This window comes from Leucopleurus acutus, assembly GCF_964270905.1.
Source record: "Leucopleurus acutus genome assembly, chromosome: 16".
NCBI lineage: Eukaryota > Metazoa > Chordata > Mammalia > Artiodactyla > Delphinidae > Leucopleurus > Leucopleurus acutus.
The window spans coordinates 76037934-76109528 of record NC_139158.1 but is presented as its reverse complement, the minus strand read 5'-3'; the positions used below and the strand labels follow the sequence as shown (position 1 = coordinate 76109528).

At 49.2% G+C, this 71595-nt stretch overlaps 1 protein-coding gene across 1 annotated transcript; it reads left to right on the top strand.

Moving 5' to 3' along the window:
• Positions 1 to 28049: 28049 nt before the first annotated feature.
• Positions 28050 to 67422, top strand: PTGIS (prostaglandin I2 synthase; the record flags this gene model as incomplete). The annotated part of the gene is made up of 10 exons (XM_082856267.1): positions 28050 to 28123; positions 34239 to 34362; positions 36171 to 36349; positions 38868 to 39011; positions 43443 to 43594; positions 53568 to 53749; positions 60906 to 61074; positions 62057 to 62238; positions 63630 to 63781; positions 66269 to 67422. The coding sequence occupies 10 exons, from the start codon at positions 28050 to 28052 to the stop codon at positions 66411 to 66413; spliced, it is 1503 nt and encodes a 500-aa protein (XP_082712393.1). The 3' UTR covers positions 66414 to 67422.
• Positions 67423 to 71595: the final 4173 nt, after the last annotated feature.

Sequence of the window (71595 nt, the reverse complement as noted above, 5' to 3'; positions counted from 1 at the left end):
AACCACGGACATGTCCCCATGCAGATGAAGGAAGGGAGGTTTGGTGGAGTGAAGTGGCTTTCCCATGAGTGAGTAGAGAGCTGTGATTTGAGCCCAGCCTATAACCTAAAGCTTGTTTATTCACCATATATTTGCCAAGCCCGTGGTCTGTGCCAGGGGCCTGGGAGTGAGAGAGACGCATTCCTGCCCTCACAGTGCTGAGAGGCTGGGCATTGGGACAGGTCAGGGACGGGGACCCCCTACCCCCAGGACACCTAGGGATCCTGGATAAAACATGGCAAGGAGCCCTTTAAAGGGATGGCTGGGCTTGCAGAATTGAAGGGAAATAAACCTTCAGGGGCTACAAGCAGAGAGGAACTGAACAGTGTAGCCTGAGCTCATGACGTGGAGGGTTTACCCACCACAGGGGGATGCTGAGGACTTTGGAAAAGATTTTTAATTTTGAAAGAAATGAAAGTTGCAAGAATGGTATAATGAACTCTAAAAACCCCTTTACCCAGATTTACCAATTGTTAACCACATTTTGCTACATTTGTTTTATCATTCACTCTTTCTCTCTCTCTTCTGGAGAAATCTTTTTTTTTTTTCCCCTGAATCATTTGAGAATACATTGCAGACATGATGGTCCTTTACCCCTAAATATTTTAGCGTGTATTTCCTACGAACAATGGCATTCCCTTATCCAGCCCTGTAGCCATCAGATTCAGCAGCTTTACTAGAGATGCTACCCAAAGCCCATAACCATTTTGCCAGCTGTCCCCGTGGTGTCCTTCATAGCAATTCCTCGCCCCCCTCCATCCAGAGTCTAATTTGGATTGTGCGTCATACTTAGTCGTCATGTCTCTTCTGTCTCTCTCTCTTTTTTTTTTTTTTTTTTTCCGGTACGCGGGCCTCTCACTGTTGTGGCCTCTCCCGTTGAGGAGCAACAGGCTCCGGACGCGCAGGCTCAGCGGCCATGGCTCACGGGCCCAGCTGCTCCACGGCATGTGGGATCTTCCCGGACCGGGGCACGAACCCGTGTCCCCTGCATCGGCAGGCGGACTCTCAACCACTGCGCCACCAGGGAAGACCTGTCTCTCTCTCTTTTTAAAAAAATTTTTTTATTGACATATAGTTGATTTACAATGTTATGTTAATTTCTGCTGTACAGCAAAGTGATTCGGTTATACACATATATATATTCTTTTTCATATTCTTTTTTATTATGGTTAATCACAGGATATCGAATATAGTTCCCTGTGCTATATAATAGGACTTTGTTGTTTCTTTCGTCTCTTGTAATCTGACAGATTCTGTCCTTAATCTTTATAATTTTTGAGGAGTACAGGCCAGTTATTGAAATAATTATTGATTGTCATTATCATTTATCGGTGATGTTAAATTCGATCAGTTGGTGGAAAAGGGGCTGGGGGACGAGGGCAGAAACAGGGAGGCTGAGGAGGGGCTTGTGGCAGTTGTCCATGCAGTGGTGGCAGGAGAGATGGAGGGACTGAGGAAGGTTGAATTTGGGACTCTGGGGGGAAGGGACCTCCTTTTTGCTCAGTGGTGCACCCTGCCCTTCTCCATTGCCCATAAGCCGTGTGACTTGGGCAAGTTACTTCACCTCTCTGTGTCTTAGTCTTCCCATCTGTGAAATGGGGACGACAGCACCTCTCTAGAGGGTGGCTGTGGGATTAAAGGAGTTAACACGTGTAAAGCACGTGGCTTCTAGTAAGTGCTACAAAGTATTGGCCTCTGTTACTCTTATTGTCGGGATCATCATAATCATCACTTCCCTCCAAACTTCCCAGCAGTGAATCCAGACTCCAGAGCTCCATGTAAATCTGTTTTTTTTGTTTTTTGGCCACGAGGCATGTGGGAGCTTAGTTCCCCGACCAGGGATTGAACCTGTGCCCCTTGCAGTGGAAGCACGGAGTCCTAACCACTGGACCGCCAGGGAAGTCCCAAGAACTCCAAGTAAATCTGGAGTTTAACTCTTAGAAACTGAGTCCATTATCCAGGCATCTTGCTCTGACCTCAAGAGTCCCAGCCCCTAAAATCTGGGACCCTTGTACCCACTCTTGGTACTCCGTGACCCCCATCACTGAATTTCTGACCCTGGCTCCAGTCTCCCCAGTCCTGTCTGGGACCAACACACTGGTGTCCACTTGGACATGAGATCGTGGCACATCCTCCCTCCTGTCCCTACCTGCCCTCACATCTGGCTCTTATACTTGTCTCCGGAAACCGGCCACTTCACTGTTTAACAGCCTGTCCAGGTCACCATCTTTTCTCACCTTTACAACTACAACTGCTTCCTTGCTGGTCTCTTGCGTTAAAAAGAAAGCAGTTTCATGTTTAATTTCAAGTCATGCAGCCTGTCGTACAAATTCAAACAATACAGAAGCATGTCAAAATTTAAGATCGTATATTAAATCTGGAAAGTGGTTAATAGTAGTGGTTTCAGGGGAAGAGTTAGGAACAATTGGTTCATACTGGTTGTATTTCATTGTTTAAATTTTGTGATCAATTGAGTGTTGCTTTTCCATTTAAAAAAATTACATTCAAAACATAGGCAAGACATGTAAATGATAAAAATTCAAATGGTGCATAAAGGTAAGCAGTGAAAATTAAGTCTTTTCCCCACCCTGACTCCCAGCTCTCCCAGTTGTCTTTCCCAAGGCAGCCCTGTTTCCAGTCTCACGTGGGCTCCTCCAGGGAAAGTCTGACCATGACACGACCACAGACACTTTTTATTTACACAAATAGAAGCATAATACAACCCATGTCTCGCATCTTGCTTTTTCCTCTTGACATACCTTGTTGATCTTCCTAATTCATCAAATAGGATGATGATGTCTTGCATCATCCTTTTCCACAGGTGCGTAGTATTCCATTATGTGGCTGGACTGCATTTTACTTAATCATTCACTTATTGCTGGGCCCTCAGGTTATTTCTAGCTTTTTGCTCTTAGCAGATAATACTGTAGTAAGTGTCTTTCTCCTTAATATCTTTCTTTGTGTGTGAGATTTTATGACACATTTGTGCATTTTACATTTTGATCTGTATGATCAAATTGCACTTTGCAGAGATTGTACCAATTTATTCTCCCACCAATGAAATGTGAGGCTTCCTCTTTCCCCACAAACTGTATTATGAACTTTTGGATTTTTTGGTCACTCTAACAGATGAAAGCAGATATCTTAGTATAGTTTAAACCTCTCTTCTTAAATTGAGAGTGAAGCGGACACCTTTTATTTGTTGTGTTAAGCATGCTATCAGTTGGTTTGTGTCAGGGAACTCCATGGTTTTACTTTGTTATATTTTGTTGTATTTTTTCCCTTCATCCTTAATGCCCAAGCCTGTGACATCTGTCTCTGGGTATGTATGTGTCTTTGTGAAACAAGTATTATTATTTTACACGTGGGTGTTTTTAATTTACAGACAAGTTCTTCTTCTGTTTCTCACTTCTTTCACTCAACATTCTGTTTCCAAATTCTCTGCGTGTTGCTGGGGACGAGTGTCTCCTGCTACGGTGAAACACCGTTATCTCCACTGCCTTCCTAGCAGGCTGTTTGCTCATGTCCTTTGGGGGCAGAACATTTTTTTGTCATGAGAAAACCTGGGCCCTGAGCCTGTCTCCTTTGAAGGCAGGAGGGCCTGCACCGCTGGAAGGAGGAGAGAGCTCCAGCTGCTACGTGACTAATTGGGTCCTGCTGGGCACACACACCCCCCGCCATGGACAGGCTGGGGCTGGGCAGCTGTCTGCACACGCCTCCTGGCACGGCCTTGGGAGGAGAGCTCTTGAGGGTGGGGGGCGCCGGCAGAGAGGGGGTCACGGCCAGGACTACCCCTCTTGGAGCCACTCAGAGCTCAGGCCTTTTCTCTGGGCCTCCCACATGCAGCCCAGGGCCTGTCAGAGAAATGAAAGCTCAGTCCAGGAAGGGGATGAGCTAAGTGGTGAGGGAGTGAGACCACCCACATCCGTCCTCTTTCTGTGGGCTCAGGATGACAGAGTAGAAAGTGCTCTGGCGGGTACAGTGAGGCCAGGGGCTAAGTCACAGTGCCCCAGCCCTAGGCGTGTTGGGTTCCTCTGAGCCAAGGTCCCATGAGTGAGATGGGGAGGACCCCTGGGTTGTCTGAGCCACCTCCCGGGCCTCCCTTTCCGTCAGTCACCACATTCTGCTCCATCCACCCATCCGGTCACCAAATGTTATTGAGCACTGATTAAGCAGCAGGCACTAGGCATAAAGTAGTAAACCAGATGGACAGCAATCCGTGCCCTCCTGGAGCTCTGTTGGCGTGTGTGTGTGTGTGCGTGTGTGTGTGTGTGCGTGTATATGTGTGTGTAGTGGGTAGAATAATGCCCCCCCACCCCCATCCACGTCCATTTAACCCCTGGAACCAGTGAATATGCTAGTTACACAGGGAGTTAAGGTGGCAGTGGAATTACGGTTGCTGAGCAGCTGACCTTGAGCTGGGAGATGGTCCCGGATTATCCAGTGGGCCCAATTTAATTGCAAGGGTCCTTGTAAGTACAAGAGGGAAGCAGGAGAGTCAGAGCCAGAGGGATGCAGCAGCAGACAGACTAGACCTGCCTCTGCTGGCTTTGAAGCTGGAGACTAGGGCCACGAGCCAAGGGATGCAGGCAGCCTGTAGAAGCTGGAAAAGGAAGGGAGCAGATTCTCTCTCTGAATCTCCCCAAGGAAGTCAACCCTGCCCCTTGATTTTGGCCTAAGGAGATCCAGTTTGAACTTCTGACCTCCGGCACTGTAAGATAATAAATTAGTATTGTTTTAAGCAACCAAATTGTGATTTGTTACAGCTGCAAGAGGAAACTAATAGATGATAAAGAAATGAAACATATAATATGTTAGGTGGTGATAAGTGCTGTGGGGAAAAATAAAGCCAGATGGAGGATAAGGAATGTAGGGATGGCTTGCGATTTTAAGCACAGTGAACAGGCAGGTTCACCCCGCTTAAAATGTGACCTTCCCTGAGAAGGTCACATTCAACAGAGGCCTGAAAGAGGTGAGGACATGAGCCATATGGATAATGGGGGAAAGTGTACCAGGTGGAGGGACCCACAAGTGCCAAGGCCCTGAGGTGAGAGCATGCCTGGTATGTTGCAGGCACAGCAGGGCAGCCATTGTGGTGGGAGGCTGGAGGGAGGGGGGCTCAGGGAGATCGTGGGGTGTCAGGAGAGTTCTGGTGAGATGGGCCTGGCACGTGTTGTTGGCCTGTCAGCAAGACCTCTACGGGCAGTGCTAGGCTGAAGGTCCACACGCTTCTCCAGACAGGAGTTGAACCAAGATCTGCCCCTTGCCCAGCTCTGCCCAGGCCTGCTGACATGGTTTCCAAGTCACTGAAGTGAGGGAGGAGCATACTCCCCTCCACCCCCCATCCCACCCCAGGTCTTGCTTCCTAGGCCAGCCTGTTGCTTGGAATTATTCTCTGGGTCTCATAGCCTGATACAGCCTGGTCTAGGCAGGTTGGGCAGAGATACCGTGACCTCTCTCTCTCACCCCAGAACTGCCAGGCCTGGGAGGTGAAGGTTGCGGTGCCTCCCTTGGGATCATGGCGAGCGGGCCCGCCTATACCCTAGGCTTGGGCAGCTGGGCTGCAGCTGGGGGATAAAGGTCGCCATTTCCCCTCTACTTCCTGTGCTCTGTGACCTGGGGCCGGTGGCTCACCCTCTCTGGGCCTCAATCTCCACATCTGAGGCACATTGGATTAATCAGGGTCTCAGATTGACAGCCTGCAGTCACATCCTTCCCGCAGAAGTGTTTAAATGTTTTAGATTAGCTGCCAGCACTTAAGAGTTGGGAAACTTCTCGTAAACTCTAGATTTCTTCTCGTAAACTTCTCGTAAACTCTAGATTTCTTCTTCTCTCGAGAAATGAGACAATCTGGCAGCTGGTAACTGGAGCTGCCTAGGGGCTATCACAGTCTGCGGCCAGCCCACTCCATCATTTCTCCCTTGTGTCTTGGGATGCTGGGATGTCTGAGTTCACAACGCTCGACCCTATGGCCCTTCCAGCTCATTGCTTGAGCATTTAGTATTTGTAGGACCTAAGAGATAAGCTTTACACTGCGCCTTCTACAGATGAAGGCAGGGAGGCTCGCGGGGGTGCGGTGGGGGCATGCAGTTTACTAGGCTCACAGGGTCGGCACTGGGGCTGTCTCTGAGCCGCAAGTGACTGATCCACTGGCAACTGATCCCAAAGGTCTTTGCCCAAAATGTATTGAATCCTGACGTGGGCCTGGGCCATGGCCCTGAACTGGACAGACCAGGTCCTGCCTTCATGGGCTGATGTCGTTCCTGGAGCCACAGTGAGCAACAAGGAAAACCTGGGCTTTCGGGAGAGACGTAGATGAACAGGGTGGTGATAGGCCAGGGACATGGGAGGGAGGAGGTGAAGCTGTAGCTGTTTCCCACGGAGTGAGGGTTTGAAGCCAGAGCCCCAAAGTCCCCCTTCCTCCTCTCGTGTCCATCGTGGACACTTTGCTGAGACCTGTCCTACTCTATGAGCTGACTTTCCACGAAGATAATGGTGACCTGTGGCTCTGGAGTCCCAGCACTGCTGCTTACCTGCTGTGTGACCTTGGACAAGGGACTTGCCTCAGTTTCCAAGTCTGTAAAATGGAGACAACATGGGTGTCTACCACCCAAGGGCGTTGGTGGTGACATGAAATGAATGATGAATTATAGTCGCCTGGGGCATAGCTGGGGCTCAGTCACGGGGATGTGTGACCAGAATGTCCTTCCACTGGGGAGAGGCCAGAGGCTGCATAGACTACAGAGTATCCTTTCCCTGGAGGACGGGGCAGCAGGAGGAAGGGGGAATGTGGGACACATCGCTGGGGGAACCCATGCACAATGGCGGGATTGGAACCCATCATCGACTGTACCCACAGGAATTTCCCAACACAGCAGGGGGGCCCAGGCAGCCCCTTGGGCAGACAGGAGGCTGGGGTCGGTGCGAGGCTCTCTGCTGTCTCTCCCCGCACTCCCACCTGGAAGCTCCCTGAGGAAATGTTTTCACCATCCATGTTTTGTTTGTTTGTTTATTTTCGGGTTTTTTTGGGCCGCTCCAGCTCCACGCAGCATGCGGGATTTAGTTCCCGACCAGGGATCCAACCTGCATCCCCCCGCAGTGCAAGCACGGAGTCTTAACCACTGGGCCTCCAGGGAAGTCCCAACCATGCACATTTTCACTTTCAATGCTCCAGGAGCCCAGCCCCACTGGCCTCAGTCCTGGGAGGAAAACCACAGGTTTTCACTTTTTCCACGTGGTGAGAGGGGCCAGGACTTCTGAGAGAGACACCGTGAAGCCCTGATGCAGCCCCCTCAGGCCCTCCTCGTCCCTGGGTCTCCCAGGACAGGGATTTTCCGGAGAAGGAGAGGAAAGAAGCAGGAATGAGGGAGGATGGGGCTGAGAAAGGCCTGTCTGGTCCCCACTTTGTCCCTCATTCACACAGTGTAGACACGTAGTAGGTCTTCAATAAATGTTAAATGCATGGATGGATGAGAAGGAGGGAAGGAGAGTGGGTGGGTGGGCGGATGGATGGTTAGGACTTAATCCTAAGAACACTGATCTTGGAGGAAAGTTACTAGGCCATCATGATCCCCACCACGGACTCATCCAGGCCCATTGCAACTCCCCTCCCTCATGGCTCCCTCAAGTCCAAGCACGTCCAGGGTGAAGATGTGTCTTCCTTCAGAGACTGAGTCATGTGACGCCCCGGCTTCTGTGTGGGTTATAATCACCCACAATATCTAGTACAATGCATTCGTGCCTGTGACATGCCAAGTAAATAAACTCATCTGGAGACCACGAAGCTTCATCAGCCATCTCTGGTGTCCCAGGTGCTTATACAGTCAGGGTGGCATCTAATCACAGCAAGCCTGTGAGGGGTAAGATTATTGACATTCTACGGATGGAGGATGTTGAGGCTCAGAGGAGATCTCGCTAGGAAGGGAGCGGGCGTGAGCCTGAGCTGATGTCCTCTGGCTCCCAGGTCAGTGCTTTTTCAGCCATGTCTGCTGGTCTCAGAATGACCTCAAAATGAGATCTGCCCTTTTAGGTGAGGGAAGAGGAGTAACAGAGCAACCACAATGGTGCTGGTATTTCTTGAGCATTTACTTTGTGCCAGACTTTCTAAGTATTATTTCATTTAACCTTCCTGAATTAGTCAGGTTCCACCAAAGAAACAGAATGTATGAAATAGATGAATGAATGAATCAGTCATGAATGAAAAACCTCCATCTCCATCCCAGTCCTTCCCACACCCCTACAGGTGACTGATCTTATTTCTTTGAAATGGGCTTTTCCAGATCTTATTCCAGTGGTTCTAAACCAGGGGTGCTTTTGCCCCCCCAGGGCACATTTGGCAATGCCTGGTGACATTTTGGTGTCACACCTGGGGGAGTGGTGCTGTCAGCATCTAGTGGGTGGAGGCCAGGGGTGCTGCTAAACATTCTGAAAGCACAGGACGGCCTCCACAGCAGAGAATTATCCCGCCCCAAGTGGTGGCCAGGTTGAGAAACCTTGTCTGATTCTTATTCTATGCAGCCACACAAATTTATACAGATTTGTAGAAGATACCAAGGTTTTTTTTGGTGTTTTAAAATAAGTGATATACTATTGTGTATATCATTCTGTGCTTGCTTTTTTCTTAATAATACATCTTGGAGACCTTTCAGGTCGGCATACGCAAACCTCCCCAACCTTTTAAACAGCAGGACACATGTAGATTGTTTCCAGTTTGGGATTATGACAAACATTGCTTCAAGAAATGTTTTTGGTTTCTCATTTACATGAGGCAGTAAGTCATTATTTTAAAACTTGTTTTCTGCTTTGGCCGGGTTGAGCTGGGGTTTTAGCTCTTACCACAAAATCACCTGGAACTCCAAAGAGAGTTGAAGGAGATTATTTCAAAGATCCTTCGAGCTTAGACATTTCCTGAATCCTTAAGTGGAGCACGTGCCAGCTGGAGGAGGTGCTCTGTCTGAGAAGGCAGGGAGCTTATGGAGAAGCTTAGCAGAGAGAGGGAGGGCGTGCCAGGTGGCAGGGACAGTGGGAGCAAAGGTCTAGTGGCAGGGGCACACACAGCACACTTGGTAAACAATGGTAAAGCTCGCCCCTGGCAATGACCTCAAGCGTCAAGCCGTGTGCCAAGGACCCGCCTCTCTAAATGTAGCATCAGCGTTACCGGGGAGCCTATTGGAAAAGCAGACTCTCACGCCCTGCCCCAGACCTACTCAGTCAGATCTGCTTTTTTTTTTTTTTTTTTAATGTCTTCATTGGAGTATAATTGCTTTACAATGTTGTGTTAGTTTCTGCTGTACAACAAAGTGAATCAGCTGTATGTATACATATATCCTCATATGCTCTCCCTCTTGAGCCTCCCTCCCACCCTCCCCATGCCACCCCGCTAGGTCATCACAAAACATGGAGCTGATCTCTCTGCTATGCAGCAGCTTCCCACTAGCCGTCCATTTTACACTTGGTGGTGTATATATGTCAGTGCCACTCTCTCACTTCATCCCACCTTCCCCTTCCCCCACTGTGTCCTCAAGTCCGTTCTCTACGTCTGTGTCTTTATGCCTGCCCTGCCACTAGGTTCATCAGTACCGTTTTTTTAGATTCTATACGTGTGCGTTAGCATATGGTATTTGTTTTTCTCTTTCTGATTTATTTAAACTGACAGCATGAGGGCCCTTATCGGTCTCCACCGCCTGGAAGAAGAACCCATTGGTGGGACCTGTCATCTCCGATGGAGAGCAGAGCCCACTGTGGCTTAAAGTGCCAGGACCTTGACTATGATTGCCCAGCTCACCCAGAGGCCCCTGCAACATAAATCCACCTTCTTCAAGTGCTCACAGTCAGGCCTTTGACAGCAACCATCTGTATAAACAAAGTATTTTGGGGTCTAGAAAAGTGGTTCTTCTCTGGGCATAATTTTTTGACTTAATTGTCCCCTCATCTCCAACTCCCATGCTTAAAAAGATCAAGACTGGGCCAAAGAAACATATCATTTTCTTCCACATCTCTTAAGAAAACAAAAACACATTTGAATTCCACGCCTCCCTGAGGGAGAAGACTGTTGGCACCGGGTCCCGCTCTGGAAGGCATTGGATGTCAAGCTAGGGAACGGACGTTTATTTCTGGTCTCCAATCTCCTGGCCTCTAGCCTCGACTCTTTCCCTTTCCCTGGATTCTGTCTCCCCATATCTCCTGGACCCATCTCTAAGCGTCCATCTGCCCATGCAGGAAGGAAAAGAGAGCTCACAGTATAAATATTTAGCCTGAAGGTCTGAGACAGAGTTTTGGGAGGCTCCTGGCAGCAAGGTTCCAGGCCCCAATGACCTCACAGCTTCTCCCAGCGGCATCATCTTGGTCCTTTCTGCCCCTTCAACGCCCATCTCCCTCAGCCCCACCGTCCAGGGCCGTCAGTGGTGGCACCTAGAGGGTGCTCGGTGGCGATGGGTGAAGCTGGCTCCCCCATAATCTCCATCACCACTCCCAAAGCCACCCCCAATAAACATACAATCTAAGTTAATGCAACTCACATCCCTAGCAGGCTGCCCCTTTGGACCAGACCGCCACCCCCCAGCCCCTCCCATATATACAACCTGGGTCTGCCACTGCAAAGAGTTGACCTCCTTCACAGCAGAGGTCAACACCCAGGGCTCTGAGCCAGAATTCGAATCCTGCTGCTTCTTAGCTGAGTGACTGCGGGCAAGATGCTTTGGCTCTGAGCCTTTGTCTCCTCCTTGTACAACGAGGATGATGCACTGGGACTTAACTGGGGGTGATTCTGCCACCTGGGAAACATTTGGCAAAGTCTGGAGACATGGCAAAGGGTGCTATGGGCATCTAGTGGGTAGAAGCCAGGGATGTTGCTAGAACATCCCACAGTGCAAACCTGGCGCCACACCGCAGAGTGACCCAGTACGAATGTCAGCAGTGTGGAGGTTGAGAAACCCCTGCATAAAGCCATCCTCACATCATAGGGCCGTTGTGAAGATGACGTACCCAAACCAACTCACATGGGGTCTGGCACATGCTAAGCGCCGAGTCTGTGGCTTCGAATGTAGTTATTATTACTCTCCTCTGTTCACTCCCCCCTCTTCTCTCCAGCCCCAGACCATCTCCTAGCAGGATGCCGGGCGGCACCGTTCACAGTGCAGTGTAGCTGAAAGCACCACCTGGTGCTATGCAAAGAGGACCCCGTCCAAGCTGTTTCCACATCCCAACCACAGGCACATCCTGCAGCCACCCTCTCACTGGTCTCCCTGCCTCCACGCTTGCTCCCTTCTGTCCCCTCCTCCACATGGCCACCACGGTGAATCCCTAATCACCACATCACTTAGTGTTTTCTGAGCACTAAGAAGGTTCTAGACCTGTGTTGAGCACTTTTTGCACCTTATGTTACTTGGTCCTTAGAAGAACCCTGAGAGGCAAAGACTAAGATTGTCTCCATTTCAGAGAAGGGGAAACTGAGGCTCAGAAAGGTGCAGTAACTGGCCTAAAGTCACACAGCAAGTGAGTCGCAGAGCTGGGATTTGAAACCAGGCCTGGCAGAGTCGAGATCTTTAAACTGGAATGTTACCCAGCATCTTTGGACTCATTAGGACAGTGGGTGTGCTTCAGAATCACCTCGGAGAAGGGTCTGTTAAAATGAAGAGCCCATTCTGGGGGACCCCAGAAGTCTGTGTTTTGACAGCCTCCTCCTTGTCCCCACTGGAGGTGATTTTGATGCTGATGGTCTGTGTACCACATTTGGAAAAAGACTCTCAGGGCTTCCCTGGTGGCGCAGTGGTTAAGAATCCGCCTACCAGTGCAGGGGACACGGGTTCGATCCTTGGGCCGGGAAGATCCCACATGCCGGGGAGCAACTAAGCCCACGCGCCACAACTACTGAGCCTGCGCTCTAGAGCCCGCGAGCCACAACTACTGAGTCCACGTGCTGCAGCTACTGAAGCCCGCGCACCTAGAGCCCGTGCTCTGCAACAAGAAAAGCCACCGCAGTGAGAAGCCCATGCACCGCAACGAAGAGTAGCCCCCGCTCGCCGCAACTAGAGAAAGCCCGCGTGCAGCAACGAAGACCCAATGCAGCCAAAAATAAATAAGTAAATAAATTTATTAAAAAAAAAAAAAGACTCTCAGATCTAGTTGCTCCTCTTCCTAAAACCATCAATGGTTCCCCTTTCTCCTCAGAATTGAGTCCAAAGTCCTGGGCATGTACTGTAGCCCCCTCTCTCTCCTCTACCCTAGCTTTTGACTCTAAGTCCCGTCTCTCACCCCTGGTCATTTGCACATGCCTGCAGCTTTACCCCTCCCTTTGCCTGGTTGGTTCCTGCAGGTGCTGGCTGGATCCTGCATCTTAGCCTCATTGGGCAGCATAACTTTGGACAAGGTCTTCACTCTTTTTGGTCTCAGTTTCTCCACTTGAGCCACAAGGATTTGAGTAGATGCTGGCTCTGTGAACAGAGACGGCCAGAGCAGACTCTAAAGCCAGGCATCTGGGCCGTCCCTCTTGGTTGTGGGTCAGCGGCCTGTTTTCCTGGCAGGTGCTAAGCTCCAAGCCACGCTGCTGAAAAGTTTCAGGGAAGTCCAGACCGAGCACCTTGGCTACAGCTTTGGTCAAATCAGTGTTTCCCCACCTTATCTACAACCGGCTTGCTCATAATATTTAGACAGTTGGTTTCAAGTTGAGAAATCCGGTGACTCAGAGAGAAAGCAGCTGCAGCCGTCCCCTGACCCCCAAACCGTCTACCCCCGACAGGGACACACCCTTCCAGACAGAGAAATATACTTTCCCCAACAGCAGCGCTCATGGAGGCATGAGGAAACCAAGGCCCAGAGAGGAAAAACAACTTCCTTAAAGCCACGCAGCCAGCCAGTTGCGCGTGTGCATTAAGTATTTACTGAGCGCCTACAGTGTGTAAGTCCCTGTGGCAGGTGCTGCGAAGACAGTGGTGAACAGGACAAAGATGGGAACTGTCCTTACGGGGATTTTAGTCACGGCAGAAGCGTCTTGATCATATTAAAAGCTGACACAAAGCTCTTGTCATGTGCTGGTCGCCCTTTGGAGTGCTTTACGTGATTAATTTATTTAATCCTCATAATAACCTACAGAGGTGGCTACTGTCATTTTACAGTAAGGAAACTGAAGCACAGGAAGGTTAAGACACTTGCCCGAGCTCACACAGCTGGTGCAGTGGGCTAAACGGTGGGCCTCCAATTATCAGGTCATAATCCCCGGAACCTATGAATGTTGTGGTAAAGTCTTTGCATTTGTGATTAAATTAAGGATTTTGAGATGAGGAGATTATTCTGGATTATCCAGGAGGGCTGTAAGTGCCACTACATGTGTCAATATAAGAGCAAGGCAGAGGAAGAGTAGATGAACATGCAGAGGAGAGGGTGACGTGAAGACAGGAAGAGGTTGCAGTGATGTGGCAACAAGCAAAGGAATTCCAGCAGCCCCAGAGGGAGCTCTGCCCAGCCAACTCCTGGCAATGGGGTTTTGACCCCGTGAAACTGATGTTGACCTTCTAGTATCCAGAACTGTGAGAGAATGAGTTTCTGTTGTTGTAAGTCACCAAGCCACAGGAAACTAATACAGCTAGTAAATGGCCAAGGCAGCATTTGAACCTTGGCAACCTTTCCATTTTCATCTTTACAAATGCACTTGACCTCTTTTCCCTTGGCTTCTGTCAGTCCCAGTCCTGCCAGAATGTAAATAAGATTACTCAGAAGCAAACTCTTGCTTTTCCCATTTTCTGCTTGTTGGAAAGCAGGCTTAAAGGCAGGAACTAGAGCAGCCACCTTGAACGCAGAGATTGAAGCTGCATGGGACGAACGGCTGAGCCAACTCACCAGCCCTGGATCAGTGATCTCTAAATTGTCACACTAGAGACGGAAATAAACTTCTATGTTGTCAGAAATAAAGAAAGAGAGAAAGAAATAAAGAAAGGAAGAAAGAAAGGAGGGAGGAGAGAGGAAAGCAAGAAAAAGAGAGAAAGGGAAAGGACCTCATTACCTGAGTTCCTCCCAGAAATGCCTGTGAATTCACAGACTGCCTTTAACTTTTATGGGGAATAAAATGAGCAGCTTCTACCTTAAGAACCTTTTTTTTTCTGTTAGATTCCTTATGTAAGGAGCCCTCACTGCCATCTTAGAGTCAAGGCTAGAAAAACATTTGTCTTTAGACAACCTTGTATATAGTCTCTTTTTTTCTTTCTTTCCTTCTCCTCCCCACTTCCTCCTTCATTAAATATCAGGTGAACAGACTGAAGCAACTCAATACATTTCCCTTTTCACCTTGGCTGCCAGGAAACTCAACTAAAATCAGTATTCAACTGCCACGACTGATTCATCTCAGGTGCATGGTCACATTTGTGTCCATGCTCCACTGAATCTGGGTTCATCACTTAATGTTTGTACTTATTCTGGGAGACTTGGTAGATTAGGCCAAGGCTCAAATTCATCTCTCTCTCACTTACCAGTTGAGGAGACTCTCTGAGCTTCAGTTTCCTTACTTGCAAAATGGGGATGATAGTTGTAGAGCAATAAATAATAGATTCCCCAAGATTCATCCTGCCTTTCTGATACTAGAACCCATGTCTCATTTTAAAAAGCAGTCCTCCTCCACTCAATCCACATGGTTCTGCTGGACCAACTCCTGTATCTGTCAGTTCTGGGTACATAAATTGTCCTAAAACTCAGTGTCTTAAAATAATAAGTATTTATTGTTGCCCACAAGTGAATAGACCCACAGGGCAGTTTGGGTCTCAGCTGGTCTCACGCATCTGGGGTCAGCTTCGGATTGGGTGGGGGCCTGCTCACATTCTGGGAGGTCAGCTGGCTGTCTGCTGTTCTAGGACAGCCTCTGCGGGGGACTGGGCTCTCTTTCATGTGGTTTCTCATCCTCCAGCATAGGCCGGCTTGTTCTCACGGTGGTTCCAAGAGAGAGTAGAAACTGCAAGTACTCTCGAGGCCAAGGCTGGGAACAGGTACAGCATCGCTTCCCTGCATTCCATCGGTCAGAGCAAGTCTCAAAGCCAGAACATGTGGAATAAGCTCATGTTGCACACTTGAGTCCAGGGAGGCCGTTAATTACTCAACATTGTAGTGAAACTACTCCAGTCTCCAGCTCCACCTCCAGAAGTTGGCAGGAGATTGGGGCCTGGCCCATGTGAGCATCCCATACGGCTTCAGGGATTACTAAAGGGATTTGCATCTGACTTAAATAAGACCAACTGAATCAGTCTCAGACTTTCACCAGAACTACTTGACAAAGAGACCCTCCTCCCACTGGGATTGCTGAGCTGGCAGGATATAAGGGCTGCTAAGAGCCATCATGATACAACACAGGGACAGGCTGTCTATGGGTGAAGCCAACACAGAGGAAAGAGAACTGAAAGATAGAGCGAAACAAGTCCTAACATCCTTGGAGTTCCTGGATCCTGCTTTACCTGAAGCTGTCTGCCCACCCCCCCCCCCCCATCCCCAACTCCCTGAAGCCAGGATTCCAACCCTGGACTTTCCCTGTTTGAGCCAATAAATTACCTTTTTTTTTTTTGCCTCAAGCCAATTTGAGTTGAGTTCCTATCATTTGCAAAGAGAAATGTAGACAAATGAACACACTTTGTGGGTAAGGTAGAGAAAGTTTTTCCTTTAGAGATTAAGTGATATGGGTCACTTGGCGCATACAAGCTTCTGAATCTTGTCCCATGCCTGGGAATGGGAACAGAGTTGATAGGAGCAGAGAAAAGCCGGGCTTCGGAGTCGGACATCGTGGAGTCTCATGTGCTTCCATTGCTTGCAAGCTCCCCAGCACTGGTTCAGGGAGTCTCAATTCCTCCTGCTCAGGAGTGGTTATGAGGATTCCCAGAGCTCGGGCATCTGCATCTGCTAGTGCAGAGGGGACACTCATTAAATGTCACTTCCGAACCTGACCTTTCTCCTCGGATAAGGTGCGGGCAGATGCCATCTTGGAGAGGAGCAAGGAGGGAGGGGAACTGAACAGCCACACTTGTCCCTGAAACACCCGAGTGAAGCTGGTCTACCCTGAACAGTTTAAATGATTAGCCTGGTTTAAGGTTTTGTATCTTCTACCACGTGAAGCTCATGAAAAGATCAGACCGAGGACCGAGGACAGTAGCAGAGTTTTTTTGTGGTATTCACTATATGCCAGACACTGATTACATGTGTCCCCCCAAGGGAAACTGTGGCCCAGAGAGGTTAAATGACTTGCCTGATGCCACACAGTAAGTGGCAGAGCTGGAACTTGAACCCAGGTCCTCTGGCTCCAGAATATCCCTCACTCCTAATCATGGCACTAGATTTTTCTTCGCATATCCGAATTCAAAGTGAGAAAGTTTGCAACCCTAGTGCAACCCTAGTAGTATCTATTTAAACAGAGCTTTAATTTTTGTGGGCAGAAAGGAGCATTCCAGGGCTTACAAACTAGCCATCCTTGGGCTGCCTCCAACCTGGGCATGTTTTATTTGGTCCATGCAGTGCTTTACATATTGGAAAAATAGGCTTTTTTCGCTGGCTTCTCCTAAAAACCCTAGGGCTGGAGTTAAGGGGCAGGGCCGCATTTGAAGGGGGGGGGTCTGTTCACCGTAGGAGGAGCCAGAAGAGGAGACCTCGACTCCTGAATGCAGCTCAGTCTGAGGTGGTTTCCTGAACCATGGAGGCCTCATCTGGGTCAGGGTGCGTCCCCAGGAGCCAGCCATTCATCCCTGCCAGCAGCACAGTGTCCTCTTGTTCCCCTGCCAGCCTGGAGCCCAGGAGGGGAAAGGCAGCTGGGGCCTCTGGTTGGATCCCAGAATCCACTGTCCCTGGGCTCTGTGGCCTTGCCGATCCCTGTCCCTCTCTCGGCTTCCCTTTCCTCATCTGTAAAATGGGCATATGGCCATCCCTGTCCAACTTTTAACCTTCCCACCCCACTTTCTGGTCCTCCTTTGGGGACTACCATCTTGTTTGACTGTCCATCCAGATCAGTGGGTGGGCATATGACCCAAATTCAGTGAATCCGACTCTCTCTTGGGAGAACCAGAAACTCAAGGGGAACTAATGCTAAGAAAAGAAATAGTTGGTACCCCGAAGACCCCATCCTGTGGCTCCTATTCTCTCTGCTTCTCAAGTCCCTGGAGCTGATCTGTTACTATCCTTTCCAAATATTTTTATTTTTATTTTATTTATTATTATCATTATTTTTTTGCGTTACGCGGGCCTCTCACTGTTGTGGCCTCTCCTGTTGCGGGGCACAGTCTCCAGACGCGCAGGCTCAGCGGCCATGGCTCATAGGCCTAGCCGCTCTGCAGCATGTGGGATCTTCGCGGACTGGGGCAGGAACCCGCGTCCCCTGCATCAGCAGGAGGACTCTCAACCACTGCGCCACCAGGGAAGCCCTCCAAATATTTTTAGAAAATACAACCTTCCACATTAACTTTATCACATCCTGAATTCCTGAATGGATTTGGATCTATGACTGAGCTTTCAGTTTTGTTCATCAATCAGTCTATTGATATAGCCGAGTACTACAATGTTTGAATTATTGAGATTTTATGACATGGTTTAACATTTGATAATGTTGTTTCCCTCTCTTCCAGAGATTTCTTGGATATTTTTGCTTGTTTAATTTTTCACAGGATTAATTTTAAAATTATTTTCTCTTGTTAAAAGGCTGATGGTACTTTTATTATAGTAACAAGGAACGTATAAATCAATTTAGGAATAACAGACATTGTTTTCATGATGAAACTTGCCATCCAAAATCACAGTGTAGGGCTTCCCTGGTGGCGCAGTGGTTAAAAATCTACCTGCCAATGCAGGGGACGTGGGTTCGAGCCCTGGTCTGGGAAGATCCCTCATGCCGCGGAGCAACTAAGCCCGTGTGCCACAACTACTGAGCCTGCGCTCTAGAGCCCGCGAGCCACAACTACTGAAGCCTGCGTGCCTAGAGCCCGTGCTCGGCAACAAGAGAAGCCACAACGATAAGTCCACACACCGCAACGAAGAGTAGCCCCCACTAGCCACAACTAGAGAAAGCCCGCGCGCAGCAACAAAGACCCAACACTGCCAAAAATAACTAAATTAAAAATAAATAAATAAATAAAAAACTTTACAAAATTACCGTGTACCTTTTCACTTCAAGTAGTTTTTTGTATCCTTCCATAGTGAATTCAGGTTTTCTTCATGTAGGTCTTACACATCTTTTGTTTAATTTTATTACCAGATATGTAATCTTAATTTTGTTATTTTAAGAGGAAACTTCTTTCAATATATCTTCCAACTGATGATTGCTTGAATATAGGAAAGCTACTGATTTATGCATGCTAAATTTGTATCTTGATACCTTACTGAATTATCTTGGGTTTCCTACACACAGAATCATTTCATATGTGTAACACTGGCAATTTTACTTTCTCTTATTCAGTTTTTGTATCTCTTTTTCTCTTTTGTCACCCAATTGTACTGACTAGTACTTCCAATACTATCTTTTTTTAAATACATTTAAAAAAAATTTTATGTATATTTTTGGCTGTGTTGGGTGTTCATTGCTGTGTGCGGGCTGTCTCTAGTGGTGAGCGGGGGCTGCTCTTCGTTGCGGAGCACAGGCTCTAGGCGCGTGGGCTTCTGTAGTTGCAGTGTGTGGGCTCAGTAGTTGCGGTGCACAGGCTTACTTGCTCCGTGGCATGTGGGATCTTCCTGGACCAGGGATTGAACCTGTGTCCCCTGCATTGGCAGGCGGATTCTTAACCAGTGAGCCACCAGGGAAGTCCCCCAGTACTATCTTAAATGTCCAGCTCTGTGTTAAACTGGAAACTTTGGTCTCCATCCTTTAGTGGAAATGCCCCTAGGGTTTTTTCAATAAGCATGATGTACTCCACAATATATTTTACCACGTTAAAGAGGTAAATATCTATATCTATTTTACTGAGTATTCATGATTCTTATTGAATACATGTGCGTGAGTTTTTATCAAGAATGCATGTTGGACTTTCTCAAATGTCTTTTTAGCCCTAAACAGAATCATATGACCTTTCTCCTCATAAATTACATTAATAGATTTTCTAACATTGAAATAGCTTTGCTTTCCTGGAATAAAACTCACTTGGTCATGATGTATTATTCTTTCTATTGTGCTTACGGTTGTGTTTACTAACATTTTATTTAGAATTTTTGCATTGATACTTACAAGCAAAGTTTGTTACTTTCTTTGTACAATTCTTGTCAGGCTTCAGTATCAACATAATACTTGCTTCATAAAAATAATTGTAACGTTTTCTTTCTTTGCCTTGCTCTCAAACAACTTAACTACCTTAGAATGATCTAGTCTTTAAAAGTTTCATAGGATTTGCCTACAAAACTAGGTAAGATAGGTTTTAAAAAAAAAATTAATTAATTTATTTTTGTCTGCGTTGGGTCTTCGTTGCTGTGCGGGCTTTCTCTAGTTGCGGCGGGTGAGGGCTACTCTTCGTTGCAGTGCTCGGGCTTCTCATTGCGGTGGTTTCTCTTTGTTGTGGAGCACGGGCTCTAGGCGTGCAGGCTTCAGTAGTTGTGGCACGTGAGCTCAGTAGTTGTGGCTCGCGGGCTCTAGTGCGCAGGCTCACTAGTTGTGGCGCACGGGCTTAGTTGCTCCACGGCGTGTGGGATCTCCCCGGGGATCAAACCCGGGCCCCCTGCATTGGGAGCACGGTGCCTTATCCACTGCGCCACCAGGGAAGTCCCTACACTTATTTTAAAAAACTTGTCATTGGAAGGGCTTGATTTTCCTGTGTCAGCTATTTGCTGATTGTTCTTGTGGGTGCTGGGAAGAAAGAGGGTATTTTCTTAGACTTCGTAACTAAAAGGTTCTCTCCTCTCTGCCAAAAAGACAGACTGTTCCCTGCAAATATGTCTTCTCTCTCATTCTTTGTTACACCATCTCTGTTTCTCAGAATCAAACCAGATTCCAGAGGGCTTCTGCTACTCACCCCAGTTCCTACGTTCACTTTTATAAATAAGGAATGCAGCTTTTCACCTCAGGGCAAGACTCATCCCCAGAAAGTACATTTCTGCTGATGTTTTCTGAGATTTGCCGCCACTGAACCCACTCACCACCTCCTGTATGACTTCTGCCCTATTTCAAAGCTGCTTTTGGAAAATTTCACACATATTCTGAAGTCTATGGATTATAACTCTCTCCTGGTTTTGCTAGAAATGGAGTTTGTGGGCTTTTTGAGTTTTTTTTTTTTTCATTCTCTTTGATGCCTTGGTATAATTTCTAGAAGGAGGAGGGGAAAATATTAACTTCTGCAGCCATTTTCCTACCCCCATTCTCTTATTGGGTCCTTTCAGTTCCTCTGACACACAAGCAGAGCAGTTTTGAGTATTGTCCCCATTTCTGCACGAGACAACAGAGGTTCTGAGGCTCTCGCAGTGCTGTAGGTAGCAGGAGGGCCAGCACTTGAGGTCTGTCTGTGTATCGGATCAACGTGGGTCTTTTTTCTCCTTATCTTCTGGGTCAGGCTGGCGCTCAGGCAGGACAGCAGGGAGTTGAGGAGATTGAGGTCTGGCTGCCTCATTTGTTCCAATCCAAAGGGCCAAGTCAGCTGGTTGGAAACCATGGGGCCACCTACACCCCTGTCCTGGGGATATCAAAGGAGGGGGGGCTTGCCACAGCTGCTCTGCTCCAGCACCGTCCGCTCAGACAGATAGCCTGGAACACAGGCAGGACCCCTCCGGAACATTACCTCCAGCCTGAGATGAGGCCCACATGGAGTTAGCCCAGGAGAGTGGAACAGAAGCCTGCCCAGCTCAGCCCTGCTTGCGTCTGGGTAGCTGCCCCCCACCACCCCCCCACCCCACCCCCACCCCCAACCCCAACCCCACCCCCACCCCCACCCCCCACGCCCACCCCACCCCCCACCCCACCCCGCCTCTGGGCTTTTTGCCGACCACATTCCTTACATAATCCTGGCTCTCCCTGGGGAAGGACGCTGGAGGATGGCTTTATTACAGCTGAAATCCTTGTTTCTTAGAGACCCTCAAGTCTCCTAAACCACAGATATGCCCCCATCATTTAGACAATTCAGCCCCAAGTCCTGGATGTCAGAAAAGAGGTCATTTCCTCTATCCCTCTGCCTCTAATCCAGACGTGGTTTTTCTACTCCTGTTTGAAAATGACCAAAATGGGGGAGGTTTGCCTTCTTTGCTTCCTCCTCTAAAATTCTTGACAGAGAGGCTAGCACAATGCTGGGAAATAAGTGTTCAGCAAGTGTGTGCTGAAAGAATTTCACTTCTTTTTTTTTTTTTTTTTGTGGTACGCGGGCCTCTCACTGTGTGGCCTCTCCCGTTGCGGAGCACAGGCTCCGGACGTGCAGGCTCAGCGGCCATGGCTCACGGGTCCAGCCGCTCCGCGGCATGTGGGATCCTCCCGGACCGGGGCACGAACCCGCGTCCCCTGCGTCAGCAGGCAGACTCTCAACCACTCCGCCACCAGGGAAGCCCAAGAATTTCACTTCTTTAATAAAATCCCTTTTATTAAGTGCCTACAGTACGCACTAGACCCATGATCTTCTCGAGTCCTTCCAACCACCATGGGAGGGAGGCCCTGTCATTTTCCCCTTGTACAGATGTGAAAACCAAGTCCCAAAGCATGGAAAGTAGCCTATTCTGTATCTAACTGGTACAAAGAACTTCTAACCAAATTGACTCCAAATGTTGAGAGATAAAGCCTAGATCAGTCAGCTTTTGCTGCCTAACAAAAGCCTCAAAACCTCCATGACTTTTAATAGCAAATTCTCATTTTTCTCACTCACGGGTCTGCAGGTCCGCTGGGGAGTCTTGCTTCAGGCTGCGGGCCGAGCTCAGCCTTGCTCCATGAGTAGTGGCCAATGGCAGAAACCAGGAATGTCACATGGAGATACAGGATTCCTCTCGTATCCTTACTCAGCATGGGTATTCTCTGGCCATAGTGGGAGGCTCTACAGATGTACAGCAAAGGGTATGATTGTCTAATTCCAACACAGGGCAAGTGTCAGAATTATAAACCATGTTCTTTTTTTTTTTTAACATCTTTATTGGAGTATAATTGTTTTACAATGCTGTGTTAGTTTCTGCTGTATAACAAAGTGAATCAACTATACATATACATATATTCCCATATCCCCTCCCTCTTGTGTCTCCTTCCCACCCTCCCTATCCCACCCCTCTAGTGGTCACAAAGCACCGAGCTGATCTCCATGTGTAGAGGCCATGTTCTCATCTACCACAGCATGGTCCTGGGGTAGTTAATTAAACGTGTGACTTGGTGATGACTCTCCTCAGGGCCCAAGATGGCTGCCACAGCACTGAACCTATCTCCAGCCCACTCACACGCTACAGAAGTGTGTTGGTAGTGTGACCAGCCTTCGTGGTGGTCCAGGACTGAGGGATTTCCTGCGACATGGGACTTTCAGGACTAAAACCAGGAAAGTCTGGGCAAGTTAGAATGAGGTGTTCACCCTGTGTGTGTAGCAGACTGTTTCTGAATATGTGGGCGCAACTGGAGGTGACGTGTGAGCATGTGTATGTGTGTTGCTATTCCATAGCCCAACATAAGAAACAAATAAACACTCAGTATTACCCGGCTCCCACTGTAATTGTCATTTGGCCACTCCTAATTCCACAGGGAATTTCACTTGGCTGATTTTCTACACAGGCCCCCAACCTGCCCTCATGTCAGCCTGGCCTTCACTGCCTCTGGCTTCCCCCTGAAACTCCACTATACTTCCTTAATTCTACAGAGTGATTTAGTTCAACCTCCCAACTCCAGATCTGTTTTGCGCACCCCAAAATGGCTAAGCCACTGGCCTCCGGCACAACTAAACTCCAGGGCCAAAGTCAGGTGGCAGATGTGTGTTATTGGCCCATTCAGTGTTTTAAAATAATGTGAGCCATTATTTCTGGCTTCTCTGGAATCAAGACCTGGCCACACTGGGCTATATTTCTGCATGGCCACAGTTGGCTGAACTGAGTAGAGGCAGCTTCCTTTTGGATGGGGTGGTGCTCTCCAGTTTTCCACTGTCCCCACTCCTCCCTATTGCCTCCCTGATATGACAGGCTCGCTTCATTCACTTACCTTACTTGCTTGGAGACTTGAGTTTGCCACCCTCTCTTTGGCAGCACAAAAGCAATAGCAGCTTTGCACCTTTGGTCTCTCCTTCCCCTCCACTCTCAACCTGGCCCAGCTTCTGAAAGTGGAAGAATTTCTTCTTGCACTGATATGGTTCATGCCTATAGAAGCATATACAGTCAGCTTTTTTGTTGCTGTCTTTTTGGTTGTTGTTTTAGGTGGCAGATGTACTTCTTCACTTCAGCAGCTGTGAAAAGGTACCTCTCAAGTCTTCTGTGTGGAGCCTAGTTGACAGATGGATCATGGATTCATCCTCATAGTTGAGTGGAGGCCATGCTTCCCAGGGGCTTCTCCCAGTTAATCACAGAGGGAGGAAGGGATCCCAAGGCAGGCCCATTTCCTGGAGACACAGCGCTCCTCTAGAGGCTCAAGGACTTCCTGTCAGCCTTACTGAACATTTTTAGAACTGCCCTGTGGTCTACAGCCAATCAATCTTCCTCCCTTCTTTCCCTCCCTCCTTTCTTCCTTCCTTCCCTTTCTTCCAGCCTCCTCTGGCTTCCCCCTCACTTTCCTCCCTGGCCTTTTCCCCAGTAAATTTCTTGTATGTCTCGTCTCATCTTGGCTGTCTCAGAGGACCTGAACTAACACACCTTCCCATAACAGATTTGGATAAACCAAAAGGAAGAGAAAGAGAAGGCTTCCAGGCAGGTAAACAGCATGAGTAAAGCTATGGGGGTGGGAAAGCCCCCGGTGTGTTCACACCACAGGGAAAATAGCCTGTCCTCAGAGGGCATCAAACTCCCAGGCTCCAGTCTATGAAAGGAAGTGTTGTGTGACTTGGGTAAGTTACTGAGCCTCTCTGGGCCTTGGTTTCACCATCTGCACATTGGGAATAATAATAGTACCCATTTTATAAGGCCTTTGTAGAGATTCAGTGAGTAAATATGAGAAAGTGTTTTGAATGGCCCAAATTACCAACTGAAGTTAGAGCTGTAATTACAGAAGCATCTACAGCTGCCGATCTCTGATGGGGCTGGTTTTCAGCTTCGAAGAAGGCAACACATGTTTTCCTTTCCTGACACATTTGGTTTGTGGCCTTTAGGACGCAGACATGAACCAGACCTGGTTCCTGGAAGAGAGGAAGCAGGGGCATGGGGTTGGAAGGGCTGTCCTTTCCCAGGCGAAGCCCCCCATTTTCTGAAGGAGTTGGGGCTTGACATTATCCTTATGACCTTACAGCAGCCAGATAAGAGAGTGGAGGTCAGGCGGGCCCAGAGACTTGCCCAGATGTCTTGGCTCTAGTGGACAGCGGACATCTGGACATACCGAGACTCCTACAGGGGAAAGTCCGATGCTTGTCACTGGGTGGCAGCCCCTGGTAGAGCTGGATGGAAGGAGGGGTTTCCTGAGGTCCACCTGACACGTGGGCTTCACTTCTCAGATGAAGGCTTAAATGCTGGGTTTGAAATCCCGCTGGGTGCCTCCCTGCCATCACCACCACCAGCAACACGTCCACTGCACAGATAAGGTAGTTGAGGCTCAGAGAGGTGAAGTGACTTGCTTAGGTTTCATACAGCAAGCGAGTGGGCAATGTTGGGATTTGAACCTGGCTCTCAAGCCCTTCACCATGGGCTGAGGGTCACTCTTGGGGTGTCTTCCCTCCTCTTCATTCTTGAGGACATACCAGCCCTGTCCTCTGCAGGGCCCTGTTAGTCCTCACGGGTCAGGGGAATTTGGAATATCTGCTACTTTTCAGAGCCCGCCTGTTCCTGCAAGATGCCATAACCAGAAAGTTGAATGCCCTATTAGCCCAATAAGCATAGAAAGACTGAGCTGTAAAAGAAAAAACAAAAAGCAAAACTAAGGAGATGAAGTGACATTTTTGAATGCTCCTCATGGGCAAGGCGCTTTGGGTGCATGATTACGTCACGTTGTCCTTGGCACAGCCATAACTGGAAGTCATCTTAGTTAGGAAAATTTTTGGCAGCAAGTATGAGAAAATCTGACTCACAGTGTCTTCAGCAACAAAGGCATTTGATTATCTCATTAAACAATAAGTCTGGGGGTAAGTGGTTCCAGGAATGGTTCTCCTGCAGCTCTGGTTTGGGGTTCTGCCATTTTCCTGGCCTTCCCTCATAATATCCCCACCATCACATCCTTACACAATGGCCCCCAAAGAAAAGGAGGAGAATAGGGAGGGGGAAAATTCCCAGAAGCCCCCAACAAATGTCCAGATGGTGCTCACGTGGCCACCACTGGACCAATCCCTAGCAAAGAGGGATGTCCCTGGCTGGCTCAGACCAACACTGGTTCATTCTGTGGGAAGGGGGTGGGGCCATCTTCCTAAACACCTGCTTGATTTGTGAACAAAATCAGATTCTGATAGCAAGGGAGAAGCCAGGGGCCCCAAAACCTTCTTCCCTCTTTGGTGTGTGAGCAGCTGGCCTCCTTCCCTGGGGGGTGGGTGGGATTTTGCCCGTGGGCTGAGGGGGGAAGAGGGACATTTTATTTGGGGGGGATTTGGACTGAGGTGATGCTAGTTTGCACTCAAGCCAGGGGTGTGGGATTGGAGAGCTAACATTTATTGAGCACCTACTGTGTGCCAGGCCCCATGCTGGGTGCAACTGTCCTGTGAGGAAGGAACTGTTCTCCCCATTTCTCAGATAAGAAAACTGAGACCAAGCCTTGATCACACATATGGTGAGAGGCTGGATTGGAATTAAGTGCTAATGGCAGTTGACCCCCACTAAAGTTCACTGTGCGTCCGGCACTCTGACAAGTGTGTCACCTGGATTAGGTCATTTACTCTTCACTTCATCCCCATTTCACCGATGAGGCACCTAGGCTCAGGGAGGTGGAGCAGACTGCCTGAGGTCACATGGTTTAGTATTGGCCAAGCCGGACTGTGAACCCCACTGCCAGAAGGCTGCCCCGTGGGGCTCCCCAAATTTGGAGAAAATCCTCCAGGCCTGTTCTGTGGCCTTTTTGGGATTGTCAGCTTTGCTGGTGAGTAAGCTGGATAAATAAACAAGAGATTCAAGAACTCCTTTTGCCTCTTGCTCTTCTCAGTCTGCTGAGGCCACATGAGGGTCATCCAACTGCCTTGACAGCCGACATTAAATAGACAAATAAATGAAGCTCTAATATGATAGCAGGAAATGTTAAGTACTGTCAAGGAAAAAAAAAACAAACCCCAAAACAGTTCAAGGCAATAGACAGGGCTGATGTGACTGCCTTAGACCAGGCAGTTAGGGAGGGCTTCTTTGAGCAGTTGACAACTGAGCAGAGACAGAGGGATGAGGGATGTGATGATAAAAGCCAGCTGTGCAAGTATATGAGAGAAGAGTGTTCCAATCAGAGGGAATAGCAAGTGCAAAGGCCCTGAGGTGGGAGTGAGTTTGGAACACTTGGGGCAGGGTGAGAGATGAGTGTGGCTGGAGCAGAGTGGGTGAGGCAGAGAGTGGGAGGACATGAGGGCAGGGAGGTAGAGGTGGGAGGGGGCAGATCAAGTCCTTACAGGACCTTGTAAGGACTTGGGCTGTGCTCTGAGTGAGGTGGAGCCATGGAGGGTTCTGAGCAGGACTCAGTAGAGGCTCTGACTTAGGTTCTAGCAGGATTCTTCTGACAACTGCAGGGAGAATGGACTGCAGAGAGATGAGGGCAGAAGCCAGGAGACCAGGGAGGAGTAACAGCTCAGCCTGGGGGCTATTGGTAAGATGAAATGAAACCTGTCTCAATTCAGCCAGCAGTGAGCAACAGCCCAAGGATTAGTATCAGAAATTCTGGGTCCCAGCTCCACACTCTGCTCACTGCCTCACAAAACTCACATGTGCCCTGCACTCCTAGTTTGCACTTCCCTCTACTGACAAGCTCTCATCAGTTCTTCACAGCAACCCCCTAAGGTAAAGTACAACTCTGACCTCTGTCCCCAGATAAGGAAGCGGGTTAAGAGAGGGTAAGTTCCCTGGCCAAGGTTTCCCAGGTGTAAGTGGAGTGGGGTGTGTGTAGGGAGTGGAGAGGGTGGAGTGAGGTCCAGACGCTTCCAGCTGGGAGCCCAGGTTCTCGCCAGTGCCCAGGGGTGGTCTCTTGCAGAGCCACTGGCACCAGAGGCCAGCACCCTAAGCACCAGGTAATGTGACAATGTCCACCCTATTCTGAGCCCCTGCTGAGCTGCAGGTACACGTGGGTGAGGTACACTTATCGTCCCTTACAGCAGTTGCAGATGAGGGACTCAGAGCGGGGTGTTCTCAGCTCCTGTGCCCCCTCCACTGTAGTTATTGAAGGTAAAATAGGGGGCGGTACAACCCCACTCCGCCCAGACCAACAGAATAGAAAACTAATGGTCTCTAGCCCATCCGGGGTGGGGTGGGGAGGGGATGGGTGAGGGGCGGGGGGGCGGCTAGAGTGGTGGAGACTGTTTAGGTGGAATGTGGAGGAAAGGCCCTTCCAGTCCCCTCCCACCCCCAATCCCTCCTCTGCCACCGCTTGACCTCTCATCCTCACACTTTCTCTATCCCCATCACCCCTCCGTCCCCCCATATTCCCTTCCTTCCTCTTCCCCAAATCCCCCATTCCTCCCCCACACCCCCGCGTAACCCCTCCCCCCCTGCACATTCCTTCCCTTTCCCCTACACCATCCCTCCCGTCCCCCGCACCCACATTTTCCACGCACATCCCTCCCACCCTTTCCTGGGCCAGGGGTCGGAGCCCGTCCCGTAGAAGCTGAGCCGAACGGAGTCTCCAAGAGCCACCCCACCCACCCTTCTGGACCTGGGAGGGATCGCAGGCCCTGCCCCCGCCCGTAGGCGGGTGGGCGGGGGGAGAGGGAGGGGCGTGGGGGCGGGGTCGGCTCTGGGACTGGGTCCCCGTGGCCCCCGTGGCCCCCAAGCCAGGCCGGCCGCCTCCGGCGTTCCGCAGCCGCAGCCTGGTCGCCGCGCCTGCCATGTCCTGGGCCGTGGTCTTCGGGCTTCTGGCCGCGCTGCTACTGCTGCTGCTGCTGACCCGCCGGCGCACGCGGTGAGTGCCCCCCGCCCGGCCTACCCCCGGCTCCCCCCACCCCGGCCCGCCAGCGCCGCCCCCGGCCAGACAAAGGGTCGTTTCCGCTCAGGCCCGCGCCCCGGCTGCAACGAGGGGGTCGCCGAGCCAGCGGCAGGCCCACGTCGGAGCCCCCGCTCCAGTCCCCCGGGCAGGAGGGGATCCTCTTCCCACCGTCCCCTACACCCCCCGGGCGAGCCTGGAGGTGGGAGTCCAAGTGTCCGGCCGAAGGGGCTTCCGCGCCCCTCCCCCGCCCCGGCGAGGGGGCCAGGCCCAGAGGGCTTAAAGAGGGCTCAGAGTTGGGGAGACGCGCGCGGGAAGGTGCAGGGACGGGAGTCCCAGAGGGCTGCTCACCCACCGCACACACTCGCTCGGCCGGGGCGCGAGAAGCCCGGGCCTGGCCCAGAGAGCGGTGCTGGGACCTGCAAGGGGGTTGCAGGTGAGAACCGAGAGTCACGGGTGCAGAGTGGGTGCGTGGACATGCTCGGTGTGACCCCCGGTGGAAGAAGCCCCCTCCCGCTCTTCAGCCTCTGTCTGGATCGTGCACCAACTCGGTGTCACCCCCCAGGCTTGCTCTCACCCCCATTACACAGACGGCAGAGTTGAGGCTGGGGAAGGCAGAGGCCCTGAGCGATGCCCTCCTACCGGCCCTGGAACCACCTTCCACAGGATTCCCCGATCCGGATGCAGGGGCTGAGTAGGCTCGGTATTTCCCTCTGCCAGAGAAACTCAGGCCCACAAAGGGGTCTCCCTTCTGCTGAGGTCTACTCGGGCAGAGTAGAACCAGAACCAAACGCCTCAGCTTCCTAGTCCCCAAGGTTCTCCTGCTCCATTGAGAATCTGCGATTTAGGAGAAAAGTAAAACTCACCTATCTCAAGTCAAGGAGATGGCAGTATAGATCTTTTTCTTTTTATAAAATATTTTAAAAATTAATTTGAATTGCACAAGGAATACATTCGACTTAAGCACTTATCCCATTATAAATAAGACTGAAGCCCTTCTAACCACTCTTCCGACAATTCAGGACCTCTACTGTTGATTAATTTGAGAGGACCCTCCCAGATCTTTTAAAAAGATTTTTTATTTTAGACTGGTTTTATATTTACAGAAAAGTTGTACAAAGGGTTCCCAAATACCCCTCACAGTTTCTGCTATTGTTAACCTCTTACATTATCATGGTACAGTCATTAAAACTAAAAAAACCAACACTGGTCTGTTACGATTAACCAGACTCCAGACTTTATTTGAATTTCATCAGTTTTTCCGTTAACGTCTTCTTTCTGTGCTAGGATCTCATCCAGGGTACTGCCTTTGGTTGTCATATCTCCTCAGCCTCCTAGCTGTTTTAAAAATTATTCTTATACGCATAGACATTAGCTCGTAGATAACACAGGGCGGTGGAAGTGTGGTGTGTGTGTGTTTAAATCAGAGTGTCTGAAAATTCCAGAAGTTTTCTGGAAACCTTTTATTTTTAAACAATGTGTTAGTTGAATTTCCACACAGTGAGTTCACGATATTTTTCTTCAACCTCTGGACACCTTTCCAGGTGAAACTTAACACCATACATTCAATCATTTGCCTGGAAAAATGAAAACGAAAAAGGCTACAGATAAGTTTCCTTATAGAGAAATAAATTATTTTTCCTAAGTTGTCAGGCTTTTTGGAAACTCTGTACAGAGTTGTTTTCAGACTGTACCTTTGCTGTTTTCACTCCAGATTTTCGTTTTGACATCCGTCCATGTTGCTATGTGGAGATCTAATTCATTCTTTCGATTTTTTGTGTAGTATTCCATAGTATGAATAGGTGCAGGTTTCTTTTTTCCCTTTTATTCCTGTCCCTATTGAGGGACTCAAGTTGTTTCCAGTGTTTTTGCTATTTCAGACAATGTGCTGGGCTCATCCTGTGGGGCCTCCTAGTCTGTGCGTTTCTCTGGGGCAGATGAGGGCAGCCACAGAATACATGGATTCTGGGAGGCTGGGTACCCAGGTGCTTAGCATATGGAAACTCCCAGCCTCCAGGAATAAGAACAAGTTGAGTAACTGCTCTCTGCCTCAGTTTCCCAATCTTTATGCTGTTTTTCTTTTTGGCCACACCATACAGCATGCAGGATCTTAGCTCCCCAACCAGGGATCAAACCTGCGCCCCCTGCAGTGGAAGCGCAGTCTTAACCACTGGACCGCCAGAGAAGTCCAGTTTCCCAGTCTTTAAAATGGGAATGATGATGGAATTGCCTGGCAGTCTAGTGTTTAGAATTCCGTGCTTCCACTGCAGGGGGCACAGGTTCGATCCCTGGTCAGGGAACTAAGATCCCACAGGCCGCACGGCACTGCCAAAAAAACCCCAACAAAACAAAACAAAACAGGGAATGATGACGATAATAGTAGGTGAGAGTGGAATTGCTGGATTAGAAGGAATGCCAAACATTATTTTAGCTAATTCTTGCTATCAATCCAGAGAGCTAATTTGTCTTTGAGGGTGAGTTGTTGATTTTTATACCTGTGGACAGCTTAGCAGTTTCGCCAGGTGGGGTACTGGGGAGAAGTGTGGGTATGGGAGTCACTGACAGTTGTGCGGGTGGTAGTGTGGACCCTGGGGAGGCAGAGTTGCGTGGACCCTTGGGAGACCCCACAGGGGCTGGAATTTAGGCCCCCAATCTCATTTTCTCCTAACTTGGAGATGGGGGCACTCTTGTTACCCCCATTTTACAGAGGAGGAAGGGAAGGCAGCGATCAGCCGTGTGGGCAGCAGCTGGGGATGAGAGGGTCACGCCCTGCATCCCTGCCTCAGAACAGTGAGAGTGTCCATGAGGGAGGCTAGAGACCGCAGACCCCAAAATAGAGCCTCCTTCGCCCCCGCTGGCCTCTGGCTGAGTCACCCTGGAATGTGACCTGGGCCTCGGTTGGATTCAGGGCCCGGGGGCTGAAGGAGCCTTTGGCACATCAGGAATCAGACGCCTGGGCTCCCAGCTTCCTACCTTTGTCCGCAGCTCCTTGGAACTTTTCAGGGGAAAGATGAGTGCTGCCAGAAATAACACCAGGCTCGCTGGGGAGCTCCGGTGGCAGGCAGAGTGAAAGGCAGGGAAAGGAAGCCCCACCCACACCCCAAAGATGTCTTAGGGGAAGGTCTCAGGCCCTGCTCTTGGGAAGGTCGCTGGAACCTCTCTGTGTCTCAGTTTCCTCACCTGCAAAGTGGCTGTGCAGATGTCCACTTGGGGTGACTTGGGGCCAGGGTAGCATCAAGAGTGTGGGCTCTGCAGCCAGGCCTGCCTGGGTCAGAAACCCAGACCCTCCAAGGTGGGCCCTCGGGCAAGTGGCTCAGCCCCTTCTGTGCCTCAGTTTCATCTGCTGTAAAATGGGCTTGATAGAAATACAATGCTTCCTTCCTCAAAGGATAACACAGTCAGGGCTCATCAAGTATCAGCCATTATTCCCAAGCAAGGAAACCTTTGCACCTGGCATATAGCCGTTGCTCAAGAAATGGCACCTGGGAGTCATATTGGTCCTGCTTCTCAGACCCACCCCAGCTGCTCCCCGGTTGCCAGGTGCCAAGCACTGTTCTATAGCCCCCTTCATCTTCATCACAGCCCAGTGTAGTCTGTAGTGTTGTCACTCTTTTACAGGTGAGGAAACAGGCATGGGGAAGCAAAGTCACACGGCCGGCAAGGAGCACGGCTGGGATTTGAAGCCAGGAAGTGTGGTGCTAAGGTCAGGCTCATGACAACCATCCTGCCCTCCTGCCTCTTGTGCAGAAATCGCCGCTGCCGTGTCCTGTCTCTGGGCTCAGACCTGGACTGGAAGAGGGCAGGTGCACACTGGGCTCCTCCAGCCCTGTGCTGTGCCAGCCTTTAAACAGAGCCTTCAGGAGAAGCTGGCTCACAGAGAGGCGAGGGGAAAGGAAGGGTCCTGGCACGTCCCCAGCACCTCCTTAGAATCCCCGAGCTGCCCCTTTGCGAGTCTCCTCAATGATGGGCTCAGAGGCAGGGTGGGAGTGGGGCGAGAGGAGGAAGTGGGTAGGGGGAGGCATTTCCTAATGCCCTCAACCCTCGCCTCTGGTTCTGCTTCCATATTTCCCAAACTCTGGCCCTCAAATCTAGCCAGTCTCTCTGTCCACCACCTGTTCCCCGCTTTGGGTTATGTTGGGGGACAGTCAGATGGAGGAGGCAGGAGGCCATGGTGGAAGAACGTAGACAGGGAGGGGAAGAAAGATGAAGGGAAGATTTTCATTTCCCCAATGACTAATGATGTTGAGGATCTTTTCATGTGCTCACTGGCCATTTGTATATCTTCCTTGGAGAGCTGTCCATTCAGATTCTTTTGTGCCTTGTTAAATTGGGTTATTTGTCTTTTCATTGTCACGTTTTATCTCCTTTATTTTCTTCATCACACTTCTCGCTCTCTGAAATGATATTGCTTCTTTGTTTTCATCTGTCTCCGCTTATTAGTGTGTAAGCCCTGTGAGGTCAGGGCTCTCCACCTCATCTTCCCTGTTCACTCCTGTATCTCCAGCACCCAGGACGATGCCTGCTTCATAGTTAATATTTGGTGAAGGTGTGAATGGAGCCGCACCCTCAGAGGGTGGTTGGGGAGGATGAGATGAGACATTCATATATCGAATGCTTGGCCAAGGGCAGGGCCCAGTGCAAGTGCAATGTCAGTTTGAGTATATTAGTTATCTCTTGCTGTGTAACAAATTACCATATAGTTGGGAGCTTAAAACGACACCCATTTATTAGCTCACACTTCAGTAGATCAGAAGTCCAGTACAGTGTGTCTGTGTTCTCTGTCCAGAGTCTTACAAGGCAGAAATTAATGTGTTGGCCAGGCTGCCTTCCTATCAGGAACCTCCAGGGAAGAATCTGGCTGAATTCAGCTCCTTGCGGTTGTGGGACTGAGGTCCCCATTTTCTTGCTTGCTGTCAGCCAAGGTCCACTCATAGCCCCTAGAGGCCCCATGCATTCCTTGCCATGTGGCCCCTTCCATCTTCAAAGCCAGCAGCAAAGAATCTCCCTTACGCCAAATCTCAGTCTCTTTTGCCAGGAAGATCCCTGCCCCTTGTAAGCCCTGTCCTCACCTGATTAGGTCAGGTCCACTAAGAAGAATCATCCTTTCTCAAAGTCAACTGCACCAGCTCCCTCACTCAGTTGTAGGTCATTGTAGTCATATTAGAATTCCATCCACCGTAGTGAGGTGTAGATATGTTATTATGTCCTCAGAGGAGTCCCTCTGCTCTCACAGATGAGATTTTGACCTTGAATATCACACGCAACCTTCCTAGCCCCTGGCTGAGCTGCCTGTACCCCTGGGGCATCCCCACAGGCCATGGGCATGGCGTCTGGCCTCCTGAGATACCTCAGATTCTGAGCTGGAGAGGGGCAGTCGGGGTCAGCCACAGGGCAGTTCTACCACCTCCTGCTCTCCAGCCATGCCCTCCAGCCTTACCCTTTCTCGGTGGGCATGAGAGGAAGTGTGAGATGACCAGGACCCTGGTCCATGCTGGCTCATACAGAGAATTCTGTATCCTAATACCGCTGGGTTCTGGAAGGTTCTCCTACCTGCAGAGAGGTGACCACCTTAACTGGACCCCCCAGTATGTACGAACATCAACTGGTACCCCAGCTTCTGCTCTCAGCCCCCTGTGGTCTATTCCCTACTCAGCAGCCAAAAGCCACTTGTAAAAACCAAAGCCAAATCCTGTCCTTCCTCTGCTTCGAACTCTGATGGCTCCCCCCTCACTCAGAGCAAACGCTGAAGTCCTCAGAGCTGCCTGCAAGGCCCTGCATGGTCTGGCCCCTGTTACTCCTCCGGCCTCACCTTCTACTGTACACGTCTTGTTCTCACATCCAGCCACCCTGGCCTCCTCACTGTTCTTTGCACACACCAGGCATGATCCAGCTTAGGGGCCTCTGCACTTGTTCCCTCCGCTTGGAAGCTCTTCTTTTAGATACCCATGTGGTTCCCTCCCTCACCGCCTTCAGGTCTTTGGTCAAATGTCTCCTCAGGGAAGCCTTCCTCTCCCCTGAAAATCTCACGCCACGCCCCACACTCTATCCTCTTCCCTGCTTTATCTAATGGTGATAAGTGCTGTGGCTTCTGCAGGCGACCTGGCGAGCCCCCCCTGGACCTGGGCAGTATCCCCTGGTTGGGCTATGCTTTGGAGTTTGGAAAAGATGCCGCCAGCTTCCTCACTAGGATGAAGGAGAAGCATGGTGATATCTTTACTGTAAGTGCCTCTTTGCCTCTTGGGAGGGAAGGGGATGAGCAGCTGGGCCTATTAAACCTGGTGTTTACTGATTTCTTCAATACCCATCCATACACTAACCATCCAGTGGTCCAGCCAACTTTCTATATGCCTATCCAACTGTACATCCAATGTTTATCTAACATTCATCCCTTCATTATCCCTCTAGCATCTTCCCAACATGCAGCTATGCAGTCATTTAATATTATCCAATACTTGGTGTGTTCATCTAACCGACCTCTATCCATTCATTCAACTTCCATCTGTCCCACATCTACCCATCCATCTAACATCTGTCCTTCTGCCTATCTGCCCAATATCTAAGCAGCCTATCTGTCCTTCTGCCTATCTGCCCAATATCTATCCATCCAATATTCATTCATATATTCCATTTCCATCAACCTCCATCTATCCACTCATTCGTCCATCTTTCTAAATATCTATCCAAAATCTGTCTCTCCATCCACTTGTCCATCATCTGTTCCTCTACCTGTCTACCCAGTTTATCCAGCATTCTTCCACTCATGGACGTAGCATCCATCCAACTTTCAACCATATATTCAGTTTCCACCAACTTCCATTCTTCTGCTTATCTGCCCATGTTTCCATCCATCTGCCACCACCACCCAGCATTTGATTATCTATCCTTTCAATATCCAATGTCTGTCCACTCTATATACATCTATTTATATCTCTCTCCATCCACCACTTCAACATCCAAACAACCATCACTCATCCACCCACCTTCCACGTCTCCTTCTAACTTGGAGGTTAGAAGTGAATCCAACATTCACCCTTCAATCTGTTTACCCAGTATCCACTTAGCATCCTACCATCCATGTACCCAACATTCATTGATACATTTAGTTTGCAAGCACCCTCTAGCTGCCCATCCATCCATCTTTCCATCCAACATACATTCAATGATCTATCCTTCCATTTATCCACCCATCTAACCATCCACCCAACAGCATTTTTCTTGGATATTGGCTTGTATTTTATAAGAGAGTTTGATCACCATGACTCACAGACCACATTTTGAAAACAAGGCTAAGGCAGTGGGTAGTTGGAGTTGTGTGACCCCCTCCACACACATTTGAGGGAAAATGCCCTCACCCTTGTTGACTGCAGGATTATAGCTCTCCAGTGCTGTCTCCTTCCTGTCTTGAGCAGCATGTTACATACAGAGCTCAGCCTCCCAAAGAAGGTTTTGCTTTCACATCCACTAGCATTTATCCAACAACATCCATCCATCCTTCCTTCCTTTCTTCCATCCATTTATCCACTCATCCATCCATCCACCCACCCATACCTATAATATATCCATTTATCCACCGACATCCTCCCGTCCATCCGTCTGTACATTCATCCATCCATCCCATCCATCCATCCATCCACCTACGATGCACACACATCCATCTGCTGCTTCTGTGGGCAGACTCTCTCCTGGCTGCTGGAGATATGACATTAACCAAGATAACCGTGGAAGATGCTTAAAAGTGAGGTGGTTAAGAGCATAACCTTTGGTTCAGAAAAAGTGCCGAATTCCTTTCCCAGCTCTGCCACTTCTCAGGTGTGTGGTCTTGGGCACGTTATACGCCTTATCACATTTCAGCTATAAATGGATGAATGATGGTCCCTGCCTCACAGGGTGGTTGTGAGAGGTAGATGAGGGGACATTGTCTGTTAAGTAGCTGGTGGGGCCACTGCCTGTCACGGGGTAAGTCGACCTCAGAGAACTGCTGTTGTTCATAGTCGTACTCCTCACTCGATCCCTGCCAACTTCCCAGGTGCTGGTGGGGGGCAGGTATGTCACTGTCCTCCTGGACCCACACTCCTATGACATGGTGGTGTGGGAGCCTCGCACCAGGCTGGACTTCCACGCCTACGCCGTCTTCCTCATGGAGAGGATTTTCGACGTGCAGCTTCCGCATTACAGCCCCAGTGATGAAAAGTCCAAGATGAAACCGTGAGTGGCTGCAGATGGTACCCATGGGTGGGCCAGGGTGGGCGATCGGCTTCTACCCTCGTAGTTCAAGTCCTGTGTGAGCTGAGCTTGTTTCCACAACAGGTGTCCAGTAAAGACATTTCGTTTTGTGAAAACAAACAAAAACAAAACAAGAAACAACCCTAGAGAATTGGGCTGAAGAAGAACTCTTTACTTCCCAAGAGGCAGCTCTGATTTTTAGTAGAAGGAGACCAGGGTTGGGGTCAGCTAGACCTAGATTCAAATCCCAGCTTTCCCACTGCCTAGCTTTGTGACTTTGGGCAAACCATACCCCCGCACCGAGCCTCTGTTTCCACATCTGTGAAATAAAGGGAGGTGGTGGGGTGATTAATGTTTTTGAGTCCATACTCTGTGCCAGGCATCATGCATGATCTCATGAGTCTTCACAGCAATGCTGGAGGGTAACTTACAGCCCCATTTTATAGATGAGGACACGGGGCTCAGAGAAGAGAAGTGACTTGCCCGAGGTCACACAGCTAGGAAGTGGTGCAGGTCCTGAAACATAAGTAATACTTACAAAAGGACCTGTGAGGGCATTTACCCTGTATTCGTTCATACACTGGTCACCATCCTAGATGCAGGAGCACAGAATGACGCCAACCTCCCTCTGAAGACACCTGCCAAATGCCAGGTGTTTGATAGGCACGTGTTCATATCTGTGCAACAGCTTCAGAGGTAGGTATTTTTATCCATATTTTACAGATGAGGAAACAGAGGTTCAGAGAAGTGAAGTGACTTACCCAAGGTCTACTGCTAGTAAGCGTCAGAGCTGGGATTTGAACCCAGGTCTGCAGACTCCACAGCCCATTCTCCTCCCACCGAGATACTGAGGAAGTAAGACTCTGCATCCTCCCCTAAAGAGTGCACACGGTCTGATGGGCATCTTTAGCGATCTCTCTCCAGGAAGACTCACCTCCTGGAGTCAGGAAAAGCATCTAGAAAGCCGGGTTTTGCAGGACTGCTAAAGCTGAGGAAAGGCCAGCCTCATGAGGTGAACATGGATGAGAGACAATGCTCAGTCTGACCTTGGCTTTGTGGGACAGCTGCTAGGAGTACTCCTGAGCCTGAGTGTCCTGGGTCCTGCTATTCTAGGGATTCCATTAGCAACAAGAGTCCACAGTTCACTGCATCCTACCCCCCTACCCAGGGAGGATCCCAGTTTCCTCCAGTGTCTACCCTCGAGAGTTTCTGGGCATTTCTCAAAAGCTGGCATGAGGTCTTCTGGGCATGGCTGCCACATCTATTGGGGGCTCCTGTCTCTGTCAAGGACTAGTGCTTGGAGTGGAGTCAAGGGAACAGCTGGAGCAGGGTTGATCACTGTGTCAGCTCCCATGTATTAAGCACTTACAATGTGCCAAGCGCTATGTTAAGCCCTTCACACACATTATCTCACATGGGTCGTATCTATTGTTTTTCCAACAGTGAAACATCCCAAAGCTTTTATTACCTGGAAGTTCACGGAACCCCTCTGGAGGCTTTCCCGTCTTGAATTATCCAAGAACCCAGGGGCTTATTCAGTCTAAAGGAGTCCATCCTATGTCCAAACAGCAGATGGCGACAGAGAGCCAGAGCACCTGATGGGCACACTAGCACTGGTCTTGTTGCTGCCACAAGGTGTCGCTGTTGAACACCGGCTCTGCACCACCCCATGGACGCTTCGCTCGATGCAGTGGGGTCCTTTATGGTTTAGATCCTTGTGCAGTGTAGAGGGGCCTTAAACTTAGATAGAAGATTCCATCTTTCCTGGCTTCTAATCATACATTCAGTCATGGCTCAATATTGACTGTACTGTGGGGGCTCAGTACAGAGGGGCTTCTGGCTTCAGCCACATGCTCTCCCAGAACTGGTCCTCTCCTCAGACTCCTAGGTACTCAACGACGAGACCAGATCGCCAGCCAGATTGCCTTATTCCTCATGGAGCATTCACTTGGAGCCATGTTTATTAGCAATCCTTGGTCCAGGACACTTTATCCAAACAGGTCTCCCTAACTTTGGATCTCAAGGAGAAAGGGCTGGTTTCTTAGTTCTCTCTCTTCTGCAAGTCTGTGGGTTCCTTATCCAAGCTCATGTGCCCCGAGAGGGGATGGCTATCATGTTTAAAAGTTCAGACTCTGGAGTTGGGCAGATCAGGGTTTCAGTCCCAGCTGTATCACTTACTGGCTGTGTGACCTTGGCAAATCACTTTCCTCTCTGTCCCTGAGTCTCTCCATCTGTAAAATGGGTATCATAATAGTAACTGTTATCCCTGGGGCTGTCAAAAGATGAAATGAGATCATTGTGCTTGGCAAAATTAATAATAACTATCGTCATTGTGGATGATGATAGAAATAATATTTTGTTTAAGCCAATCTTCCAAAAGCCCTCATTGCCACTGAGGCACTGGAGCCCTGGGACTCTGAGGTTTGGCCAAGGAGGTGCCTGTGTGCATATATATATATTTTTGGAAGCTACCCTCTCACACCTTGGTTCCTTGCCCCAGGACTCTCCTCCACAAAGAGCTCCAGGCACTCACGGAAGCCATGTATACCAACCTCCACACTGTCCTGCTGGGTGACACCATGGAAGCAGGCAGTGGCTGGCATGAGATGGGACTCCTCGAATTCTCCTACAGCTTCCTGCTCAGGTGAGCCCAGCACTCTGGACCAGCCATTAATAGTGGCCAAGGGAACCAGGAGGACTTTGTGGTTGGGGAAGCAGTTCGGGATGCTCCAAAGCAAAGGCTGCAAGGCGACATTTTGTATCTGGGACTCTTGAGTGGTCGCCTGACTCAGCCTGTGAGCTGTAAAGGAGACACAGGCCAGAAAAGGAGCCTTGCTGGTCACCCAGATGCTTGGTGAGAGGGCCAGTGTGGCTGGAGCCTAATGAGCCAAGGAGGTTGGGCGGGGGGATGAGGTCAGAGAAACTGGCAGAAACTGGGTCTCACAGAGCCTCGAGGCCATGGAAGGCTTTGGAATTTATTCTAAGTGAGATGAGTGACATTGGGGGTTTAAGCAGGGGTATGACACCATTGGACTTAGAGTTGGTTTCGTTTTTTTTTAAGGGAATTCCTTTATTTTTATTTATTTATAGCTGTGTTGGGTCTTCGTTTCTGTGCGAGGGCTTTCTCTAGTTGCGGCAAGCGGGGGCCACTCTTCATCGCAGTGCGCGGGCCTCTCACTATCGCGGCCTCTCTTGTTGCGGAGCACAGGCTCCAGACGCGCAGGCTCAGTAGTTGTGGCCCAGGGGCCTAGTTGCTCCGCGGCATGTGGGATCTTCCCAGACCAGGGCTCGAACCTGTGTCCCCTGCATTGGCAGGGAGATTCTCAACCACTGCGCCACCAGGGAAGCCCAGACTTAGAGTTTTAAAAGCTCTCTTTGGCTGCCAGACAGAGACTAGACCATAGTTCGGGTGGGTGGCAATGAAAGGGAGGCAGGGGGACCTGTTAGGAGGCTGTTTTAGTTGCCCAGGTGAGACAGAATGGTGGCCTGGACCAGGCGATGGCGAGAATTTGGGTAGCTTTGGGGGATGGGGTTGGTGGGACCTGCTGGTGGATTTGACTGCGTGGTGGCAGGGATGGAGGAGCATGGCCACAGGCAGTGAGGGAAGGAGAGCCAGTAGTTTTTGGTGGCATCCCTAATGACCAGCATCTCATACAAGCGAGACATTTCAACCGCTCCAAAAAAATTACAGCAACACAGTTTGAGGATAAAGGACAGGCATTTGCTGACACATATGGGCACACAGGAATATTTATGACGTGTGTGTGTTCTTGTAGGCTCAGTGTGCGCTAATACATTTAATCCTCACAACTCTATGAGGCGGGTACTTTACAAACCGCATTTGACAGATGAGATACCTAAGGCCTGGAGATTCTAAGTCATTTGCCCAGAGTCCCATGGTTGGGGTCCTGGCAGGGCTGGCTGCAGAGCCTACACTCTCAAGCACGACCCTTGGTGTGTCGCCTTTTTCTCATTTCACCCTGGAGTGGTGCAGATACCATCAAGGGCTGTGATTGGTCTGAGTGATGCAGGTCTGGTCTACCCTGTCATATGGTGTGGAGACTGAGGTCCAGAGAGGGGCCGCTAAAACCACCCAGCAAGTTCACAGCAGGGCACTCCCAGGTCTCCTAGCTCCTGCCATCCTGTATCCTTGTGCGGGCAAAGAAGTCAGAGAAGAAGCTGAGGCACTGGGGGAGGTGGGGGCCACGCGGTGGCAGCTGGGTCCATTTAGGTTCATGGTAACAGCAGGCACAGTGCAGGAGGGCAGACATAAATGGATCCCTGTGTCTTCAGGGCCTGAGCCCTGGGCTGCAGCTCCTGCCTCCTTGGGCCTTTTCATCGCCATCTGCAGCCCCTGAAATAGAAAGGCAGTGGGCAAGTTGGATGACAGTCACACGGGTACAGAGGTGTGTGTTCACGTAGCCCGAGACCATGAGATTCCAACCTGTCCTGTGTGGGCCCCTGCCTCACTCAGTCACATCCAGAGTTCTAACTCTGATTCCACTGGTGTCATCTCACCAGCCTCCTTGCTGCCCCTGGAACAGGCCAGGCATGCTCCCAACTCAAAGCCCTTGCAGTTTCTGTTCCCTTGCCCAAGAATGCTCTTCCCTATATGTCGGCATGGCTCCCGCCTCACTTCATTCAAGTCTCATCTCAAGGGTCACCTGCTCAGGGAGGTCTTTCCTGCCACCCCATTTAATATGATGGCCCCCTCATTACCCGGCCCATTCCAGCTTTTTCTTTATGGCTCCTAGCGCCACCTGTAGGTCATGTGTGTATTTATAGTCCGTGTAATTATTTATTGCCTGTCTTCAGCTGTGCCAGGTGTTATTTTGATGTGGAGGCGCCACAGGAAGGGCCTTCGTGTCCACAGCGCGAAACCTCGTGGTCTTCCTGGTTTTCTTGTCTTTTGGGGAGGGGTTATTTTGCATCGCCTATTTTTGGTAGCTATTTTATCTAAGGAACTAGTTTTCTGCTTTAAGAAAAAAACCAGTGCAAGTAGGATGACAAATGGTGACAGGTGTTTAACTGCAGTGTCACAGAGACCGCAGGGCCTGGGGAGGACCGTCTGACCCTGCCAGCTTGTTTCCGTCTAAGAGGGGTGGCCGTGACTCCACTTCTGCCCAGGGCTGCCAGGCGGGACTGTAGGCTGCCAGCGGTCAGGCTTTCTCCTTTTTCAAAATGAGATGGAGGGGGAAATCCAGATTTTGTATGAATTTCCCCAAATGTTTAAATATGCATTCGGTTGTTTTTAGGAAAACTCTATTAACCAAACAAAACACGTTTCTGGACTGAATCTAGATTGTGGGCTGCACCTTTACAACTTCTGCCATAAGGGGACTGAGGACATTCTTCTGAAGAAGAGGGATCCAGGGGCTTACACGTTTGGAGGAAAAGGAGGAGGGAATTCCTTCTGGGCTGATGCAGAGGCATCAGTAGGGCCGACGGGTTAGACTCTATAGGTAGCTCGTTTCAGCTGTTCTGAAGGAAGGATTGCTTCCTTTTAGTCCAGTGGGATGGGCAGGTCTTGAACTCGCCATCTCTGGGGGGCATGGAGGCCAAAACTGGATGAGGGGAAGGTGAGTGGGATGCAGGGAAAAGGTGGGACAGTAGCTTGGATAACTGAGCTCAGAATCATGGTGACCCCATATTTTCTTCCAATATCAGTGTTCTCAGGATTAGGTTCTAACTACCCATGCATCCATCCACCCGTCCTCCCTCCCATCCATCCATTCATCCATTGATAGAACATTTATTGAAGACCTACTATGTGTCTACACTGTGTGAAGAGGAACAAAGTGGGGACCAGACAGGCCTTTCTCAGCCCCATCCTCCCTCATTCCTGCTTCTTTCCTCTCCTTCTCCGGAAAATCCCTGTCCTGGGAGACCCAGGAGGGCCTGAGGGGGCTGCATTAGGGCTTCACGGTGTCTCTCTCAGAAGTCCTGGCCCCTCTCACCACGTGGAAAAAGTGAAAACCTGTGGTTTTCCTCCCAGGACTGAGGCCAGTGGGGCTGGACTCCTGGAGCATTAAAAAGTGGCTGGTGGGGCTTCCCTGGTGGCGCAGTGGTTGAAAGTCTGCCTGCCGATGCAGGGGACGCGGGTTCGTGCCCCGGTCCGGGAAGATCCCACATGCCGCGGAGCGGCTGGGCCCGTGAGCCATGGCCGCTGAGCCTGCGCATCCAGAGCCTGTGCTCCGCAACGGGAGAGGCCACAGCAGTGAGAGGCCCGCGTACCGCAAAAAAAAAAAAAAAAAAAAAAAAAGTGGCTGGTGGTGAAAACATTTCCTCTGAGAGCATTCCTGCGGGCGGTGTGTGTGTGTGTGTGTGTGTGTGTGTGTGTGTGTTTTGAGTGTGTGTGTGCAGACTCCCAGGGTGCTCCGCACCGGCCCCTTACTCTCCAGTCCAGCACCTGGGCCGGCAGTACCTGGCAGCGCCCTGACCTGGCTGTGGTTGCTGCTCCCTTGGCTCTGGGCCTTTGCGGGGACCGTGCCCTCTGCCCGAACCCCTTTCCCCTGCTTATCCTGCAGGTCTCAGCTCAGACCTGCCTCCTCCAGGGAGCCCACCCTGACTCCATCTCCAGGGGCAGGAGCCTCCTTTCCTGATCGGTGCCCCCATCTTGCCCCACTGGCCACCCCTCACTCTGCTCTGCTCGCCAGCCTCCGGGTAGCGCCTCCACACTCTGCCTCCTTCCCGCCGCAGGAGGTTGGCTCTTCCCTGCGCCTCAGGCCCCTCCCTCTGCTCCTCCCACGCTGGCTCCTTCTCATCCTTCACCGAGAGCCCCTCCCCACCCCCTCCCTCTTTGTCCCTCCCTCTGAGCCCCAGCTGACCTATGATTCATCCACTCGTTTCTCTGTATGTCTGTCTCCCTCATTAGAGTGTTGGCTCCATGGGTGTGTGAGGGTTTTGTCTGTTTTCTTCTCTGCTGACGCTGTGGCCCAGAGAGGTCCCTGACACATGGTAGGAAAATCAGGTGCTCCTCAGGTGTACAAATGAAGAAAACGTGTAGGCAGCCCTGGGAGGGTTCGGCCGGGAGTATCCAAAGACAACCCACTGACCAGCTGTTTGCCGCCCCCAGAGCCGGCTACCTGACTCTGTACGGTGTCGAGGCACCGCCACACACCCAGGAGAGCCAGGCCCAGGACCGCGTCCACTCAGCCGACGTCTTCCACACCTTCCGCCAGCTTGACCTGCTGCTCCCCAAACTGGCATGTGGCTCCCTGTCAGTGGGTAAGCGCCATGGGGGCCCTGGTGGGTGGTGGGGCTAGTGGAGGGACCCAGAGAGGGAGGATCATAGACAACATAGGAGGAAAGACGTTCTAATGCCCTTAAAGGTAGTGAGATCCCCGTCACTGGGGTATGCAAGAGCAGAGTGGTGGAGAGGCAGGGCTTGGACTAGAGCTGGGGTTCCTGGTAGAAATTCTGATACAGCACATCTAGAGTGGGGCCTGGGGACCTTGAGTGTGTGTGTGTGTGTGTGTGTGTGTGCGCTCCTTTTCTAGTTTTATGATTTAATTTGCTCTAGAATTTTTTACAAGTAGTTTATGCTGATTATAAGAAATTCAAGCCATATAGAATAATTTAAAGGGAACAATAAAAGAATTCTCCAACTTCTCCCCATCCCAGCCCACGACTCCCGCTCCCATCCACAGAGGTGACCATTATTACTAGCTTGGAGTATATCCTGCAGAATTCTCTCTAAACACACACACACACACACACACACACACACACACACACACACACACACACACACACAGAGTTGTGTGTCATTTTTTTTCTATTTTTAAGGTTTTTAATTTCTCTTTTTTACTGAGGTATAATTTATGTACAGGAAAGCACACATGTCCTAAATGCACAGCTTAGAGGTAAATCTAAACTTTTTATGCCCTTTCCCAGTCAGTATCCACCCCCCAGAGTTAGCCACTGTATGGATTTCTTTCACCTCAGCTTAGTTTTACCTGTTCTTACACTTCCTTTAAAACGAATCATACAACATGTGCCCTTTCATGTCTGATTTCTTTCACTCAGCTTCATGTGTGTAAGATTCATGCAGGTTGAATGTATCTATAGTTTGTTCTTTTTCGTTGCTGTGAAGTATTTCATTAGTATAATAACCACAATTTGTCATCCATTCCTGGTTGATGGACATCTTGGTGGGTTCTGGTTTCTGGTTGGTTTAGCTTGTTACGAACATTCTTGAGCATGTCTTTCTGAGCACACATGCCTTCGTTTCTCTTAGTTGTCAGCCCTGTGCTTTTATAACATTGACCTAGCACACTGGAGAGGCATTGTTCTGCTACTTAGCATTTTCATTGAACTCCACATCTAGAACTTTCCACATCAGTTTGTAAAAACCCACGTCATTCATTTCTGTGGACTCAATATTGGTAAAGAGCTTCCTGCTGGATTCAGAGTGCCAGGGCCATAGGAACCACTGGACTGCATTCTTCCCTGGCCACTGTGTCTCGGACTTCCCCAGTGAGAAGAATCCTCTGGGGTCCTTGTTAATAAGACAAGTCACCCAGCCCCATCATGGTCCATTTGAATCTGAATCTCCAGTGAGGCTGGGACCCTGCATGTATGACAGGTGCTGTAGGAAGGTTGAGAAATAACTGTGTGTCCTGGTCTCAGGTACTTGCAACAAGACCTGAATTCAGATCCCTACTGTGCTGCTTCCTTGCTGGTGATTTGGGGCAAGTTACTTAACTTCTTTTTTTTTTTTTAATTAATTAATTAAAAAATTTTTGGCTGCGTTGGGTGTTTGTTACTGCGCACAGGCTTTCTCTAGTTGCAGCAAGTGGGGGCTACTCTTCGCTGGGGTGCACGGGCTTCTCACTGCGGTGGCTTCTCTTGTTGCAGAGCACAGGCTCTAGGTGTACGGGCTTCAGTAATTGTGGCACGTGGGCTTAGTATTTGTGGCTTGTGGGCTGCAGAGTGCAGGCTCAGTGGTTGTGGCACATGGGCTTAGTTGCTCCGTGGCATGTGGGATCTTCCCGGACCAGGGCTTGAACCCGTGTCCCCTGCATTGGCAGGCGGATTCTTAACTACTGTGCCACAGTTGTTAAGAATAGGGAAATTAAGAGTAGGGAAGTCCCTACTTAACTTCTTTTTGCCCTAGGTCTTTTCTCTGGAGGAGCAGTTGAAGGCAGTGGTCGAGACAGACTCTGGGCTCAGGTGGCTTGAGGTGGTTTACTGGTTCTTATGTAATCTCTGTGTGCCTCAGTGATCCCATCTGTAAAATGGGAAGAACAGTAGGCTCTTCCTAGAAGGTGGCTGTTAGGATTGGCTGAGGTAATAAAGAAAAAACACTACTTTGTTGAGCATTTTCTTTGGTGCCAGATACCAGGTTAAACATTGTCTCATTCAGTGCTCACAACAGCTCATGACCCCATTTCATTTATTTATATATTTTTAAGATTAACACATTAGATTGTTTAAATTAAAAAAGAGGGCTTCCCTGGTGGTTAAGAGTCCGCCTGCCAATGCAGGGGACACAGGTTCATGCCCCGGTCTGGGAAGATCCCACATGCTGCGGAGCGACTGGACCTGTGAGCCATGGCTGCTGAGCCTGCGCGTCCGGAGCCTGTGCTCCACAACGGGAGAGGCCACAACAGTGAGAGGCCCGCGTACTGCAAAAAAAAAAAAAAAAAAAAGAAACATATTCTTGTGGTAGATGTAGACAGTAAAAAGTAATAATACTCAGTCTTCCAAGCTCAGCTTCCTATGGAAACCAACGTTAACATGCTGATGTATCCCTTCACAGTGTTTTGTAGGGATACTCTATTTTGAAAATGGAGACAAATATATGTATCTAAAGTGTCACTGTGTATTTATAGAAAGGGATTATATCTATTAACTGCAACTTATTTTTTTAACCTAACAATATACAGTCTCCCTTGTCAATACAAACATCTAGAGGCATTAATCAATGCACTTAGATAAGAGAAATCAATTACCAATATAAGAATGAGTAAAGGAGAAATAAAAGTATCCCTATTTGCAGATAATCTGATGCTATACCCAGAAAACCCCAGAAAATCTATGATAAAACTAACTCAAGCAAAAATGAATATAGCAAAGTAGAGGTCACTATTTAGGCAGCCATCCCCCTCCAATGGATATTTATAATTGTTTCCTTTTTCATGTGTGTTACTGTTATAGTATTTCCTTGTACTTGTATCTCTTCTACCATCTGGTGATTTTATTTCTCTCTAACAGTTTCCTGGAAGTGGGTTTGCTGGGTCAAGGGGCATGCACATTAAAATTTATTTTATTTATTTATTTATTTTTGCGGTACGCGGGCCTCTCACTGTTGTGGCCTCTCCCGTTGCGGAGCACAGGCTCCGGATGCGCAGGCTTAGCGTCCATGGCTCACGGGCCCAGCCACTCCGTGGCATGTGGGATCCTCCCGGACCGGGGCACGAACCCGTGTCCCCTGCATCGACAGGCAGACTCTCAACTACTGTGCCACCAGGGAAGCCCTAAAATTTTTATTAGCTGTTGCCACATCATTTCCAAAACCATGGAGCAATTCATATGCCTACCCAAAGGAAAGGAGTCTGCTCATTCCCCACCAGATTTTTTCAGTCTTTCCATTTGTTTGCCAATCTAATAGACAGAGGTGGGTAACTTGTTGTTTTAATTTGCATTTCCCCACCACCTTGTCAATGTGCAATTATCGGTGTTTAAATCCTTGCCAATCTGATGGGCAAAAAAGGGCATCTGGCTTTATGGGCATTTCCCTGACTACTGTATGAGACATCTTTTAGTGTTACCAGCCATTTGCTTTTCCTCTTTGTGAGTTGCCTGTTCATGACTCTTAATGTCTTTTTAGAGACAATTCCTTATCGTATTGAATCCTGCCATCAGTGCTGGAAAGTTGGTATTATTAAATTCATTTTGCAGGTAAAGAAACTGAGGCTCAGAGAGGTGAAGTCACTTGTCATAGACACACAGCTGGTAGGTGGCAGAGCCAGCAAAATGGAAACTTGGTCTGTCTGCTTGCAAAAGCTAGTGCATAAAGCACTGACACGTGCCGGCATGGATTGCTTCTCCAGGAAAGAGGAGTTTCTCTGCTGCCGTTTTCTCCATACAGATGCTGCAGGAGAGTCTGTGTAGATGCAGAGGGGAACTCTCCTTGTTTTTCTGGGAGCAGCTCTGGGCTGGGTATGGGAAGGCTGCACTTCCCAGTATGGACAGCAGGTGGCGATGTTGGGGAAGGTTTCTCAGCTAGAGACTGGAGGCTGAGGTGCAGAATGGCCCTCAGACCTGGTTGTGGGCATGTGAGGCTATGCAGCTTCTTTCGAAGAGTGATTTGGTAGAAACTATCAACATATAAAGTACACATTCCTTTGATCCTGTACTTCCACTTCTTGGAATTACCCCCACAGAAATGCTTGCATGTGTCTACGGATCCACAGATATTCATTAGCATGTCACTTGTTTTAGCAAACCCTAAAAACAACCTAAATGTCCCCCGTAGTAGCTGATGAAATAAATTATGCTTTCACACAAAGGAAAGCTATGCAACTGTAGAAAGTAATGGGATATACTGCTATAGGCTGAAATCTACTGTTATGAAAAAGGTGCAGAACAGAGGGTATGGGGGTGTGTGTGTGTTTGTGTTTAAATGTGGGAACATTTATAGATTTTTGCCTCTGGGAAAGCTGAGATGGGATGGAGAGAATCTTACACCCATTTGAACTCTTAGAGTTTCTTTCTTTCTTTTTCTTTTATTATTATTGTTGTTTTTGTTTACCGTTTACATGCATTATTCCTCCTCTGCTTTTAGGAATGTAAACATTTTAAAAGAAAATTGACCCTTTTGGAGACCCTTAGACCACTGAGTCTGGTGCTTCTCATACAGGAGGGAGTTGGGGGGCAGTAGGGAGTTAGAGCCCCAAGCTAAGCATACTGCTTCTTTCTGGAATAATCATTTCACTGGATTATTATTATTTATTTAAATATTGTTTGGGGGAAAAAAGCATTCTTATATTAAAGAATCACAGGGTCTAATGCAAAAATCAAATGCATTTTAAAGGTAAAACACAAGGCTTTTAAAAAAAACACATGTCTCCGCTGGGGGCCTCTCTGAACTGTACCCTCAGGTCTCCAGTGGTCAGAGGTGTTTCCATGCCTAGTCCTCTTGCTTTACAAATGGAGAGACTGAGGCCCAGAGATGGACAGGGCCTCAGCCAAGCCCACACAGCATGGGAGGTCTGACATCAAACCTGTTTCTCCTGCCTCTGACCAAGTTACCTGTCACATGAGCCGGCCAGTTCTGATTCACAGCGTTGAGTCATTACACCGGGGCTGATGAATAATACCTTATAAAAATGGCAGGATGGGCTTCCCTGGTGGCACGGTGGTTGAGAGTCCGCCTGCTGATGCAGGGGACACGGGTTCGTGCCCCGGTCCGGGAAGATCCCACATGCCGCAGAGCGGCTGGGCCCGTGAGCCATGGCCGCTGAGCCTGCGCATCCGGAGCCTGTGCTCCACAGTGAGAGAGGCCACAACAGTGAGAAGCCTGCGTACTGCAAAAAAAAAAAAAAAAAAGGCAGGAATGTAGCAAGTACAACTCACCAAACCCCTGCCAGTACAGAGTGTGTTCTGTGTGTGATCTTTTTGAGTCCTCCTAATGATCCTGTGAGCTAGGTTGCCTCCATTTTACAGATGGGGAACTGAGACTCAGAGATACAAAGTGATTTGCCCAAGATCATCCTTCTAGGAAGGGGCTGAGCTGGGATTTCAACCTGGGTCTCTATGGCTGCAAACTGGGTGTTCGTTACCTCACAATTTATTATTATTTCTTACTTATAGAAATAATACATGAATATATTCTTCTTGGACTAATAATTTACTAACATTCATTAAGCTTTGTTTAATAATATAGCTAATGTTTATTAGGCCTGTGCTAGGCATCCCTCTTTGGACTTTATATGTTAATGCATTCAATCCCTGTATAACCCTATGTGATGAGTACTCTTACCTCAATTTATAGGTAAGAAAACTGAGGTGTTCAGAGGTGAGGTGCCTTGTTCAAGGTCAGGCACTCTGCTCCAGAGTTTGGGCTGTTAACTTGGCTCCCCGGCCTCTTGTGGAAAAAACAATCAAATATTACAGAAAAGGCAAATTCTCTTTTGACCACACTCCCTCTACATCTATCACCAAGGTAACCATTGTTATCAGTTTGGTGTTATCCTGCTAGAACAGTGCTATCCTGTAGAAATAGAATGCCAGTCATATATGTAATTTTAAATTTTCTAGTAGACGCATTAAAAAAAAAGGAAGAGGTGAAATCAATTTTATAAAATATAAATCAATTTTTTAAAATATAAAAAATATTATATTTTTTCTTTAACCCAGTATATCTAAGATATTAGCATTTCAGCATGTAATTAGTATAAAAATTCTTGCGATATTTTATATTTTGTTTCTCATGCAAGACTTGAAATCTGGGGTGTACTTTTTACTCATAGCATGCCTCAGTTCCAGGCGGCCACATTTCACGTACTCAGTAAGCACATGTGGCTTGTGGCTTCCTTCCTGGACAGAGCAGTTCTAGACCCTTCTCCACGTGGTAAAATACAGTACGAGCCCCAATTATACTCTGATCTAAATACACAGCAAACCCTGGTTTTCCCAGTGGGAAAGTTTTTTTGTTTTGTCGTGCTTTGTTTTTTTGGTCAACCTAAACATGGAAATAATTAGGACTGGAAATGAAATAACGTCTCCTTATTTATTTATTTATTTATTTATTTATTTATTTATTTATTTCGGTACGCGGGCCTCTCACTGTTGTGGCCTCTCCCGTTGCGGAGCACAGGCTCCGGACGCGCAGGCCCAGTGGCCATGGCTCAGGGGCCGAGCCGCTCCGCGGCATGTGGGATCTTTCCGGACCAGGGCACCAACCCATGTCCCCTGCATCGGCAGGCGGACTCCCAACCACTGCGCCACCAGGGAAGCCCCGATGTCTCCTTATTGATTTTGTTGAACCTCCCTCGTTAAGCTCACGTGTTATATAAACTAACCGTTTAGAAATGTTGCTTTCTTCCCATGCTCACATTTCAGGAGTTGGCTTATTCAGACTCCACCTTTGACACCTGCGTCTTCCCCATCAGCGGGATCCCAGGTGGAGTCACCAAACTCAGTTTTTCAGAACCCCTCTTCTTCACTCCCGATCATCTGTTTGAAATACAGAATGAGCTTTTTGAATCTGCGAGTCTATGAATCTGTGCTCTTTCGCTGGAAATGTTTTGCAGGGATGGGGGTGGTGCCAGATTTTGAATATGTTTCACGTGGTTCAAACGTTGAAAATATAAAATAGTAACAGTGAAAAGTCTCCCCTCCCTTCTTGTCATCCCTCCTTCCACCCAATCCCCACTCTCCACAGTTGGCTGCTTTCATTAGTTTCTCGTGGATCCTTCCGGAGTTCCTTTACGCAAATACAAGCAAATGTGCTATATTCTTGTTTTTCTCTTTTGCCCACAAGTGCATAGTAAACACACTGATGTAGACACTTTGCCTTTTTCTAACAAGGTACAGTAGCAATAGCTAACTCTTGTGTAAGATTTTGTGTATCCTGCACTGTTCTAAGAGCTCTCCAAATGTTAAGCAGATTTGATCAAATTACTGCTATATTTTTTTTTACTTGTGTTTTTGCCAATCCAATTTTTTATTATACACCACCATCTTTGGCTCATTTGCCAAATGACATTCACATATCTTCCTGTTTTCTTAGTGGTGGTAAAATATATAGAGCATAAAATTTACCATTTAAACCATTTTAAGTATAAAATTCAATAAATAACCTTCACAATGTTGTGTAGCCATACCATTATGTATTTCCAGAAGTTTTTCATCATACCAGAAGATCTGTATCCATTAAATAATAACGCCCCATCTCTCCCTCCCTCCACCCCTATTAACCTGTATCCTACTCTCTGGCTCTATGAATTTGCCTGTTCTGAGTACCTCGTATAAGTGGAATCATGCAATATTTCTCTTTTTGTGTCTGCCTTATTTCACTTAGGATAACCTTCTCAGGATTCATCCCTGCTGTAGCGTGCATCAGAATGTCCTTCTTTTTAAGGCCAGATAATATTCCATTGTATGGTTATGCCACCTCTTGTCTACCTATTCATCTGTTGATGGACACGGGTTATTTCGACCTTTTGACTATTGTGAATAATGCTGCTATGAACATGGGTGTATACAAGTATCTGTATGATGTGCAAATATTTTCTCCCATTCTGTCCGTTGTCTTTGCATACTGCATTGCTTTTGAAAGTCATCCTTAAAAGCCGTATTTACAGTGACATTCAAGACCTGCACTTGTGCTGTCAGACCTTAAAAAATGCCAGTCATTTCTAAATCTGCGTTAAATTTCCCCCCTTTTTTAAAAATTTTAATTTTATTTTGATTCTTTTCTCTCTTTTTAAATTAATTAATTAATTAATTTGTTTTTGGCTGCATTGGGTCTTCATTGCTGCACGTGGGCTTTCTCTAGTTGCGGCGAGCAGGGGCTACTCTTCGTTGCAGTATGCGGGCTTCTCATTGCGGTGGCTCCCCTTGTTGCGGAGCACAGGCTCTAGGCACGTGAGCTCAGTAGTTGTGGCTCACGGGCTCTAGAGCGCAGGCTCAGTGGCCATGGCTCACGGGCTTAGTTGCTCTGCGGCATGTGGGATCTTCCCAGACCAGCACTCGAACCCGTGTCCCTTGCATTGGCAGGCGGATTCTTAACCACTGCGCCACCAGGGAAGCCCTTTACCTCCTTTTGTTATCAATCTCATCAGATCGGTCCTGTAAGTAAGCATCTAGAACCAGCATCAACTGAGGTGGCTTCAGCACCTCCTGCACCCTGCACCCTGCACCCACCTGTTTAAAATCTCCGTGTGCCTGGGCCGCACCCCCAGAGATTCTGATGAGATTGGTGGGGGTGGGGTGGGGACCTGAGCAGCCAGAGATTTAAACCTGCCTGGTGATGCTCCAGTACCTGAAAATTTGGGAAAGAGGAAAATCATGTATTTCAGATAACAATTGGCCTCACTGGTTTAAATTGAGAAGTATGTCACCTGAAAGTGTCTAGAGGTTGAAGAAAAGCATAGGGAGCATAATATTTGAAAACATAACTAATGCACTTGAATAAGTGTCGCCTACGTTTTACATCCTGTAACGTGCAGCCTGGTTTAGAGCCACTGGGTGGATGGACCTTCCTGAAACACTGCTTTGTGGCTCAAAAAAGTCAATGAGAGAGTTTCTAGTACTTTGGAATTTTGTAGCAATCCAAGTGACTCCCCCTTTTCCAAGGAGTGATTTTGGAACAACCAAGTCTTATATTTGCACATATATATATGTCAATACAGCATCATCTTGTAGCGTTAATACAATAAATAAATAAGCATCTGACTTTATTCCTTCAATGGTCTGCCCGTGTGGGCCCGGTGAGGGCTGGACGTAAAGAGCTTCCTCATTGGTTTTCACTGCTTCACGGTTTTCCAGAATGTAAACACGCCATCGTTTATTTAATGGTGTTTTTGAACTGGTGATCCGTGAGCCAGTTTAACTTGAGATGCTTTTGTGGCCTGTGCGGTGATTAAAAATTTCTTACTGAGATGCTAACTTTAAAACACATGAGAAGATTCCCCCTGAACATCTGGATTTCAGTTTCTTCTAGAAACCCAGGCTCCCTGGCTGGGCTGGGCTGGTCGGTGGAGCTGAGTGGAGCCACCCGACCCTCCCGTTGGGCCCCTTTCTGTCCCTCCTCCCTCATTCACTTTACCTGCCTTTCCTGCAGGTAGTTGAGTTTGAGACCCCAGACCAACCTGTCCCCTCTTGGTGGTCAGTTTGGTTGTTACCCCTGAGTGACGCTGTGCTGAGTGTGCTCTCAGGGTCTCCCCACCCACATGGGCTGGTGTTCCTCTGGGATCAGACCCCAGGAAGGGAGAATGTGGCTCCCCGTTTCCTGCCCCTCCCCCTGCTGTGCTGAGAAGCCCATTCATTTAGCAAATGTTGATTGAGTACCTCCTCTGGGCCAGGCCAGCATTTAAGGGCTGGGTCCCTGTCGCCTCTTTCCCACAGGAACTCCCCATCCCCTGGGGTGACATCTGGAAGACCCTTGGCCTAATGGGAGGTCAGGGCTGGGTGACCCTGGGCTGGAGGTGGATCTGTAACCCTCATCCTCTGTGCTCCGTCCCTGCAGGGGATAAGGACCAGGTGTGCAGGGTCAAAGGTCGCCTGTGGAAGCTGTTGTCCCCAGCCAGGCTGGCCACTCGGGCCCACCGGAGCAAATGGCTGGAGAGTTACCTGCTGCACCTGGAGGAGATGGGCGTGTCAGAGGAGATGCAGGCGCGGGCTCTGGTGCTGCAGCTCTGGGCCACACAGGTGGGTGTGTGCAGGTGTGGACGTGAGGCTGTGCATATGAGTGCTTGTGTGTCGTGTGTGCACTCTTGCGTGTGTGCCATCAGGCACACTTAGGCACATGCCTGCGAGCGCATATGCACGTGCCTGCATGGGCGCTCACATCCTGGTGCATGTAGGTGAACATGTGTGAGAGTGTGCCACTGTGAGTATGGCTGTGGGGAGGTGCGCACACACCCAGCTGTCTGCCCCAGTTCCCTGACTCTCTTAACTGTCGAACAGGATCATTCATTTGATATATATGTTTTTAATTTGGAAAAACATCAAACTTACAGAGAAGCTGTATGAATAGTTTAATGAACTCATATATACTTCACCTTGATTCCCCAGTTTTAAACATTTGACCACATTTGCTTTCTCTCTGTCTCCTACTGTGCGTATCTTATTGAACCATTTGCAAATTAGTTGCAGACATCATGATTCTTTGCCCCTAATTACTTCAGCGTGCATCTCCCAGGAGCAAGAATATTCCCTTACATCATCATTTGATCAGCACAGTGATCAAATTCAGGACAGTTAACCCAGATACAGGATCATTATCTAATATACCGTCCACATTCCAATTTTGCCAGTTGTCTTAATAATACTCTTTATGGCTCATCTTGGTCCAGCATCCAACTCAGGATCACACACTGCATTTAGTCATTCTGCCTTTTTAGTTTTCTTCGATATGGAACAGTTTTGGTGCCTTTAGTTGTTTTTTGCAACCTTGAGATTATTGAAGTATGCAGACCAGTTATCTTGAAGACTCATTTAAAAGTTCCACTGAGTACTTACCATGGACCTCAAAGACCCTGCTCTGTGTTGCTTTTGTTTAAGCCAGGGGCGGGGCGGGGGCAGACATCAGGGAAAGAGATATAGGGTGATTTTAGATGCTGATATGCAGGATATAAAACAGGGTCATGACTAGATAGGTCCTGGGGGTCTACTCTGGCCAGGGTGGCCTCTCTGAGGAGGAGATGACTGAGCTGAACCCTGGATGATAAGAAAGATCTAGATTTGGGGACTTGGGGGAAGATGTGGGGATAGAGTATTCCAGGAAGGGGAGGTGGTGGCCATGGAGATGAGGAAGAAGTGGATAGATTCTGGAAACCCAGGGAAGACAGGACCAGTGAAGCTGGTGAAGGACTAGATACTGGAGTGAGAGAAAGCAGGGCTGAGGTTGCTGCATCTCCAGGCCTGGCTGCTGCCCTCGCCCCAGCCGTGAGCCCCCTCCTTCTTTGGGCCCCACCTCAGCAGTGACAGTTACACAGGCTGACATTTCTGGGTAATTCCTCTCCCATTGACTTACGACTTATTTTTAGTTTTTTCCCAGAGCCATTAACTGTCCTTGTAGGCAGAGGCTGGGAAGGGTTGGGGACTGGGTTTAATCAGCAGTTGGGGCCCCATTAGTGTCTAATAACATACTTATGGGCAGTGACTTGGGACTCCAAACTGTCCCCATAATCCCCTATGGAAATGACCTCTGTCAGCAGAACTGGATGCTGGCCTAGGGGCTTGAGTGGCAGCAAGCCCGGCAAACAGCCTTTGGCGGGGCCAGGAGAACTGGGCAAGAGTTGGGGTCAGGGTGTCCTCTGAGATTGAGTTGTTGGCAGCGTCCAGAATTCAGGCAGGTGGAAGACCCTTCAAGATCTCGAGTCTTTTGAGAGTAGGGCCAAGAGGCTGGGTATCCCAGTGGTTTGGGGCACAGGCTCTGTGGACAACCTGCCTGAACTTGGATCCTGACTTTACCACTACTTGGCAAGTCAGTCCCTTCTTAGTGCCTCGCTTTACTCCTCCATAAAATAGAGACGGCAGGACCTTCCTCAAGGTGTTGTGGGGAGGATGAAAGGAAGCAATCCATGTAAAATCCTGTAACTGTGCTTGGCAGGTAACTAGTGCTCAATAAACATATTCAAGAAATACTTAGTGAGGGCCCACTGTGTGCCAGGCACCATTCTAGAAGCTGGGAAGAGAGCAGTGAGCAGAGCAAAGACCCCTGCCCTTAAGGAGCTGACATCGTGGTGGGAGAAGACAGACAATTACTAAACACGTAAGTATGTAAAATGTATTACAGATCATAAGTTCTGTGGAGAACAGATAAAGCAGGGAAAGGGGATGGCGGCAGGAGCGAGGAGGGCCTGCTTTTTTGAGTGGTCAAGGAAGGCCTCACCAAGAGGGTGACATCTGAGCAGAACCTCAAAGCAAGTGAGAGAGTGAGCCATGTCGCTGTGTAGGATGGGGGAGGGTGTGGGCAGCAAGTGCAAAGGCCCTGAGGTGGGGATGAGGGTGATGCGGCAGGCAGGTAGCAGGAGCCAGACCATGCAGGACCTGTAGGCCATGGGGAGCACTTTTGGCTCTTCCTCTGAAATGGAAACCCTTTAAAGGCTGTGAGCAGAGGAGTGACATGGCCTGCCTTCTGCTTTAGAGGGGTCATTCTGGCTGCATTGCTGAGAATAGACTGTAGTGGGGGGAGTGGAGGCAAGGAGACCAGGGAGGAGGCCACAGCAATATCCAGGCAAGAGAGGATGGTGCTGGACCAGAGGGCAGAAGGGAGAGGGATTGGCTTCTGGACATATCTCCAGGTAGAGTCAACAGGCTTTGCTCTTGGATGGAACATTAGGAGAAGATGTCAACCAGGATGACTCCAGGCTTGGGCGTGAGTAGCAGGAACGCTGAAGTTGAGGAAGATGGTGGAAGGAGTGACTTTTGGGGGAGAAAGTCGGGGGTTTGTTTGGGGCATGTTGAGTTCTAGGTGGAGAGCGGGCAGGTAGGAGCGCCTGGAGAAAAGAAGAGTCTGGGGTCCAGGGTTATGGTCCAGGCTGGACATGTTGGGGGGTTGACAGCGCAGAGATGGTTGTTCAAGGGTGGATGGAGAAGTGGGCCAAGCCCTGGGCCTCTCCAGCGTGGGGGTCGGAAAGATGAGGAGAGCCAGCAAGGGAGACGAGGAGCCGTCAGGGAGGGGAGCTCGGAGGGAGCGCCACCCAGAGGCCGGCTGCAGAAAGTGTTCCAAGGGGTTGAGAAATGGTAGCTGGGATTGCTGTCGTCAGATCTGAGTGAGGAGAATCATTTCAAAAGATACTGTTGAGCGCTTAACCCTGTGCCAGTCACCCGACTGAGCACTTTACAAACATCATCTCACAGGATCCTCGAAAAGGCTCTGTGAGTCCAGAGCCCCAGACCTGGGCTCTAGGCTGATGGAGGGGTCAGGGGGTCTCCAGCATCCAGGGGCTAGAGGAGGGCCTGGTGGGCTGAGATCCAAGGTCCAGGCAGGGGAAGAGGCTGGCTCCTAGGGGACGTGGGCTGGGTTGGGGTGGGCTGAGTGGGCGGAGGGAGGAGAGCTCCCAAAGGCCTGCCTCTGCGGGCCCATCATGGTCCGGGCTGCTCTCCCAGCTCTGAGCTGTCAGGCAATGGGCGGCTCTGCTGACCACGGTAGTGCTGGGACTGACACCGCTAACTGTCGCGGCCCCATCAGTCAAGTTTCATTCTTCTCTTCCTTCTCCACGTCTGCCTTGGCCTCAGCAGCCATGGCTGCAGGAACTCCTGGGTGGTCCTGAGTGGGGGGAGGCGGACTGTGGGAGCTGCACGGGCACGGGATTTACGGATGCTCAGCTGCTCAGTGGAGATGATCGCGATCGTGATCGTGGAGGCACTGCAACGTGAGGATGAAAAGCAAAAGCAGTGTTTCGAGTGAGACAGACTCGGGTGGAATCCCAGCTCTGCCACTGACTAGTTGTGTGACCTTGAATAGATCACTTCACTTTTCTGGGCTTCAATTTCACCATCCAAAAGGAGGAGGTAATAAGAATAATAGCTGTGCACAGAATTGGGTTTTTCCCCTTCAGTAGTTTCATTTTGAGATAATTATAGGTTATAGAAGAGTTGCAAAGATAGTACAGAGAGTTCCCAAATACGCTTCGCCCAGCTCCCCCCAGTGTTAACCTCTTACAGAACCACCGTGCATGTGGGAAAACTAGAAATCAGCGTTGGTGCATTACTATTAATTGAAAGTCCATACTTTATCCAGACTTTCCCAGTTTTTCCACTACTGTCCCTTTTCTCTTCCACGATCCAATCCAGGATGTACTTTGCACTTAGAGTATTCTTTTATTCCCTTAGAAAAAAATTTTAATCAGAAAAAAATGAAAATAAATGTAATCTGTGATCTCCCACCCCTCACCTCTGTGTTCTCTCACGCCTCAAGATGGACTTTCCCAGGTGGTGGCAGCAAAGGCCACCAGCAGCTCTTGGCAACTTGGCAGTCCCCATGGAGGAGGGATTCTTTCTCCCGTGAATTCCAGCACAAACCCCAAGTCTGATACCCACTGGCCCAGCCCAGGTCACCTGTCCCCTCTGAGTTCGTCACTGACTGAGTGGCCCAGGCTGGGGTCACACGGTCACACCTGAGGTCTGGAGGGGGTAGTTTCGCCGCAGACAATCCACTGGACTTCACATGAAGTGGAGGTAGTTCTCCGAAGGAAAATGGGCTGCTGCTACCCAAAGGCAGGGGAGTGGTGCGGGGCAGGCAGGGCTGCAGGTGTCCCCACTCCAGTTGACTGACAGTGCGGAGAGGAGGCCACAAGGTGGCGCACGTGAGCCGCTGAGCACCGGGTCTGGCTCACAGTGCGCGCCCCCTGGAGGTCAGATACCGTCGTTCACAGAAAAGGTAGAACAGAGCACAGGGGCTGCTGGGTTGGTGGACTTTTGCTGCAGTGGGAGGGAGGGAGATTAGACAGAAGTGTCCTCGTAAACTGAGGCAAGGTCCTGTGGGAGAACACTCAGCTTCCAGGGTAGTGGACTAAGGATCTCATGGCTGTGTGATCATACACACATGCACGCTCACACATCGGTGCAGCTGGGCGGAAAGCAGTCTTCGTCACCTCCCTAACTTGCCACAGCTTCTTCCTGAAAGCAAAGTTAACCGAGCAGCCTTGTTTACCACTCCTGCTTTGTAATTAATGAGTGGTGGCCCCCATCTGACCATCTGGGCAGGTAAAATGGCCTTGGCACTGAGTTAACCCAAAGCTGAATTATTTATCGCCTGCATTCCCCTGGCTGTTTAAGTGATGGACAGCAAGTGACCTTGCTTGTTTCAGCCGGACCTGAGGCTCTGGAGGAAATCTCAGAGAGAGTCCAAGGCCTCCATCGGTTCTTGAACCCGAGGGAGGGGCTGGTGAGAGAGGGAGACCACTTCTGAACACCTACCGTGTGCTCAGCCTGTGGGAGTCCCTCGTATTCCTTGTGGCCGCCCCAGGAGTGGGCACGTATTTATTCCCATTTTACCAAGAGGGAGGTTCTGAAACCCAGAGAGGGGAGTGGCTTGTCCAGGGTCACAGGAAGGGGGCAGCTGGGATTTGAACCCAACTCTGCCTGGTCCTGGTCCTGGGCTGTGCCAGCCCACCTCCAAGCCTGCCTTGGAGGTCCCCAGCCCAAAGGAACATAGATGTTTATTTGACAAATACCATTGAGCCCCCCACAATCTGCTGGGCAGTGGGGAGGGACTAGGGCATGCTTAGTTTTCCTTTTCAGTAAGAAGGTGTGATAACGGTGCCTGCTTGATAGGAAGATTGAATGAGGGCACCTGGCACCTCTAAATTCATGGCAGCTAAAGAGAAAGAAAATCTGTTTCACCATCATGGATGCTTTGTGCATTTATTTTCTGCCTCTCTCCCCTCCCAGCTTCTGTCCCAGAGGAAACCTCAGTTGCCAGGTTCTTGAATCTCCTTCTAGAGATGGTCTGTGCTTCCTCATATATATCCCTCTTTAAATGTACACACAAATGGTAGCACGATGAGGCCCCGTCCCGCATCTTGCTTCAGTGCGTCTTGGCTACTGTCCCATATCAGCACGCATAAAGTCAGCTCCTTTTTAGCAACTTCCAGTGTCATCATCCTATGGATGGGTCATCATTTATCACACTGATCTCCTATTGAGGTTGATTCCAATCTTTTCCTGTTACATCAGCACCGTGAGAAATATCCTTGTGCAAATGTCCTTTCGTCCATGTGCAATAGTGTCTGTAATTGAATTTCTGGGTAAACATGATATTTGATGACTCCTTAATATTCCATTATTAAGATTGGATAAGATAGTCATTTATGGTAGACAGAAATCTTCCTCCAAATCGAGGTTAATTGGTATTCTAACCATATCTAGAGTTCATTTAAGGATACCCCATCATATCTTAGCCACATGCTGAATACCGGAGTGTTAAAATATTGAGCCAAGGCTGAAGTCTTGGGGCAAGAAATTTTATCCGTTTTCCTAATTATTTACCTATTGGGAAGTTTTACATAATTTTTGTTCAAGAAACTAATAGCTGTCACAGTCATCATTGATTATTGCTGCTTTGCTATATATGCACACAATACTCAAATATTTGAAAGCAAACATTCAGATTTTGTACCAGTTTCTTATTATTGCATAACAACCAACCACAAAAACTCGGTGGCTTACCTTGATGAGCATTTATTTAACTCACCTGTCTGTGGGTCTGCTGGGAGTCAGCTGGTCTGGACCAGGCTCGGCTGGACAGCTCAGCTCTGCTCCGGGTGTTTCTCATCCTCCTCTTGGGACCAGCCAGCTAGCGGGGCGAGTAGAAACCCACAAGGTCTCTTAAGGCCTAGACTTAGCACTGCTGTTCTGTCAATTCTGCCTCGTTCTATTGGCCTAAGCAGGTCACATGGCTCAGCCCAAATCCAAGGGGCTGAGGAAATACGCTCTGCCCCTTTAATGTGAGGAAGTGCAGAGTCACACGGTAAGAAGCATGCATGCAGGGAAGGTTGGGGAATTGGGGCTAAGGATGCATCCATCCTCAGATGTTAACAGTAATCTTAACATATACTTTGTACTGACATTTTCGCTGATTAGCTATGGAGGTTTCCTGTGTGACCTCAGATCAATGATTTTGCTCAAGGTCAGGGATGCCAAGAGTGGCCTTGAAGCAGGCATTGGGCTAGGCCACCAAAGCATATTTGGGCCATGTCCTGAGGCCGAAGATAGACATGGGTCCTCAGGAGTGGGAACCCAGGCCTCCCGGCCCCAGTGCCTTGGCCCAGGCTGTGTCCATGGCACAGACTGGTGAACTTCCAGCCCAGCTTTGCGCTCTTGATGCTGTAACGGGGGCGCCTTCTCGTTTCAGGGGAACATGGGTCCTGCCGCCTTCTGGGTCCTGCTCTTCCTTCTCAGGACCCCCGAGGCCCTGGCTGCTGTCCGCGGAGAGCTTGAGCCTATGCTCTTGCAAGTAGAGCAGCCCATTTCGCAGATGACCGCCCTCCCACAGAAGGTTTTGGACAGCATGCCTGTGCTTGGTGAGACAGTCAGACCCTCCAAGACAGCCCCAAAGGCCAGGGCATCATGGGCCCCCAAGCCCGCCCTCCCCGTCATGGGTTCCTAGCGTCCAGGGTCCATCGGTGTCCTCTGACCTAGGGTCCCCCTGGGCCTCCTGTCTTCATAGACCTGGCATCTCCATGCCCTGGTCTCCACTACCCATGTTTCATGGTCTCAGTGGGAGATTTTTTGTTGCAAGTGGCAAAACACCTAACTTAAATGGGCTGAAGCAGAAAAGGGACTTCATGTGGGGCAGGTAACTAAAAAGTCTAGAGGGGCTGGCTTCAGGCACAGGTAGATCCAGGTGCTTTAGCAATGCCGTCAGGTCTTTGTCCATCCTCAGCCTCATTTTCCACTGGGTTGACTCCAGTCTCAGGCTGGCAAGATGGCTGCCAGTGGCTCCGGGCTGATGTGTTCCCGGCTCCGGGAGGGTGTGCTTCTCTGCAACGTTCCTACCCAGAGCCCCAGGAATGTGTCTCTTTGGCTCTCTTTGGGTCGTGTGCCCATCTGGAGCCAATCATGGGTGCTCTGATTAGCCAATCACAGCCCAATCCCAGGTGTTGGGAGTGAAATCAACAGCCCAACCCCTGAGAGTGGGGGAGGGGATGGTCCCCAGAAGAAAGCAGGGAACTGTTTCCAGAAAGGGAATGTGTGCTGGGCAGGCAGACACAACCAATATGGGTGGCCCTGCTCTTTCCCTAGCCTCCTCTGGTATCTCCCTGGAAGATACCTTCCCTCACAGCTTCTTTTAGGGTCAGACCCAAACCTTCATGTCCAAAGTCTCTGAAGACTGCAGCAGTCACATCTCATCACTTGGCCATTTTGGGTCTTGCTTTGTGATGGTGGGCAAGTCATGCACCCTCTCTGAGCCTTCCCACCTGCCTCTGTAAAATGAGGGCTGGGGGTGGCATTCGAGTGGGGAAGAGGACAGTGCTGAACCCCCCTTTTACCTGCCCTGTGCAGACAGCGTGCTGAGTGAGAGCCTCAGGCTCACCGCTGCACCCTTCATCACCCGCGAGGTCGTGGTGGACATGGCCTTGCCCATGGCAGATGGGCGGGAATTCACCCTGCGATGTGGCGACCGCCTCCTCCTCTTCCCCTTCCTGAGTCCCCAGAAGGACCCGGAGATCTACACAGACCCAGAGGTAAAAGGCATACCAGGGGCTGTGGGGGAGGATGACTGGCTTCAGGATCTGTCCTATCTGAGTGGCAGCCAGTTCTGCTCTTTGTTTGCTGTGGAACCTTGCCCCGATCACTTCATCTCTTTGTATCTCTGTTTCCTCACCTGTGAAATGGACCTCAGAATAGCACCTGCCTCACAGGGTCGTCAGGAAGATTAAATGTGATCATGTAACCAAGATCTTCATAGCACCTGGCACACACTAAGCGCTTTGCAGGGGACAGCTGAGCAATTTTTCCTGTTTTCAGAATGTTATGTCAGCTTCCCAGCACTTTTACCTCTCCCTGGAATCTGAGATGGGGCAAACTTTTACAATTTCTAACAGATTTGGATGTTTACTGTGTGCCAGGTTCTGTGCTGTGCATCCATCCATCCACCCAACATCCATCCATCCATCCATCCACCCAACATCCGTCCATCCATCACCTCACTCTTCCACCTGTCTATCCACTGGTCCAGTCACCTATCCTTCCACCCATCCTTCATTTAGCACCTACGCTGTACAACAAAGCCCTATGCTCAGACACAGTCTTCACATTACCACTCTACAATGTAACCAAAGGAAATTGGCATTCTCTTTTTTAAAAATAATTTTAATTTCTTTTATTTTAAATTGCAAAAGTAATATATACTTGTAAGATAGAAATATAGACATATATATTTAAAAGTAAAAACTTGTCTTCATTCCACTTCCTCTCCAGTTCCACAGGGTTCTCTAACAGTGGTTGGGAGTGTGTCCTTTAGATAATATTTATGCCTTTACAGACATACACACAACACACTCACACACATAGGAATAGGCAGGTGTGTAGTACAGGATCACACAATACATGTTATTCCAACACTTTCTTTTTTCATTCAACAACCAGTCCTTTTATTATTTTTCTTAATTAATTTATTTATTTGTTTTTATTTTTGGCTGTATTGTGTCTTCATTGCAGTGCGTGGGCTTCTCATTGTTGTGGCTTCTCTTGTTGTGGAGCACAGGCTCTAGGCGTGAGGGCTTCAGTAGTTGTGGCACGCAGGCTCAGTAGCTGTGGCGCACGGGCTTAGTTGGTCCACAGCATGTGGGATCTTCCTGGAGCAGGGCTTGAACCCGTGTTCCCTGCATTGGCAGGCAGGTTCTTAACCACTGCGCCACTAGGGAAGCCCTCAACAACCAGTCTTAAAAGTTCTTTCCATGTCAGCACACACAGACCAAGCTCAACATTATAAAGAGCTGCCATAATTTTTAACCAATCCCCTATCAGTTGGGCTTTACATTATTTCCAGTTTTTCTCTCTTATAAACAACATTTTTCTTTGTCCATGCCTATTTTGGGGGTGGCATCAGAAAGGGACCTTCTTCCTATTTCAGGTATTTAAATACAACCGATTCCTGAACCCTGATGGATCAGAGAAGAAAGACTTTTACAAGGATGGGAAGCGACTGAAGAATTACAGCATGCCATGGGGAGCAGGGCACAACCAGTGCCTGGGGAGGGGTTATGCCATCAGCAGCATCAAACAGTGAGTACCGGGCACGGGGAGCCGAGTGCCTCATGAATTCTCCTCCCTGGGCCCCAAGAGCCTTGGCCTTCGGATCACAAACAGATTGGACCAGGGGTTATGACATCCACCTGTCCTTCTGTCCAGCTGGGTAACCTTCTGTGCCTCTGTCTCCTCAACTGTAAAATAGGAGTGCTGATCATACTACATCCCAGGGGCGTCGGGACAAATGAAGTGGACCTTTCTAGGTACTTTAGCCACTGCCTGGCTCATTGTAGGTATTTGATAAAAGTTATTATTTGTGATTACTAATATTACTATTATTAATGTTTAGGCATCATGCTAGTGAATGGGCACATTACATTAAGCTTTTGGCCTCAGCTTTCTCAACAGTAAAATGGAGATAATAATACAGTTGGTTCTGCTCTAACGCTTCATGTGCATTGCTAAAAATCCCCGCGCCATGGGAAATCACAAAGTAAAAACCACAGGATTGTGGGGGAAATAGGGCTGGGGCCCAACCCTCAAAAACTTCACCAGTGACACACACACAAAAAGATATGCACCTAGGAAAATACAGTAGTATAGGTTTACACATGTTAAATGGAATAAACAGAAATACCTAAGTGCTCCAATAAATATGGTGCTTTACTTTGAAAACGACCTGACGTTTGCCATGCAAGTGGGCATTGGATGGAGCTGTGAGTTACGACGAAGCCTGGGAGGAGGGTTATCTGAGGTCGGACGCCTGAAGGGAATGGTGTGGGTCACCACCCACTGGTGTGTGCGTTTTGTGAATTCCTGCTCAGCTTGGTTCAGCTGGGTGCAGTTTTTCATTCTCCCAGTGTTTCTTGCAGATGAAATGACCACAAGCAAATGTGAAATTTGTGTTATGCTTCATTCTTGCCCTAATAGATCAATCCCACTGGAACAAATGCACATGTTCAAAACAAGTGTTGCAGCAGAACCGACTGAAGTTCCCACTCCATAAAGTTTTTGGACAGATAAAAAGAGATAATGGATATGAAATGCTGAGCACTGTGTCTGGAACATAGTGTTCAATAATTGAGCTAATTTGTTATTATTTTAATCTCAGTTAATTGTCATGATACCTGCCAGCTGGTCAGTCTATCACTGACTCCAGAGGTCAAATCATTCCTCACGGTCAGGCACCTGGTGAGTGGAGGTGCCAGGATCCACATCCAGGTGTGGGTACAGATACCTTCCACCCCCCCACCCCACCCATATAAACTCACCCTCTACCATCCTGCAGCTTCAGAGCTGGAATGGATACATCCCACCTTGTTGACCTTCTTTGACCAGATGGGGAAACCGAGGCCCCGAGTGGGAAGAATCACACGCCCTTAAGAGGCAGAGCCCAGGGACTTCCCTGGTGGTCCAGTGGTTAAGACTCTGTGCTTCCACTGCAGGGGGCATGGGTTCGATCCCTGGTAGGGGAACTAAGATCCCATGGCCAAAAAACAAAAGACAGAGCCCAGGTGTGCGCCCAGCTCTCCTGCCCAGAACGTTGACATTGCTCTGTCCTCATCTTCCCTCTTTTTCACTCGTTCAATAAGATTAGAGAATCCCTGCCATGCATTCTGTCCGGCATTAGGCATCTGGTTCGCCGTGGGAGCGGGTGGTAAGGTCCAGAGTAGTAGAGGATCCAGCCTGACCTTTATTAACACAGGTGGTGGTAAGATAAGGCAGGTGGAACCAGTTCCCATCAGGTGGGGCTGCCACCACATTTCGGGGCCCACTGATGACATCATCACGTGGTTTGTGTACTTATTAGGACAGCTTTCCAGAAGGTGGCAGTAAAGAGTGCCTGCCTGCTCTTGCAAAGTTGGTATATTCTAACAGTTTTCCCCAGACAGCAGTAAGGTATCTGGAGGGAGGGGTGCCTGCTTCTGATCTCACAGAGGCAGCTGTGGCTCAGCAGCAGCCCAGACGAGGCAGACGGTTCCAGGAGTTTGGTGGGGGTCTGGGCTGCGTATGGTGGGAAGAATCAAGAAGGGTCACTGTCCGTGTTAATCACAAGCTAGGCTGTGCTCTGCTGTGTCAAACGACCTCCAAGTCTCAGTGGCTCGTATAACAAAGGTTTAGTTCCCACTCACACAACGTTGGCTGTGGGTTTGGGGGGGCTCTTCCCCTCCGTGCAGGGACTCAGGGGCCAGGATCTTCCCATCTTCCCACTCCATCATCTCAGCGTGGAACCCACACAGCTGCCAGGCAGTAGAGAAAGCTGGAGAGTCAGGCACTGGCTCGGAAATGCTTTGATGTGGAATTGACCCACGTCACTCCTGCCCACAGGCCGTCAGCCAGGACTCGGGAGCTCCTGGACTGGTGAGCAGGAAATGCCTGTGCTCTGCTCTCTCGCCCTCCTTTCCCACTTTAACCAAAGTGAGAGCTGGGGTGAGACCCAGGAGGACGCTATTGCTTTCCTGCCTGACTCCAAACAGGCCTCCCACTCTCCCCCTTCACGCCTTCAACACTGTCTCTCTGCAGATTCGTGTTCCTCATGCTGGCGCGCTTTGACCTGGAGCTGATCAGCCCGGACGTGGAGATGCCCTTGTTTGACCTCAGCAGGTACGGCTTCGGGCTGATGCAGCCGGAACACGACGTGCCTGTCCGTTACCGCATCCGGCCTTGAGCTCCGGGGCAGATGGGACTCCACGCACCCAGCCTGACCCTAGTCGCCCAACGTTCTGTGCCTGCGTTCGGCCTGGGTACAGAGCTTTGAACACCCAACGGTGCCAAGCGTTATCCCTTCCCTACTGTTTTTCCTAGAAGGCTGTGTCTGGGGGAGGGGATAGTAGGGGAGTGAAGAAAAGACACCAAAAGCTCTGTGGATTGTCTGCTGCAAAGGTTGAGTTCCAAAACGAGGCTCTTTCCGCTCCCAGCCCCTCTTGCCCCTTCACCTTTAGGATACCCACTAAAGCTCGGGCAGACGGGGCACAACTAGGAGACCCCACTGCTCTGCCCCCAGCCCCCACGGGCTGCCGTCCAAGGCCCTGACAGTGGTGCCGTCCAGACCCTAACCGGTCCGAGCAGATGCTGGCCACTGAAAGGCCATGTGGGCCTAGCAGTGCGTCTGTTGAAATAAACTCTGTCCCCCAATTTTTATTAAACTACCTAAAGCCAAAGAGTCTCTTACAATATCTGCTTTCCTAGGCGCCCCACTTGCTAGACACTTCCCGCATCTCTCCGTTCACACCGATCCTTGAGAAAATGCTGGAGGGTTTCCCGATGCTGGTGCATCCCCAGTGTGGAGTGGGGGCAGCCTCCAGATGATGGGCTCTGAGGACCAGGCTTCTGTGCGTTACAGTTATGGGCTCCAGACGGGGTGGGTGTTCCCAGCGCTGGGACTCAGGCGGGGAGTTAGCAAGACACAGCCCCGACTGGATGGCCCCAGTGAAAGGAAGCGGCCAGGGCTCCTGGGACTGGTCAAGCCAAAGAAGAGGAGGTTGTTGGTTTCCTACATTCTAGCTTAGAAGCTCCAGCTGTGGGCACCGTCCAGATTGCAGGCCTGTTTTGTTTGTCCTACATTTAAAAAAAAATACATTAGTGTTATCTTGTCATCTTTGGGAAAGTTGATTCAAAATGTCCAGCTTCTCTTGAAAACTTGAAAGATCTGTCCACACTGGGCCCATATTCCCAAGGGCAACCACGGGCCAGAGCTCAGTAGCAGCCGTCTCCCTATCGGGGGCCTGTGGGCTCTGGTTCACCAGGATTTCTACTTGGTCTGCTTTTCTAGTCACAGCACCTCCTGTCCCCCGAAGACACCCAAGTTTGAGAACCCTGTTCCTACTCTTAGAGGTGATATTGCAGGAGGTGGTGGGAACCCGCTGATTGGTTCTCAGACCAATGGTCCATCCTGTCCTGGGTGCACCACCCTTTGATCAAACAGATCAGTGATGAAAACTTGCCTTTGCATCAGCTTTAGGAAAAAAAAAAGATCAAAAAGAAAAATTGCCTGGAAACTTTTATTATGATGACAAGTATTAATATTAGGTCCTGTTTATTGAGGACCCTCTAAATGCCTGTCACAGGAACAGTAGATATAGTATTTCTACTTTTCACGGCATCTCTGCAAAGAGAGGATGGTTATGCCCTCTTTATAGTTGAGGAAATGGGCTCAGAGAGGTGAAGTGACTTGCCCAGAGTTGCACAGCTTGTAAGCTGATAGAATTTTGCAAACAGACTTACTGTCCTAGTAGCAAATGCTAGATGGGTGGCTCTGTGCTCTTTGGGCTCAATGGGGTGGTGGACCGGCAGTTCTGTTTGGCATCAGAGAGCTGACAGAGCCAGAGACACCCATGGGTAGATGCATCTCATGAGATGTGGACACGCATACACACATATAGCTAGGTCCCTGTAGCTTTAGCTGGAGCGAGAAGAGAGGACCTGAGATCTCTCAATGTTCCAGGGGCTAGTCTCTTCACAGCGCGGCACCGGGGCTTGGGGGCTTCCCTGGCCCTCAGCCTCCAGGCGGCCCTAGGATTCCCAGACAGGCACTGTGATTGGCAGGAGGCGGGATATCCCCAGGGAAACCCATCTTCACGCCTGGGTGACCCCCACTGCCTCCTGCTTCTTAACTCTGCAGGAAATCAGGGCTGGCAGCCTCCTGTGGGAGGACGGAGCCAGTTTCCATGGCAACCCTCAGCTGCCTCTTCCTTCCTGGCTTGGAAGGGAAAGGAGGAGGCCGCAGAAATAGCTCCAGGAAGATCTCTTGTACGTGGCTGCTACCCTGGTGTGCTGGGGAAAAGCCCTTCTGATTTCCCCCTTCCAAATCAGGGCTGCTTTGTCACTGAGACTAGATTCTCACCTGTGTTCAAAAAAGGGCCTTTTCCCTTTAAAGGTGACACCTTGGAGCCACAATCATTAGGAAGAGACGATTCTCCCACCAGGCAGCTCCAGCTGGTATCAGAGATATTGAAGTACAGCTTGGGAGACAATGCTTTAAACCCACCTTTGTTTCAATCTTTATTATTTTTTCTTTCTTCTTTTAAAAAATATAAGCTATAGAGAAAAGAGGGAGAGATGAGTGGGTTAGCTCCTTGCTACAGGTTATTTAGGAAGGTACCCAGATGTCGTTGTATTTCTTCATACCTTGTTTTAGAATCACAAAATTGCAGGACCTATGTCAGAAATATTCTTAGGTTGACCTAATGGAGTGTTTCTTTACCATCATCGTGATTATTATTTTTTGCTATATTTTGTATTGTTATTTACCAGGTATTTTCCTTTAAACAGTCTCATTTTTTAAACTTAAATTTGTTTAAAAAGGGGACTTTTTTTCCTCTGCCGGTAACAACATGTATCGCTTGCTGCCAGAAATAGAAAGTGACTGAAAAAGAAATCTGCTGGGGTGGGGTCCTCTGAGCTGGTGTCACCAAGGCTTGGAGCCTGAGCTCTGTCTCTTCTCTGTTAGAAAATGAAACAAACACATGTTTGAGTGGCGTTAAGGCCACGCCAGCACCACCCTGAGACTCTGTCCATGACAGTCACGGGGTGGGGGGAAGGGAGAGAAAGAGGAGTGGGCTGCCCACCACATGGGCGTGCATTACGCCTGGTGCGAGGGCTGCCCAGGGTCATCTCCTGCCACCAGTGGGTCCCGCCCACAGTGAGCTGGGGACATCCAACCTGCCCATTCTCCAGATGGAAAAACAAGCTTGGAGAGATGAATCGTCTGGCTCAGCGTCACTGATTTGTGTGTTTGTTGTTTCTTAAAGACGGTGTTTCCTGAGTAGCAGTGATTTTTCCACCTTGCTGTCTTAACAAAGAATTCTATTTTTATATAATATTGTCGAGTCGAAATGTGCTGAAATACATTAAATCACCCTTGTTTGTGGAACTGCCTCTGAGCGTGATTCTGTGTCCAGAATAGCGAGGTTAGTGCCTGGGAAGGGAGCACAGAGTCCATATGTGCCTGGCTCTGGGACAGGGCCTTTCGTGGACAGAATCAAGTCGCACCTCCAGCCACCCTCCAGACCATATATTATTATCTCCATTTTTACAAAGGAGGAAACTGAGGGTCAGAAAGTGAAGTGGCTGGCCCAGGATCTTGTGGTTAATAAGTAGTAGACACGGGATTCAAATGCAGGCCTCCCTGCTTCCTGAGACTGTGTTCAGGATCTTTCTATCAACGATCCTCCTGATAGCAGAGGAGGGACCGGGTACCCTTAGCGGATTTTGGGGAAGAGGCTCACAGCCCAAAGTAAGGCAAGCAAAAAAGTGTCTTACAAGTTCACTAAATGTTACCTATCCTTCATGCAGATATATGCATTTATTTTAATATTAAAAAGAAGAGAAGATTTTTTGTGTGCGTGTGCCACACCACACAGCATGCAGGATCTTAGTTCCCTGACTAGGGATAGAACCCAAGCCCCCGGCAGTGGAAGCTCAGAGTCCTAACCACTGGACAACCAGGGAATTCCCAGGAAGAAATGATTTATATTAGCTTTGGGAAAAACTGAAAAGGGAAAATCATTTTTTTCTCTCAAATCTTTGAGTAAAAATAATGTCCTGGTACTTCCCTGGTGGTCCAGCGGTTAAGACTCTGTGCTTCCACTGCAGGGGGCACAGGTTCCATCCCTGGTCTGGGAACTAAGATCCCACCTGCTGCTCAGCTTGGCCAAAAAAAAGTGTCCAGAGGCAAATGTCCTTCATCTGTGGGGGGCCATGGAGGCACAAAGTAACACAGCAACATTTTATACGTTAAAATGTTTACATTCAACACAGCAGACATTTCTTTCTCTCTCATGCAGGAGATCAGAGGTGGTGTGGCATCTCCACAGTCACCAGGCCTCTTCCTTTGGTCCCTCCAGCATCTGTAACCAGTGCTTTCCACCTCAGGGACCAGTGTGGCTGCTTGAGCTCCAGCCATTTTGTCCACATTCCAGCCAGCAGGAAGGGGAGAGAAGGAAAGAGGGGAAAAACCTGTTTCTATCCCATTGGTCACAATTTAGTCACGTGATACTCCTTACTGCATAGGAGGCTGGGAAATGTAGTCTTTCTCTCCAGGAGACCAATATGTGCCTGCAGAAGGGCACTGCACCCCAGCTTGACAAGTGCTGCATTATGCTCTTCTGTTTACCAGTCATGGTCTGAGCCGCATGCAGGGCCAAAGGGACAACATTTGGCTTTTCTGAGCCATTGACTTTCTATCAGAGGTCTGCAGCTCCAGGACTTTGACCTTTCAGACCCCTATACTATAAAAGTCAAGAGAAAGACTCCGGAGTTTTATTTTGCCAGGTAAGGACATTAAGAAATACATTTGTCATTTGCTTCCACTGTCAATCTATGAAAGGACATTTGAATACCCCTAACACAGAAAGGTAGGTTCCATATCAGAATTAATACAACCACTCAAGAGTTGGTACTAAATAGCTTGAAAGTGGAAAAAACCCAAATGTCCGTCAACTGATGAGTGGATAAACACAATGTGGTATATTCATACAATGGAATACTGTTTGTCAACGAAAAGGAATGAGGTACTGGTACATGGTACAATATAGATGAATCTTGAAAACATATTCTGAGCGAAAGAAGCCAGTCACAAAAAGCTACGTATTGTATGGTTCCATTTATGTGAAATGTCAGAATCGGTAAATCAATAATGACAGAAAGTAGGTTAGCAGTTTCGAGGGGTTAAGGGACGGGAGGTATAGGGAGAAATAAAGAGTGACTTCTAAAAGGTATGAGGGGCTTGTCATGTATTGTGCCCGGTTTGGAGGCTCTGAGCACAGCAGAAACAGAGACCTCAGAGGTTCTAAAACAGCCTTTTATATCCTGAAGTTAAAAATCAGGTCAACTACTTCTTTGCTTAAAAC